This window comes from Hyalella azteca, unplaced genomic scaffold (assembly GCF_000764305.2).
Source record: "Hyalella azteca isolate HAZT.00-mixed unplaced genomic scaffold, Hazt_2.0.2 contig3121, whole genome shotgun sequence".
NCBI lineage: Eukaryota > Metazoa > Arthropoda > Malacostraca > Amphipoda > Hyalellidae > Hyalella > Hyalella azteca.
Genome location: NW_025933374.1, coordinates 1 through 55,095, shown reverse-complemented (window position 1 = coordinate 55,095; position 55,095 = coordinate 1). Strand labels below are relative to the sequence as shown.

The 55,095-nt window shown below is 37.3% G+C and overlaps 2 protein-coding genes across 2 annotated transcripts; one reads left to right on the top strand and one right to left on the bottom strand.

Moving 5' to 3' along the window:
- The first annotated feature begins 265 nt into the window (after window positions 1–265).
- LOC108678455 (neuronal acetylcholine receptor subunit alpha-10) lies at window positions 266–34,961 on the top strand. Its single transcript, XM_018166876.2, has 13 exons — window positions 266–470; window positions 7,411–7,556; window positions 19,090–19,134; window positions 20,648–20,757; window positions 21,287–21,470; window positions 23,787–23,961; window positions 24,903–25,082; window positions 25,511–25,860; window positions 26,287–26,381; window positions 27,845–27,898; window positions 28,438–28,792; window positions 29,315–29,415; window positions 29,988–34,961. The coding sequence occupies exons 1-13, from the start codon at window positions 266–268 to the stop codon at window positions 30,079–30,081; spliced, it is 2,094 nt and encodes a 697-aa protein (XP_018022365.1). The 3' UTR covers window positions 30,082–34,961.
- A 348-nt stretch (window positions 34,962–35,309) lies between these two features.
- On the bottom strand, window positions 35,310–43,627 carry LOC108678454. The gene is made up of 6 exons (XM_018166875.2): window positions 43,494–43,627; window positions 43,097–43,241; window positions 42,065–42,116; window positions 39,622–39,806; window positions 38,499–38,678; window positions 35,310–37,833 (listed from the first exon to the last, which is right to left on the bottom strand). The coding sequence occupies exons 1-6, from the start codon at window positions 43,625–43,627 to the stop codon at window positions 37,516–37,518; spliced, it is 1,014 nt and encodes a 337-aa protein (XP_018022364.1). The 3' UTR covers window positions 35,310–37,515.
- Window positions 43,628–55,095: the final 11,468 nt, after the last annotated feature.

Sequence of the window (55,095 nt, the reverse complement as noted above, 5' to 3'; positions counted from 1 at the left end):
AAGACGTACAGAAACACATGGTTCCACAAGAAGAATTTCAGTGAGCACGTTAACCAGAAACGCAGCTCGCTTGATCACCAGAATTTTACTATGGTAATCCGCACGTTCATTATCTATGTTCTAAGATCCAGTTAAGACGTACAGAAACGAGTACGCAGAAGGTTCACGAGAAGAACTTCAGTGGGCGCATTAACCAGCCACGCAGCTCGCTCGATCACGCGAATTGCGCTGCCTCCTTTCAGCTAACGTCGGCCTGCCTAGAAGTATGGCCGTTGCCGGCGTTCGCAGTTCACAATCAGGGGTGCGAATTAAGCCATACATCAGGCCTTCGAAAGCCTGCTTAAGATGCTCGCCTCAGCTTCTTTTGTATTCAGACGCGTACAAAACTGGCGCTCTGAATAACACCGCCACCGCCGTCATGCGTCCTGCAGCCTGCCTTCTCAGGCTGGTCGTCATCTTGACATTCGCTGGTGAGTTCAGTGGAAGTGTGTGGTGTAAGTGAAATGTATGGGGGAATTTTGCGTTTTTTTATAATTGAGTTGCACCACGTTATCATAGTTATTATGGGACTTGCTTCTCGTTATATTGCTCTCTTTGCGTTGAGATGAGGCATTTGCTTATGAATTGACTCACGCTGTTCGGGTGCGTTTGAAGTTTCTTTACCAGAAATGCATTATGACTTGCGTGACATTGTTCAGCGTGTCAATTCTTTATACTTACAATTACATGCACTTTTATACATTATTATTTATTGAGTTGCAAAAAAGTTTCTACCACTTCGTGAACGACTTAGTAGAAAATATAATTATTCTATTATTAAATTATTACGGTTTAAATATATGATGTAAATAAAATATAAAATATAAATAAAATAAGTAGCGAATTTGAAGTAATTTTTGCTTTAATTGCAATTTTTATCAATAGTTGCATTTCACACTTGTTGAGGTAACGAAAGGCAGATAACGAAGAAGACAGTGCCTCAATTTTTCTAAGGTATCAAAAAAGATGTTCTATTCAAAAATACTATTTTCTGTGCATTTTATCATCTTTCCCATACATTTATCATCTTTAGGCGATCTCTCCAGAATTCTTTTTTGAAGAAACAGCGTCTGCATTCATTTCACATTCATAAATATCGGATCGCACATTTTATAAGCTTGAATATTGGTGCCAGAAAATATTGAAGCGTTTGCTTACCTTGCACAATCGTCGATAAATATTGCGAAAAGCTTCGAGAATCTGCAATGCTCGAGCACGTTCCTCCTTGGGCGATTTGTTGCGACGCGAGCGCGGGACTTGGGCGAACATACCTTCTTGAATTTAAATGATAATCAGATTTACCTTTGTCGCACGAATGCTTGCAGAATGTTACGAGTTTTTAGGTAAGTTATTCTCTCTCGATTATATTGTATTGAAAGCGCGGATGGTTTTATTATTTAATTTTGTTCGTATTGGGTAGTTGCGATTAACTGGGGTCATGTAATTCGTTTTAAAAAACTGACTTGCATTAATTATTAATAATCTTCTTTGTGTGATCTTTTGCCCGATAGGCTGACCAAACTTTCATTTCTAATCTGTCTAGCTATGAAGAAAAACTTTTTCAGTGATAAATGCTTCTCCTCGGATTCACCAGGGATCTTCTCGCTTATAGCTTTTTAAAATTTATCTTATTTCCGTTATTCATTTTATTGCTTGTGCATACTAACTGCTCCTTATTGTTTGATTGAAATTCGTTTCTCCACCAGTTCCATGCTTTATTTTCCTCGCAGTTCAAATTTCGCTTGTGGGAAACTTGCATTCTGTCGTCTGTAGAGTTTTGTTATGGAAATCTTTGCGTTTGTTAGTCTCCAGCAGACGTCGCTTTACCAGTTGTTATTTGAATGAATTTGTTATGCTTTGCAGGTGCGCAGGCACGAAGTGCCAATGTTTGTGTTGCTATCCAAAACAAAGGACAGGAAAAACAAGCTTCCATTGTGCTTCAAAATCGCTTATGTTCAAAATTTCTGATATTAACAGTCAATTTATTGTGTTGGAACTTTAGTCATAGATGCCTTTATAGATATTTGAATTCTTTCATTTACTCATATTTCATAGCTTCGGCCCTGCGTCCGAAGCTATGTCAAGAGAATTAAAAGTCTTGTTCAATAGATACTTTCCAAGCGTTAAACTCCATATTGTTCTGGTTAACAGTTTCAAAATCGGTTCTTTCTTTAGATATAAAGATATGCTCCCTGTTCATATGCGATCGTCCCTGGTGTATCAATTTCGTTGTGCACAATGTTTTACTTGTAAATTTAGGTTCTAATTGTGTTCTGTGCTCTCAATTGTATTAACTTGTGACTTTCTATGTATGTTCTAGATTCTACGAACTGACGATGGAGCTGGACTCCGAAACGTTTTCTATATAGATCTGAATTTTTGTGGACTATTCTTTGCTTTTAAATTTTTAGTCAACTTGCGATTTAAGCAAATAAGTGACATTAATTCTTTCATTTATATAATGGTTTGAACTCTCACTTCATCTCGTTTTCTAGCAATTTAGCCCCATAATTAGCCCCCTCATAATGATGAAATATTTTATTTTGGTCAAAAACACAGTAAAAAAAACGTCAGTCACTGGCCTGGTATATTTACTATAAACAAAAAAGGACCCTATAACTAGAACTCGACATTTTTTTGTCAGAAGACACTGAGATTGCCAGACAATCATTTTCTGTTTTCGGTAATGGCTGGTCACAAATATCCTTTCTTGAGAAGAATGCAACGCTTTGGGGGACATTCATCTTCGAGGAGGTCAGTCCAGACCGGGCGTTCCTAGGTTAACAGATTCTCCCCTGCTACCCGAATGACAAACCCTTTATTTAGGGTCGCCTCCTTCTATTATTTTGTTGTGATTTATTGAGACATTATCCCTCACTATGGAATACTTTTGCCATAGTTTATGATCTATAATACTTGCGCTATATAATACCTTATAAAACTCTACTATAATTATACTATAATATATGCTATAGTACTAATAGTGCCAGAATAATACTATAGAACGCAAGTCGAGCATACATTCTATACGTTCATCCTACTACCATCTTGCGCGTTGATGTGATCTCTAAAGCTAATTTATATGACTGAGTTTATGCAGTGCAGCCTCAAGAACATTCATGTCACATTAAAAAGATCTTTATCTCTCTATTAAAAGGATCAAATATTCCTAATTGTCGTATTCTTTTCTATACAAGTTATATTGTACTTTTTTACAAAATATTCAATAGATTCAAAAGAAAATTTTATTATATTTTTTTTAAATAACCAAAAGCTATTTTTTATTTCATGGAACAGCTTTATTGTCCTTTCTTCATTCATCCATCATCGCGAGTACCTCTTTGGAGCGATCGTCCATCAAGGCTGCGGGTTCGGTATAAGCGCGTTAGTGACAACATTTCTGAGGATCTGTGCAGGATCTCTGGAGCGCAGGATCTCTGCAGAGCCGTCGCCTTTCTTGCCTGTGAGCTCGTCTCTGTCTCTGCAGCGCCCGCCTGTCTCGCAGACTCGCCGCTAATGATTCTCTTGATGAATGACATTGCCGAGACTCTAACTTAATGCCTCATTTGCTTAGAATAGTAGGTGTAACTTGCGTAACACAAGCCATGAGTTGTGAGTTACATACGTAATACTTACCTATGGAGTTGTGTGTTACATATTTAAAACTTGATAAGAATCGTTTGCGTAATACTTGCATAGAGTTATGAGTAACCTGTGCTACTATTGTGCTACTCTTGCTCCAAGTTGTAAGTGCTGCCACTGTTGCGTAATACTGCCACTGCTGCGTAATGCTGCCACTGCTGCGTAATGCTGCCACTGCTGCGTAATGCTGCCACTGCTTTTCTGCTTATAATTCCCCCACAAAAGCATCGTTGGCCCTCGGATGACGCAATTCAAGTCGCAGGGCTATAAAGGCAGCGTCAGGAACTATACAAGTCATTCGTTGCTCTGAATTTGAATATCCGCGAGAATGAAAATGACAGGAACAGTAACGTGAGCGTATAAAAGGACTGTCAACTGACAAATACACGACAGAAATGAGCGTAGTGCGTGACCGTCAACTGACAGTTACACGCAGGCAAGAAATTTAATTTTGACTGTATAGAACGAACATTGCGTTATTATATACTGATTTGAAATTTGTGTAACCTTTGCTGTAAGATGAGTTATTATGTCCTTTGTTTAGTGCTGCATATAAGGTTCTGGCTTGTGCAGCATGTTCCACTGTAGGGTTTGTCAGCAAATAAAGCGACCATAATACAAGGTACGAATAGAGCGTCGAAAGCTATAACCGAAAAACTCTTATGTAATGAATAAATTATTGTTAAAGTTATATTCAAATAGAATTCGGACGTCATGCGCGAATTACTTGCAAAGTAACTATATATGACAAAACAGTTTCCTTGAAAATTTCCCTTTTAACAAAATAGGGGAAAACCGACCAGCTTGAAATTTAAAAATAATGCTGGAATTGGAGAAAACTTTAAAGCAATCAATTGATTTAAAAATTAATCATTCCTGCATTCATGCATCACTGCATGAACCATGAATATGCAATTTTACAACGCCAGTATCCGTATAACCCTTTTGTCTTGGTGGTGAAGAAACCATCATCGAAAATCATATTTTAAATAATGGTGCGGTGTCAGATATATTTCGCTAATATTTTACGCAGGTCTAAAAGTATCTCTCGTCGTTATAAAAGATAGGTATAAATAAGACAACGAAAGATGTCACTCAATAACTCCGATATTTAAAAAAAACTCTAAAAAACACATAAATGCTATAATGTCTGCAAAGGACCGTCTCGAAACTGCCCAACAATTATGACACCATTGATTCAACTTCAGCCAAAAAGCGTTGGTATGTTTGCCAGCAAGGATTTCATAATCAAAGCGTCTCATAACAAAGAAAAAGCAAAAAATTATGTAGTTTTCAATTTGTTTTCTATAAAAATTTTTTGCACCTCACTTACCTGTCATCAGAATTTTAGTTTTTTGATTCCCACCTCATGTTAAATTCATTTCAACTTTCGTTCTGCCGGTTTCTAATATTCTAGTCTTTCACTAATGCTAATAGAAAGTATTAGAAACTTGCCTCTAGTGGAAAGTTGGGCAATTTCATCCGGTGTTTTGAGCGACTCATTCCGATCGACATCATAATCGAAATTTTGATGACTTTAAGAACCCATGAGAGGAAACTTGCGAGAGCTCGTCGGAATAATGCCAGCAAGAATTTAAATCAACACGTCCGTAGAATACATAAGCCTAAGCTCTATTATTGCTATTATTCTGCTCCTTTATGATGTTCATTATTAAAAAGTTATTGTTTCGCTTTTTTATCTTTTATGTAAATAAATAACGTGTGGTATTTCATATAGAAATAGATTCTCACAATGGGATATTTTTTTGTTTTTATTTGACTGAAATGAAATTGTGTGATGGTAGCCTTTTACTGTGTATATATTAGAAGCGAAAGCATCCTGCTTAGTGTGAATATTATTACCAAAAACATTGCCTATATATACACTGAAAAATCTCGCACTACCGAATATCCTTCAATATCAAATTTATCACAAGTTTTATCGAACCAAATCAGTTTTCAATTCTCAAAATTTTCGAGCTGGTTTTCTAGATATTTATTTCAACAATTGCTATACGTGTGTTTGACGCGATAAGTGCATACTGCACCGGCTCTATATGCCAATATGTATTCAATCATTCTATGAGGGCGCTGCTGAAATATCCATTAACAAGTCAAAATTTATTCAGCGCATTTTGTTGCGGCGTATGTAGCCTACCGATATCCTTTATGCGATTTGACGTCTGAGTTATACAATTTTTTGTGCACTTAACTTGCTCGCAGCGGATCATCAGTTCTTTTCTATTTCATCCTCTATAAATCGTGCTATCTTCAAATGTGTTATAGCGTTCACTTCTAACCCATTGGTCACTCTACTTTATGTTAATGCGAGCCGTAAATTCGGTCACGTTTTCGGCGGCAAATCAATAGACAATGGTTGGTCGCCCTTAGTACGCCCGTAATGCTTGCTTTCCATTGGTCAACGTCTTCTGGAAACGCTTGGCTTCTACAGTTTTTCGTCAATACAAAAGATCTTTTATTGCCTAACTTGAATTCTTTATAGCCCTTTCATCCACTTTGATGTCTTTATATGAATGCAATATTATCCTATAAATCCCGCTGTGTTAACGTAAAGATACCTAGATGTCATTTTATAATCCCGCATCCCAACGTTAATTTTGCGTTTCAAGTGAATATTTTCCGCTCCAACAAACACACTAAAACAACCATTGATGCTTGGGTTTCATGTTATTATTCTCACTATGCATGTCGCGCACTGCGTTCAGAAGACGGAGCGTTCACTATACATAGAATGTATACATTCTATACATAGAATGTAGCGCCTGCATATTCATGGCTCAATCTCGCTTCTGTTGAGGCGGAACGATAACCGCATTGTATGACGTGTTGACTGTGATGACTTTGATGAGGAATATGTGGGCATGATGGTCTGTTGTGTGGGCATGATGGTCTGTTGTGTGGGCATGATCGTCTGTTGTGTGGGCATGATGGTCTGTTGTGTGGGCATGATCGTCTGTTGTGTGGGGCTTTGATGTTCTCATTTTACTTCTGATGCTATAATATCGAGAATAAAGCTTTTTGAGTTGATAATCATCTTTCAATAAAAATTATTTCTCACATGCATACTTTAAATAGAAAAATAGATATTTAAAATGACCAAAATTATTCCAGTGATGAACGACCTAAAAGCAGCGAAGATGGAAGGAATGAGAACAAAGTAACAATAAAGCGAAGACAAGGGCAGATTTTGGAGGCTGTCGTGCAGGCAGTAGTTTACAACACAACTTTCTTAATATTGTCTTGAGCTAAGCTAAAGCTCGTCAAAAACAAGTGATAATTTGCAAACTTGTCTCGGCCGCCTAAGGAGCAGGGAGGGATCTGAGGTTCTGATCAAGCCTAGAGCTCTAGCTTAAAAATTTAATTTATAAATGGATCTCTATGACGAGTTGTCGTCGCTCAAAGAATTTTGTAAGAAATAAAATATCAGCGAATTTAAAACCAATACTTGAAACATTTTATCTACATAGATGTTATATTTTTAACAATCCTTTCTAGAATGACACCTGCACGATTTTTTGTTACCATGCTGATTATTACACTATTCTCGAACTCAACTGGAACGGCTGTGAACTTTTGAAATTTTTTCTTTGGGCCGGGCCTGCTATTTGTGGAACTTTTTCATGAAAATTTGTATCGATCTTTAGACATTGATTCTTATTATCCGTGCATAAATTGAAAAATGTATTCAATTTTCACGTTTTTCTACAGCTCGCGTATCTCTGGGAGATCACACTGAGTACAAACTCACTCAGTACCTCCTGGCGAACTATGACCCCGCCGTGCGACCCTCCGTCAACGCCTCCCTCGCACTCAACGTAACCTTCGGCCTCGCCCTCACACAGATCATCGACGTCGTAAGTAATGATGTGTCCATGACTTTATAATACTCGTCTTTTTAGCGCATTTTCTCACTCATGGAAAAAGGCGATATTGTGCTCGTCATGTCCGTCCGTCTGTCTGACCGTCTGTCCGTCCGTGACCACGTCCGTTGACCAGAAAATGCTCTCTCTGTCACTCACTGCAGTGAGTACTGAGTTACATTTTTTTGCTACTCTCCTTTCTCACGCAGATCATCGACGTTGTGAGTAATGATGTGTCGATGAATTTGTAATAATTGACTGTCTCTTTATTACCCTCCTTATTCACGCAGATATTCCTCTTGCTTTGTATTAATGAGTTTATTAACATTTACTACTCGTCCTCTCGTTCGTGACTTTACTTGCTCAGGTGGATCATGGATGTCGACTGTAACTATTTATCGATTTTTTTACAATGATCTTTTTTCGCCTTAAACTCGCACAGAGTATTTGTGTTCTGTAGAATGAATTTTTATACTAGATTTAATGATTTATTTGAAAGTTTAAAATGTTCAATCTTTAAAAAATTTAGCGTCTATAATGTTATTGCGGTCTCGTTACGTTTTTTACCTAAAATCTATCTATCTTCATAATATAAAAAAGCTCGATATAATTTTACGTAGTAATGGTTCTTGTGATGCTTTCGACATAAATTTATCCCTACTCTTTAAGGATGATTTTTTATCTGCTTGTAGCGCTTAATCCTCTTGCGCCGGGACTTCCTATTATTATTCTTTTTCCCTGTATTTCTATATTATTATAATCTAGACGTGAATTTCTTGAAAAATATCCAATGGCTTATAAATTAATGTATCGGAAGGAGACGTGATACCAAGAATGAAATTCATTAACTTCTTTGCACTTCTTTGGTGTTGCGTATTATATAATAATCATAATGGGCCGGTCTCTATGATTCTCTAACCGTGAAACACTGGCCACACATATTTACTCGTAGTTCAATACCCTTTCAAGTCTCAGCACAAGTCAAACTCCTAATCAAAAACCCGAGTTTGAAGCACCTCAACACCCGCTGTGTAATCTCCTTCAAAACTTCATCGTACTGAAGCCCTTTTCTAAATTTCAGCAGGCGCCTCAGTAGCTCATCACTTGTGGACATCACGACCACCTCTGTCCATTATTTAGGGGTTTTGCTAGCCTCCGGACCGAGAAATCTTCCACCTGAGTCGTCAGGAACAAACAATTTTCTTGCGCCGACGCCTGGTTTTGGTTTCTCCGTTTTTGAAGTCGTCAGCGGCCGATGAATTTATGGCTCCGGGTCGCTTTGAAACGTCGCTGTTCAATTCAGAGTATCCGGTTTTATCAGGGTTCAAGGGTGAGATTCTATGATGGATTGCTGCAACAAATCAACGTTCTGCGTAATACAGAGTTTGTGAGAGGAATTACAGAATATTGGTTTAGTTTCGCAGAAGTTGTTCTTTAATGTAAGTTCGATTGAAGATCGGAGAAAGCATTTCATCGAGAATTTTCTTCTTTTTTTTCAATGAGGATAGTGTGTTTTTGCGCTGATTTAGGTAGATCAAAAAGCAAGTTTCCTAAATATATTTAGGTATATCAATGACATTTTGAATACACATTATTCAATATTCATGTTCAAGTAAAATGAAAGGTTTTTAACACATAAGTTTGATATTTTGGAATGACAGAAGTTTAAACATTATGTATTATGGAACCAACTCGAATGCTCTGGTCTTGAATAAAGCTCGCATTAAATTAGAAAATACTACCCCTAAACATATGTTTGTTACAATTTACAACTTTGCTAAACGTGTATTCCAAGTTTAATATAACGTCGCGTATATCTCTGTATATAATACTTAATTATTTAGTATTTACAGTTGTTGCCCGTGTATTTCTTAGGGAAACGTATTTCCTCCTCGCTGCCGGGCGTGTTTATCTCTCCCGCAGCAAAGCCGTATTGAAATTTTTCACTGAACGTTCGTCTGTTTTATGAGGACAACTTGTAGCATCTATTGCTGAACTACCATTCCGCGACGGCTGAGCTGCATGGCTGCTGTATGAATGTGGGCTGTTTTGGAGACCCTCGATTCAATTTTGCCGACGGCTGTAGGCACGAGTTGATTTCACGATGAGCGTGCATGACAGTAATTGAACTATGCCTTTTCGTAAAAGTTACTCTCGAGATAACTGTTTTAGTGAGTTAAAATTGCGTTACTGTTCATCAATTTTGTCATGTATTTTTGTTGGTGGCTTCCGCCATTTTCTTATCTTGCGGACCATTTGTATGGAAATTGTCCGATGATCTTGCCAGGAAAGACTCGCTCCATTTTTCTATCGATTTAAACCAATGTATTGGAAAAAACATCTGGGTTTTTAGGATCACCGATCCACTGCGCAAAAGTTGGCGAGATAACAGCGTTATACCTCGACCTTCTCGTCCGGAATATTCTGCCACTTCTTTCAGTAGATGAGGGCCTTGTGCTAGTGATAACAGTTATTGGGTTTCATCCATGGAACCGGTAAGTTTCAGCCAAAACTTCTATAATTTATAATGACTATATTCATATAATGACTATATTAATATAATGACTATATTAATATAATGACTAAATTCATATAATGACTAAATTCAACATTACACTGAAAACATAGAATGAAAATTATTTGATTTAAAAAATCAAATTTTTCTCGCAATAAATATAGAGGACAACATGAAACCATTTGGGCATGAAACTCTCCTCGATATGAACAACAATGTACGCCTCTCGCACGGACCATAGTTATTATTTGCCATTGATTTAGGGAGGCTGGAGCCCTGCCGTGCCGCTCACGTATGTTTATTGACGCGACGTGAATTACCTCTGATGTCGACGATGGTCTCCCGGAAGAGAATGAACGTTTTAAATCTTTTGAAAAGATCGTACCTTGCCGCAACACGACCATTACTCGCGTCTTTTTCTTTGAAGTCAATGGCTATGGCAATTTGTCAAGAACGCCTTGACAATAGTGCTTAAGATTTACCGCCGCATATTGCGTTCAGTGCCGCGCCGTACGTCCACCTCCCGCTGCGATGCCCAAACTGGAAGGCTCCTTTGTTCATAAATTTCAACTATACCGAAATTGTACGAACTTTTTTCCTTCAGTTGCCCATCTTATTATTTTATAGGTCCTAAATTGTTGTTTTTTTTCCAATGCTACCAGACCCTATCGAACTCTAAGCTGAAGCAATCCTGTGATGATGTAGGTTGAATATTTCCAACTACTTTCATTCCGACCCACGAGATGAAGCTTTACCCGCTCTGACGTCAGGCAGTGTTGTCTAGGCGTCATGCCTTGGCTTGATCCTGACCGTTGCACTAGATATCAGATATAAGGCTTACAGTCCAATGTCAGGGCAAGTTGCGTAGTACGTTTGTGATAAGAGAGCATGCTGTGAATTACTGTTATAATGAAACAAGTATTTATTGGTTTTTCATTGTTAGGTACGGTATTTAATGGCGTTTTCGATTTTTTAGGGTCCAAAACGTGTCCACTCTTGTCTTTAGCTCTCACTCTCTCTTATTTCACTTGTTATTTGTCCCACTGCCATCTCATTATTCTATATGGAAAAATATCCGCGTTATCAATAAACTACATTTATTCGTTCGGAATCGTTTAATCTTCTGCTTTGCCCTACGTACTCCCTGCATAGACAATTGTGGTGCTAGTACTGTACTATGTATCCGGTCTTTTCGTAGGTGTGATGATCAGAGGACCAGTCCTATTTTGATGGCGATGCAACTAATCAATTTGATGTTGTAGTTTAGTTCATCACAAATCCTTATTTGTGGGCATTTCATCTCTCCTGTTGTCATGATACTCTTGCACAATTTTTTTAGCTTGTTGAAGTGTGCTTGTTTTTCCATTGTGCGAGAGTAGATGTATTTACGAGTAATATGGTTAGGTGAGTTGACCTATGTTTTAAATACGAAAGCTTAGATTCTGCTGTGTATTGCTGTTATTAATTATGTGAATTTCTTGTTCAATAATAATGTGAATTTTTCATGTATAGATGTCAACTCAGAACATACTTTGATATTTTGCAGGTTGGTTGTTTTAGAGTCAGACGGATATTATTCTTTGTTAATTACAAAATTTATTTCGGCCACTTTACTTATATTTCATCAGAGAATGAAGGCTTTTAAATTGAATCAATTTTAGATTATGTTTTTTCTCAAGACTTGAAAGGAGATTTTTCAGGATTACTCCTTAATGTTTACCGAAATCATGTGTGTCAAGAGTATTGCAAAATAAAAGTTTGTAGGATATTTTTCGCTTGTTTAGAAACACGCACAATTATTCTACCATTGTTTGGTCATTAATTGTTTGCGACCTTATGCAATCGCCTGTAATTATTCGCGTTTTTTCGAGGTTAGCATTTTTATTTACATGCTCAATTTAAGTGCTATTTTAAAAACCTGCAATATGGATTGTAGTTAATTGTTGGCTCGAACAATTTATTTGTAAATGTACATATAACTGCACCATTTAGTTGCACTGAGCTGAATATACGTTTAAAGTAAATATTCGTTTCATTTACTTCGATTTTTTTGCTGATTTACTCAGTGTCACGTAGTTGATTGGACCTGAGACGGCATTCTGTTTGAAGTCATTGCTTTCAATCATTCTGTTCAACGATATCCAAGCTTTGTAAACTTAGATTGTGTTTTATGTTGGTAGGGACTAATTACTGGGCGATCATTAGCTTTGTCTTCAGCATCGAAGTTCCTATTCCTTGATTCCATTGTCCATCTGACAAACCTGGTGCCATAGTTACAATTATATTGTTTCTGCACTTGAGCCGTTGCATCTTGATACGAAAAGCTATATTTACTGTAAGCCATCATTGTGATGTTCTTCTGTGAACAGGATGTAAGTTACACATCTGTACACCTTCTAGAGCAACGAAGGCGGATCATCCCCAACAATTAGGTGGATCATTCAGCTATAGATGCACTGTAGCTTTAAGTTTCTTCTTCACCGTATTGTGATTCTTCTTCACCGTACAGTTGTTCTTTTCTCCGTATGGTTGTTATTATTCTAGGTATAATGGTTCTTCTTGACCGTATATAGTTGTTTTTCTGCACCGTATAGTGGTTCTTCTTCACCGTATAGTGTTTTTACCGTATAGTTGTTATTCTTCTCGGTATAATGGTTCTTCGTGACCGTATAGTTGTTTTTCTTCTCCATATAGTTGTTCTTCACTGTAGAGTGGATCTTCTGCGCCGTATAGTGGTTCTTCTTCACCGTATAGTGTTGTTTTTCACCGTATAGTGTGGTTCTTCTTCACTGCATAGTATGGTTCTTCTTCACCTCCTAGTGGTTCTTTTTCACTTTACAGTGGTTCTTCTTCATCGTATAGTGCTTCGGTTTCTTCCTTTAATATCGTTGAGACAAGCTGCCTATGTAGCGCTACAGTTACTCAGTCTTGTGTAAGTATTGCCCTATAAGAACCCAATATATTTATCCCGCCAAGCGACCTTCGTTATTTCTGCCTGAACGTCGGAGAATTCTTACCCTGGAACAGGGCAAGAAATAATCACATGATTTGCAGGGGTCGTTTCTCCTTGCGTGGCCGGGCGCGAGATTTGCAGAGGCTCTGTGACCATGACTGACTTCGCGTGTGCCTTCAATTATTGATATACAGGTTTTTGTATTATTTCTTATTAATTGTATTTTATGGGCGTGCCTTACTCAGTTATTTGATACATTATTTTTGCACTCTGTAAATGAGCTAGAAAATTAAGCGAAGCTCCGATTTTCTTTTATAAATTAATCGATTGGATGATTTTTATCAAGATCTTGGAATAGAAAAAAATAGGCTTGGATTATAAAATATTATTTTTTGAACTGTATTTCTTTTCTGAGGTTTGCTTCCAGGCGTATCACGTCAAAGGTTTAAACTTTCGCAATTTTGTACAGGCTTTTAGCTATTTTTTTACCACGTTTTTCTTAGCTAGCTTTCGTGTCTGTCTGTCTGTCTGTCTGTCTGTCTGTCTGTCTGTCTGTCTGTCTGTTTGTGATGATCAAATCTTGCAATCGATATTTCACCAACTTTCCCGCTAGCTAGCGCTCTGAAACTTTTAGGGAAGCTCAGCTCCCGATGACAATACAATAATCAATAATTTGTTGCACGTTTCCAGGTGTATTTATCACTATTCTAAACAAATTAATTTTCGAAGTGGAAATTTGTTTTCCTTTAATCGATCGCAGCGCCATTCCCCCTAAAGCGGCGATTTTCAGAACTAACAAAAAAAAAAGGAAACTTTTACCGTGTTGTAAAATATTTTAACTGAAATACAAAAGACCAAGAGAATGAAAGCAAACAGAGATCAGTAGCTGCCGAAAAATTATTTTCTACTTTTTAGTCCACATGAAAAACGTGGTCTTTAAAATTTTTTTTATACATTTTATTAGAACGTGTATTTCATTTCGCAAGTTCAAGTTTCGCTCTTATTCAATCTATAAATAATGTGTCATTTATTAATAACTTTAGTCCACTTAATCAGTGGCACTTTTTATTTTATTTAATAGTGCTGGAGGACATATGTTTGAGCTCAACACAATAACTTTACTAATAGCAACGAGACATGAATAAGCCTTGTTCCACCTTGGTAATTCAAGTCGGACCTTACAGAAGCCGCCATTTTGTACTTTATGCCTTTATTTTTTTCAAATTGTGTTTTATATGCATGATGAGCAAAAATAATTGTAAAAATTGCCTCTGATTTTTTCAGCACTGCAGAGCAGGCAGCAGGGTGAGGTCAATAAGTCACGGTATTAGTAACGACTCGGATAGATAAGGCTCGATCCTAGCCTTGCTTAAATAACTGCCAGATTCTTGTTCCCTATTTTGGACTTGAAGTTAACCTGCCGTTTTTACGGACATAACGGATCGTTATGAATAAAAAATGCCACCAGAATTTTGTAGCGTGACTTCAGAGACTTTTTTTTTATTCATTCAACGTATGTGTTTGTTCTCCTTGTGTTAGTATTTAATTTTATTTGGTATACTAAGTTTATGCTGTCATTTTATTTTTCCTCTGTTTCAACTACCATTAATTAACAATCTTCTTAATTTTCAATTGTCTTTTCGATTGATAGACAATTGTCTGACAATCGTCTTTTCTATTTATTTTTTTCTTCACGACGGCGGGAGCATTTTTTAGAGGTCACCAAGTTTCCATTGGTGATGATTGTCGAGCACCGTGCCCCAGCCAGAGGGCTGCTATTTGTGATTGCTTATGATTTTTCATGCTTTTCTTGTGAATTCCACAGTTATTTTTATCGTATCTGAATGTTTCCCTGCTTTATAAATCATTATGAAGTGCTTTCCTGCTCTATAAATCATTGCCTATGTATTGGTTACGCATTCTTTAGTTATTAATATTTTAGCATGGATATGTTTAACTTAGTGAATAATAACTACCAATATTCGTTGTCCTGAATCAATTTGAATAAAAAGTTTCGACCATTGGCCTCCGGAAAATGCCTCATTTGACGCGGCTTTGACAGCCGTTTTATTTATACGCCATTGTAGAGGCTTTCTAACCTCATATCCGCAGCTCAGGATGACAAAGCTCTTCTTAGATTTAAAAGTTCCGGATTTCTGGTTTTCAACTAAAGCCATTGTAAGTTGGAGTGCCAGTCATTTGCTGGATTGCTCTTCAGACCTTGATGGATGAAGCCATCCACACGATACTCTCTGCAGGAAAAGACACTCTACCGATATCCGGTCGGTCTTTGACTCTGATTTTTCTCCATCACTGATCCTTCGAGTGCATCGAGTTGAACTTTGATTTGCTACGCGTGATGTGGTGGATTAAGCGATGCGCAAAAACAGTTCACATTCGGTCGATTCAACGATACCTGTTGAAAATTGTGTAATTCTCTTGGGGATTCAGCAAAATAATTACATAGCTGATCTACATATAGGTCCTAATCTCTGGCAGCAGGGTCGGTTGAGTCCTCGTCAATATGTCAATAATCCACTTTAAATTTTTTTTTGGGCGTCATGGATGAAACAGATTCGTCGACCGATAAATACCATCTAAAATCTACAACCTAGCAAGCCGTGACTAAATAAACTGTCGTTCATATAAGCTCCCACTTTGTTATCTTGTGTGGCTGGAGGCCAATTAACTCGCAAAGATCCTTTGGATCCTAGACGTCTACTGGCTGCCGGTGATCGCCGTGATCCCGGGATACTGCAAGTTGCCGCGCTAGGCTCTCTCTGTATTTCTTTTCTTGTCTCATAAAGTCAAGATGGTGACCTGAACTTAGCCAGTTCCACAGACACTCTTCATCATGAAGCTGAAGTGCATGAACACAGACACTCTTCATCATGAAGTGCATGAACTTTATCGCAACTTTACGTACTTTTGCCTCCTGCCTCTCAAATCCTTGATTGGATTTCTATGCTCGTGCGTGCTACGAAATGTGGTTTATCATCATTGCCTACATCATCTGATCAAGTTTTTCTACATCAAGTTTTTCTGATTCAAGTGAAACGTGCAGCCTTTGTGGCGATAAATATTTGTTTTTTTTTTCGAGCTCGTTTCATTATTTCAAAATGCATTTAAACTAACATGCTAAATCCCTCCTGCTTCTAGTGTATTGAATTATTATTCAAGATATTTCGTTTTCCTTGACATTCGCGGTCGACCCGTGATCGAATTCCTCTCGATCTATACTTTACTCTCTGTTCTATGGCCCAAGGTGGGAGGCGGTGCGACTTTTCATTGTGTTGAAGAAAAATAAGAATTTGATATTTTTTCTTCTCGTGTGCCGAATGAAGTTTTGATTTGCTTCGCCACTTTACAATACATGTTCATTCGCACAAATTTGATGAATAAATATTGGAAATCATACACTAACGGGTTAATTTGCTACCATTGTGCTTCCGCTGAAGCCATTGCACAGGTGATAGATATTTTATGGCAATAAATATTTTATCAATATTATTTAACTTTTAATGTCATAGAGTGGTCATATTTTTAAGTTTCAGCCTGATTTTTTTTCGAAAAAACTTTTTTATTTGAGTCCGTCATTAAATACGTGGGTGGAATTACGATTCATTATTTTCAATTCAATGTCTGACATGAAGTCGTTCCTAAATTTAGTCATAAACTGTACTGTAATATGATTTGGATCGCTTTAATACAGACTGTACTATTGTATAACATGTTGTAAGATTACGAAGCATACATTGTGTGACGTGATGTACTATTGGTGGCACTGCCGTGGCGCAGTGAATCTGAATCCCGGTCATGGCATGCGTGTCCAACAGAGTCCTATAGGACTTGCACTTCTTCGTAAAACAGCGCAGCGTAAAACTAAAGCTTCAATGTGATCTTCGCTTGCTTGCCGGGTGTACTGCTTTGGTCCTGGCATCACCATCATTCCTACGCCGCAGTGAAATCCCGACTTGATCTGTATGCTCTGTTCGACAGAACTGTGGGCTTTTGCTTGTTGAAAGTGCGACCCTGCCCGTAAACGGTAAAATTTTACTGATCAGTTGTACTTTTTGGCTTGACAGTCGCAAGATTTTGCTCAACTGCTAAATTCTTTTAATCAGTTTCAAGCTTTTTTTTTTGCATTGCTCTAATATCCCGCTGGTGCAAAAAATGTGAATCTTGATGTTCAAAATTGAGTGGTAGGGAGAGAGAGGTTAGAGTGGTATCAGGCAGCAGACGCCAAGTTCATTCGTTGCTGCGGAAACATCGGTTAAGTTGCCCGAAATGTTTCGTGCAGAAACGGCGGTGTTGCGGCGAGGGCGCTCTTCGAAGCCCGGCGCCATAAATTGTGCAGTTTTAATTGTTTGGGTCTCGCTGTGCCAGTTCCATCGTCTCGAGCGACCCTTGCCGAGTTTCCCTCAAATAAATGTTGGCCGACGCAAAAATACAGTGATATGGAGCGAGGCTGGCGGCAATTGCCGCTAAAATCTTCAGCGTACCAGCAAGGAAACTCTAAAGAAGACCTCTGTGCGGATGCGTCGTTTGAATCATGAAGTTATCCAAGTTACATTGAAAAAATCTTGAATGCTGAGATGAGCGACATCCTGACAGACAATTAACTGTTTTCCCGTGATATTATTTTTATTGAAATGATGAAAAATTAGAAAATATCAGAATGAATTCAATTGAATAAACTTTTAAAATCGTTTAATTAATACATTTGACGTCAACATCTCTAAAATCGACCATTTATGCTCGATATATATAATATTCAGGTTGGTGATTGTGGTGGCCAAACGAGATGCTCAGCTTCATTAGAATGTCCCTCGTGCCTTTTTTTTAACAATTCCAACGTATAGATCGGGGCTTTATCATCCTTAAAGATGGCGTTCCCTTTCCGCAAACAGCTAGTGCTTGAATCATTGAATGAACTCGGTCCTCCAAAATTCCTAAATAGTCATGGCTGTTGACTCTTCCATTAAGAGAAATCATTGGTCCGCCGGATTTCCAAGAAGTAGCACCCCAGAAGAAATAGCATCGCAGATCCCCCGCCATGTTTTACGGTTGGGAGGAGGCAGTCGTAATTACATTACTATTTTGGCTGTCTCCGAACGTAAACTCGGCCAGAAGATGGAAATAACGCAAACGATGATTCGTCAGTGAAAATCACAATTTTTCACTGCTCGAGCGACCCATTTTGGAGGTTTTTACACCACCCTAAAAGCTTTGAAGCATTTGTATATGGAACCAGATGTATTCTAATTGCAGCTCTTTCATAGAATCCAGATCTGTGCAGCTCCTGGCGGTCTGCTGCAACTGAGGTCTGCTGTAATTTTAACAACCGTGGTCCCTTGATTGTTCATCACAACTCGATTTAGGTACCGACGGTCTCTCTCAGACAACTTCGACTTTTGACCAGACCTGTGCTTTGCTGAGGACGTTTTTCCTTCTCTGAAAAGCTGTCATTAGTACCTCTAGAAACGTGAAGCATTCGGGAAGTTTCTGTCACACTAGCACCTGACATACGGGCACCAACAATTTGGCTTCTCTGAAAGTCATAGAGGATTGCCATTTATAGGCTATAGGTTAGGTTATAGACAAAAAAAAATTACAAAAAATATCTGTGCATGGATAAAATATCAGTTATCAGCACCAATTAACAATAACTCATTAAAATATGTCACGTTTTCATTGTTTATAACATTTTAAAAAATTACGATATCAAAAAGTCCGGGGTTTCCCTTATTTTGTCCAACCCCTGTCTGTATATAGTAAATTATTCAAATATGTTAGCTTCCAGTTTCATAATAGCTTAAATGATGATTTCTGAACTGGAATCCTACAAGTAATGTTTTATTTCCTATATTGCTGGTTTATCTTTATGAAAAATGCACATCAATAGTTACTCGAATCTTTGAACAGATACTTCAACTGGCTACGTTTGACAAAGCCAGTCGGACGAGGCCATCAACAGACAAGGTTTGAATATTATCGTCACAACTGATAATATTTTAACAGACCCGTTTTAATTAACAGGAAATGTTTTTTTCTTACAGGACGAGAGGAATCAGATCTTAACCACAAACTGTTGGCTTAACCAGGTAAAGAATTATATTTTTCATTCGGTAAGTGACTTATATCAATAACATTCAGACGGTAGTCGTTATTATTACGAGTTTGGCAGTCTTCGATTGTCATTTTGCCGCTGATTTATTATTTGTTATGTTTGTTATTTACGGCTACTTATATGACTCACAAACTTGGGATCTCCTAATTCTTATTAAGTATAAGGCACTTAATTGGCTGTTTATATCTCACGTAAATTAATCTTACATTCTCTTATGTCTGGATAGATGCATTAATTTACTTCATTATTGTGATATCATGACACTTATGGAAAACTGGTATCAATGAACGCCAAATTTCATATGTGTGCATTAAAACGTTTTGCCACCGCCGTAACTATTTTTTCGGTTCACTTCACTAGAAAAGAAATAGTTGTTTCATTCCCTCCACCTTGTCACTTGTCGTCTACTCTACTCAATGTTCATGGCTGATCAGAACGGAGTTTATCGTAATTTTCATTACGTTCTTCATGTCTTAGTTTTCACATGTATCAGAGTTTTTTTTTCTTTAGGAACACGAACTTGCACGACGTTTACTTTAAAACATTTTCTTTAGAATCGAAAATTTATTTGATTACCACCATCACTACATTCAAGTTTTTTAGCCATCATTACCATAGTCGCCACCATTACCATAGTCGCCACCATTACCATAGTTGCCACCATTACCATAGTCGCCACCATTACTATATTCTCCACCGCCATTTCTTCTCACGTCTCATCATTTTCACCATATTCGTCACCACCATCGCTCACTAAAATCTCGTCATCATCATCACCACCACCACCACCACCACCACCACCACAACATCTAAAGCTTCCAGTCCGGCGAACGCTATTGAATGTTCACCGAACCGATGCCAGTTGGCAATTTCGTCGCATTTATCGTCCGCGATTTCCTTTACGAGTTTGTGACGACTTCGAGCAGCTTGATTGGTTAATTGCATCCTACTTGTGTGATCACTTGGTCGTAACTCATACTGAACATTTTACGGAATGTGAGTTTAACGATATAGTCAACCGCGTGGAGTACGGAGCTATAATGATCACCGACTGACCGTATATTTATTTATGATAGTTATAACTTTGAGGGAAATAATGCATTAATTTACATCTATAAATATTTAGTCTTTTTGTTAACATCCACACATTGAGCATTGGTTCAGACAGGAGCTGATTCAAGGCCTCATTTCGATTTAGTATGGAATGTCACGCCACACTATTCAAGATAAATCACGAATCGGAGTTCTAAGCCTGAAAATAAATTCGAATTCAGATTAATTTAAAAACTTAAACCACGCCACTAATTTTGAAGTCAATATAAGAGTAAGGGATAGGAAAATTTTATTTGCATTATAGGATACTGGGTGGAATAGATTGGACCTTACATCGAGCATTTGGAAGTTTTTTTTTAATATATTCCCTGACTATTTCATGTTTTCTTCGCACTCTTGTATAAGTCATTGAATTGTCCCTTCTTAATGTACAGTTGTGGGTCGACAACAGCGTCACTTGGGACCCTAGCGAGTTCGGTAACATTAAAGTTATTAGACTGCCTGCTGCGCGGCTATGGCGACCTGACGTCATACTCTACAACAAGTTAGTATAGCTTCACAACATATAAAAGCAAAATATAGATTAGTTACGGTATTGTTCATTCTTATTGATATAATGTATTATACTATGTAGAAAATTTTTCACGGCAGAAATCAGGAATCATTGGTCCAAATTGATTGTTACTTAATTTATACGATTACAAATGTATAGAACTAACTGTAAGTTTATATGCTCTTTTTTTGACGAACCATAAGCTCGTTGGATAGTGATAAGACATGGATAATTTTTTAATTAGAATTTAAAAAATAATGCTTCGATTTCACTAAAAAACTCTGACATAAACCAAAATTACTGTAATTAAATTCGTCCTTCCGTAGAATCAAACTATTTTTAGCGCATTTTCTCATTTATGAAAAAATGCACTATTGTGCTCGCCATGTCCGTCTGTCCGTCCGTCCGTCCGTCCGTCCGTCCGTCTGTCCGTCCGTGACTTCACGATTTCGTCGACGAGAAAATGCGCTCTCTGTCACTCACTGCAGTGAGTACTGAGTTATATTTTTGTAATTGGCAGCGCTGACAGTCACTACAACACAGCTGTACTGAGCACCAACATCATCGTCTCCTACGACGGCAACGTGACATGGCTCTCGTCTGCAATCTTCAAGAGCTCTTGTGCCATCAACGTCGAGTTCTTTCCCTTCGACGAGCAGCGCTGCCACATGAAGTTCGCCTCGTGGACCTACGATGGCTTCCAGGTGATTTATTCCATTTTAAATTATGTCTTTGAAGTCCATTTAAAGGCTGGTAATTCGCGCGTCCGAAATACCTATCGCTTCGGGATACTGCCAATATCATCCGGACGTGACCGAGGTCTGAAAATTGATATCTGCATGGACTTATGTATACGAAAAAATGTTTTTATATATACCTTTAACACCGCGAAGTTATAATAAATAGAGGTGCTGACTTAACATAGTTTCAAGTACGCGCACTGGTTTTAAGCACAAAGGTTTGAGACGTTTCAGGCGAGCTATATGAAGTCATTTGCATTGGTGATGGATGAAAATATTCTGTAATGCGCAGGTTCAGGTAGATATTATAGGTTATATAGAGTCCACGGCAGTTGGCGCTCGTTCTACGGCGGCACGAGTTCTTCGTAATCAAAGCGCGTCTAAAATGTCGTGCTGGAAAAATCGTTAAGAATTGAATTTTTTAGTTGATTTTGTTATGCGTAAATGTAATCTAATTTCACGAATCATTATTTTTTATAATGGGGATGTTATTTTCTTCTGCCTGAGTGAAGTGGTTTTCTTATGAGAGCGACGAGGGATTTCAAGGCTTCATAATCATCATTATTAATATGCTTAACAATCATTAAAATTGTTTGTAGTGCTTGTTGCAAATATTCGTTCACATCAAAGTTGTTTAGCGAGTCATATTTTTTATTCTCATTTTGCATTTAAACATTTAAATCCGACGATATTATTCATGTTTTCACTTATTTATTGCCACTCACCTTCATTCTCATCACTTATACCTGCATTCCTACACCAGCCTGTTTCTCGGAGCATCTTCTTTGCATTTAGCGGACTTCATGAGAGTTTACTTGTTGCCCGCGTCTCGGGTTTTTCTGGTAATTTCTTTACCTTAACGACAGTGACTGTCAAAATCATGCAAATTCGCTCGTTTTACTAACCCGCCTGCTGCTGAGTGTCGTTTTTTCACTTCACCTTCCTATTTTACTAAATTTTTGCTCCTGACTGAATACGTTATGCTGTAAAAGTGTGTATGTACACGTAGATATTGGTAGAGTAACGTAGGAAGATTTTTTATCCAATTTAGCTTCTCTTGAACACAGCTCTCACAAAAAAGTCACGAAAACGTTTTGTTTTTCTTTACGTTAAGGGATATTCGTTTAGTTTTGTTTGAAAATTCTTCCTTAAGCTTTCCCTACATTTATTTTATTTGTACTGATCCGACATTCTGATGCACGCTGCACTTGAAGCATATATATTGTGAAAAGTATTGAAAATTCGATTCACAAGTTTATTATTTTCCAACATTCATGTGAATGTGCCCTGAACGGACGATGTTTGATGGTCATTCAAGTCAGTATGACTAGAGCTTTTCAATTGCATTTTGCAATGATTGTTTCGTTTCTTATAAATTATAAATATTGTTGCAATAGGCCTATTTCACTTACTTTGTCCTGGCGCACACGCTGCCGCAGTTTACACGTGGCAACCACTACACAAAAGCCGTTCGTGATCGTAAATTTTTGGGAGTACGCGTCTCATGGAGGATAAAAACATGACACTGGTGATTCGCGACCGTAAACCCAGATGCTTTTACACATAGGACAGTGTACACTAGACTTCCTTCTTCAGCTAACTGCTGTAGCTAATATGCCACCTAACGATACGTCCTTCTCGCCAGTACTATTGTTTTAGTTCATATGTATCACTATTAATTATGAGAAAAATGATTTTAATACAAATTAAAAAAATTAAAATGAGCTAAGGAAACTTCAGAGTAGTAAAGTTAAATACAGATTCGAATAAAAAGTAATAATTACATGGTATGGCCATCATCACAACTTTAAGTTGCGCTAGACTCATTATGCATTGCAAAACTTCAATAGATAACTTAAGAATGATTGTGTTTCTCACGTTCTTGTCTCCAGGAAAATCAAACCCACTTTGCAAGCATCTAAGCTTTCGATTGTCCTTAAATAATCTCATAACTTCTACCTCGTGCATCTCATTTTTACACCTATGAGAACCACTATAATTTCCTGCTGTACAATTAAAGCGTAATTATTAATTGGACCCGTTACGGTCAAATGTCTTTTATATTAAAATTATTATTTGGAGGCTTATCAAAATATTTTAAAGGCTATTGTTATTAATTTTCTTAGTTGCAAATGAAAATTTTAATTCTAAATACAATTGTTTTATTTTTAAGTGGAATTTAACATTTTATTCGCTGTCACCTGGTGCGATGTTATTTACGGGTTGTCTTCGCAATTTTATTCACTGTCCATGTATTTAGCGGTTCATATATGTATGCAGGTGAACCTAAGTGCTCACGCGTCAGAAGCTGACCTGACTAACTACGTTACAAACGGAGAGTGGGACCTGATAGAGCTGTCCATGGAGCGACATGTGGTCTACTACTCCTGTTGTGACGCTCCGTATCCTGACATCACCTACACTCTCGTGCTCAGGCGGAGGCCACTCTTTTACGGTATGAATTTGCTTAGTCGTGCTGTGTAACCATGATATATGAGATAAATATGGGTATTTTTAAACCGTTATTTACTTGTGCCTACGTTTTGATACCATTTTATATTTCTTTCCTATCGGGTTAAAGCAATTCTACGAGTGGGATCTATTATTCATAGTAATAAATTATTTCGGGTTGATCTGCAGTAAGAAAATAAATTTTAGCCGTTCAAACTAATTCTGAAACGACTAATCCCACATTACTGGAAAATTGCAACAGCTAGCCTCTATCTGCAGGTGTAAAATTACCAAATTGCTCGAGTTGGGTGGAGATAGAAGTTCATTTGCAGCAGTTAACGGTTATAGTTGAAGTATCGGTTATAGTTGAAGTTATAGTCCTATAAAATTAATTTTATAGGACTTCCCTCATACCTTTTTAAGTAATAAACATATCACTTCCGAATTTTCATCATAACGTGGATCTTTTAGTAGTATAAGAACAAATTTATAGGCTTGTATTGCTAGCTGTTTTAACCTGACAAGCAAAATAATGCGAAATAGCAAGATACACGATTTCGCAAAAACAACCCATAGGGTTGTTAAGAAAGCACTGAGAAAAATCTCTGGGTGTAATAAATGTTTGGCAATAATACTTACCTAGCGGGTTTCATTATCTTTTTAATAACCAGCGTTTATCAAACTAATGTTATATGTTAATATTAAAAATGTTAAATAAATATTAATTGAGTCTTTGTTTAGGATTAGGTATAAGTAAATTTTTGGATCCTAAATATCAACAGATTCCACGACAACATTCTATTGAAAATCATGGGTAACGCGAGTGTTTTCTCATTAGTAATACACATATTACCTCCATGAGTGCATTACACCTGAACCCCCAAATAACACTAATGCATCTGCATCTCTGAGCTAAATTCTCATCTCACCATTTATATCTTGCAGTGTTCAACTTGATCTTGCCGTGTGTACTCATCACGGGCATTGCGCTCCTAAGCTTCTACATGCCCAGCGACTCGGGCGAGAAAGTTACACTGGGCATCACCACCCTCCTCTCCATGACCGTGTTTCTTATGGTCATCGGGGAATCCATGCCCCCCACATCTGAAAAACTCCCGCTTATTGGTGAGCTTGGTGCTTGACTTAAAGCTTGTACTACGGGAGTGATTATAGCTCGTAGTGTTGTTTTATCTAATTGTTTTAATGCGAGCTATATTATCGGTTACTCTGCTTGCCAGACCTTTTTATATAATATTATTATATTTCAGTATTACACGACTTTTTAGGTTATAACCTCTCATTATTTATCGTCTGTAAGCGTAATTAACTAATTTGCACTAACACTTGTCACTATAATGGCCTGTAATCTAATGTCATCATAGTTGATAAAATTCGATTCACTACAACAGTTAATTTAATTTAGAGACTGGCTCAAACTTTGGCTAATATCCACGACTTTACTGTGAGGGCATTATTGTTGATAAATCGGATAGACTCTGACATGTCAATTTAATTCAGATACCGTACTTAATTTAATTGCCTCTATTATCCAGGCCTTTACTACGGTGTGACCATCTCCCTCGTGAGCTTCGCCACGGGGCTCTCAGTGGTGACGCTAAACATCCACCACCGCGGGATGCGCGGCCGCGCGGTGCCCAGACTCCTACGCAAGTTCGTGCTCGAAGGACTCGCAAAACTGCTCTTCATCAGACTAGATCTCCCAGATCCCCTGGGCAGGAACAGATCCCAGAGGCGCTCATCGTCCCCGACCCTCGGGGAAAGTCTGGGCTGCTCGGCGATGTGTTCGCAAGGGTCGTCCCCTTGTATGCCCACTCCCCCACCTCCGCTCCTGCACAACAGCACCTCCATCTCTACCGTCACTACGACGCTGCATCATCCTTGCGTTAGTGTCGTGTTTTGTCGTCATTTCACTTCTTGATATTAATATTAATGTATGAATTTTACTAATATATATAAATATATATATTAGTGAAGCCACTAATATAAATAATAATGAAGCCAATAATATTGTGATATCCGTATGGTCTTTTTCAAGATCACTTCTTACGGCGGTCTCGTCAATGGACCGCAAAGTATCCTCAGCTTGTTAATAACGATGCATGCTTCGTCTCAAATACATCACGATTGAGAACATTTTATAAATGCGGGGTAGAATATCGGGATTTTTTTCATTTATAAACTATCAACTCTGGTTCCTTAATTCTGATCTAAAATTTACGAATATAAGTGTTCAAAGACAACATTTAAATGTTGATTAATGATTACTGATTGATTAATTTGTCTGTTGATGGCTGGATGTGATGTTCAGTGCGTAGCAGCGAGACCGCCTGACGTCACGGACCGTCTGGGCGCCGCGGCGCTGCCGCTGCCGCTACGCTGCACCAACGGCGGCATCACGCACAGGTATGCGGCGCGCTTTTTATATGCACATTTATTGTGTTTGTATTAGATGACAGAATAAGCTTGTTTAAACACGGGTGGTTTATGGCTATGTAATCCATTATCCATTACATGGTAGACAGGTAGAATAAGTTTGTTTAAATACGGGTGCTTAATGGCTATGTAATCCATTATCCATTACATGGTAGACAGGTAGAATAAGCTTGTTTAAACACGGGTGCTTAATGGCTATGTAATCTATTATCCATTACATGGTAGACAGGTAGAATAAGTTTGTTTAAATACGGGTGGTTAATGGCTATGTAATCCATTACATGGTAGACAGGTAGAATAAGCTTGTTTAAACACGGGTGGTTTATGGCCACAGAATTTATCAATTTTTATTTTCAGGGTCGAATAATATTCTTCAGATTACGTTGGTTGATCAAAATAAATGCTTAAGAAAGTAATTTTAATTTATTAACGACGTTTCGAATGTAACAACATTAATTTTCATGTTATAGGAAGCATTGGAAACTGAAATTTTCGTGGAAATAAGTACATGAATCTTGTGTTATTTTTCGAATTTTGTCACATTCAAAACGTCGTTAATAAATTGAAATTACTTCCTTAAACCTGCATTTTTATCAACCAACGTCATCTGAAGAATATCGTTCGACCTTGAAAATTTAAACAAATGAATTCTCTGTCCATTAACCACCTGTATTTAAACACTTATGTTGCATACATTATAGTAGTATTATATCAATAGTGCGAGAATAGTTTAATCTATTGCATTTGAATTACGTACAGGAACATGTCAAGTTCGCAGGAATATATTTGAAAAAAGTGAGGTACTCAAGTACAACATTCACTTGCATATGGCTATTAAGATTATGGTTTATAGGAACTGGCACTTCATCTTCATTTATTCATGACATCTATGGAATAATTTTTATTTCGTATTCCTAGCAAAATCATAGGAAGTAGTAGCATTTTATCTCCATTTATAATGAGAGATTTTGAATAGTTCATTTTTCATCAAGTCACGATCATCGATGGCATCTCAACTTCTAAAGTAACGCGCGACATCTTGTCCTTTCCTCTCATTGCTTTGCCGCTTCAATATTTCAGTATATTTGGAATTATATCAAACCTATAAGCTAATCGGAACAAAATGTTTATAACATTGCCTAATATTCATTCGATTTTTAAGATCGGATAGACAAAATTAACGTTGTATTGGAGAATAATGCATATCTTTGTAACCTAAACCCCTTAATAGAGGTAAAATAAAATAACAATTATTAGAGGTAAAATTAGAGGTAAAATTAATAACGGACTATCTCAACTTCCGTCCAGATGCAAATCAATTTAATTAAATTAAAGTAAACTGATAATAATGAAGCCCATGTAGTCGGACTTCGTTTATCTGGCTTATAACTACTTAGTATGAATCACTCAATTAATTTGAATCGCTCCTTCAGGACACAGTCTCCTGCTATGGCCATCTCACCTTGTCCCGGCATCTGCATGCAGAGGTGAAAGTTATATTATTATTTTATATATTTTAATTTAAACAATCAACGAGTTTAACTACTGTGCACAATGCACAATTTCATTTTGAGCAATTAATCGGCTTAAAGCGCCAGAGTGCAAGGCACAATATTTCATTTCTGAATTCAACGGATTCAAGTTTTAACCTCAGTACACTATATAACATCTCTATCTAAGCAATTGATAAGTTTAGGCACAGTATACAATACAAAATTTCGAAGCGCTGCCACGCGAGGAAAAATGATTGTAGAGGCGAGGCGAGTTGATAAACATCAAGCCTCATGCAAACAAAAGTTGGTACGAGCTAATACGACAAAGGAAAATAAGAGTTTACGTGAAATTTATGTATGTAAGACATCATGTGCCAAGTAATTGAAATTAACATATCATATTTTTTGTTGTATTTTCGTCAAATATTGCAGTCAATAAATCATCTTAGAGTTTATTTTGTTATTCGTGTTATATTTTTTCTTCCTGTCCCTTGTAAATTATTTTTCACAAATTTGCTTATTTTTTCGCTCAGCTTGACGGGAATTTGCGAGACGCCTCTCAGCGAGACCTCACAAGAAATGAAAACGCTGCATCATTTACAGCAGCAACATCTGCAGCAACAGCATTTGCAACAGCAGCTGCAACACCAGTCACAAACGCTGTTGCAACAAGAGCACTGTTTGCAACCCGAACATTGCATGCAGCAAGAGCTCTGTATTCAACAGGACCACTGCATTGAACAGGAGCATCGCCTGCAACAAGAGCAGCAACAGTTGAAACAACAGGGAACTCTAAAGAAGAACGAAAACAGGAGGGAATCCAGGCTACCGTTGAAAACAATGGCGATTGATGAATTTGACCGACACTTTTCTCGCGTCTTACAAAAAGTTTGTGCAATTTTCTTGTTCTCATTATATTTTTTATGCAGGATTTAATCAAAATAATCAATCTGATTATCCATATAATGATGGCTGAGCGAACTTCTGTTTGCCAAAGATCTGTGATGAAAATCGTGAACCTCTGAATATGGCAGTAAATATCATGAAACAACGGTCAATGCCTAAATGACTGCAAGGAAAATATAACTCTTATTCAATTCTTACTGAAAGATTTCCTGATTCAATTGCTGAAATAAAACTCCCTTAATAAAAGTTTAGTGAGTTTTACTTTTATTCTCATGGAATGAAATGCCTGGAAATAACATATAAACTTTAATTATTAATCAGTAAATGTGTACGGTAAATCCATATTCATAAATTCATATTCCTTGATTATGAATTAATATTCACAGATCTTCTGGGTAGGTTCTCTGTGTCACATATTTTATAACAAATAAAATGCTTTGAGTTGTTTTATAATAATAATAATCGATTAAGGAATGGTTTGTACTAAAATATTCGTATTTTCAGGTGCAGGAAACCATCGATCGCAACGAACTGCGTTTAGCAGAACAGGACAGACGCGACACAATCAGACTTGAGTGGCAGCAAGTTGCGCTCATCATCGACAGGTGAGCAGCAAGTTGCGCTCATCATTGACAGGTGAGCAGCAAGTTGCGCTCATTATTGACAGGTGAGCAGCAGCAAGTTGCGCTCATCATCGACAGGTGAGCAGCAGCAAGTTGCGCTCACCATCGACAGGTGAGCAGCAGCAAGTTGCGCTCATCATCGACAGGTGACATACAACGTTGGTGAATTAAGGTTCAGTAACTACCACATTTTGTTAATATACTGAAAGCAAGTCACTCACTAGTTACAAAATAAAGTAACTTGACCTCTAGAATAAGTTGACGAGTTATTTGTTTGACACTAGGATTAATTGACTAATTGAATTGATTGTCAATAGAAAAATTGATTAATTTATTCATTGGCATTAGGATTAATTGACTTGTCAGTCCATCTTCGTGTTGGAGCTCGCAAGGATTTCTCGTCTCCCTTGGAATATTTAATTGTCTGAGATTCTGTTGTTTACTTCAGCAGTTATCAAGACATGTGAAGTGCTAAATTAATAATATATTTAATTTAATTTTACAAATTAGTTCTATATTTATAAATATTGTTTCTAAGTGATGTGTTCCGGCAGGCTGCTGCTGTGGGTGTTCCTGGTGGCGACCGTCAGTAGCACCTTCGGCATCATGTACATGTCGCCTCACACGCGCCTCTTCACGGCCTACTGAACGCCTCACAAACGCCTCTTCGCGGCCTACTGAACGCCTCACACGCGCCTCTTCACGGCCTACTGAACGCCTCACACGCGCCTCTTCACGGCCTACTGAACGCCTCACACGCGCCTCTTTACGGCCTACTGAACGCCTTACACGTCTCTTCACGGCCTACTGAACGCCTCACACGCGCCTCTTTACGGCCTACTGAACGCCTCTGCGCCAGGAATAAACGTCTGCACTGAACATCTTAACTCGAAACAACCGAAAATTTTTTTCGGATTGTGTCGAAGAAAATAAGAGGTTTAAAGTAAAAAATTCAGCAGGATTTACATACAAATCAGACGCCATTTACAACTTGCATTAAGCCCCTATAAAATGTAAGCTGTATTACTACGGGATCCCAACGGTTTATATTGCGGTGGCCGAACTTTAGCACTAGTAGTCTAGTTCTTATGTAGTCAACAATAAAAAATATAAACTATAGCAATGTTGTTCATTGATGCGAGTGAGGGTCGAGAGTTGGAAGCATTATTACAAAAATGCATTATATTCATCAACTTCACAATATCCAGGCTCCTCTGGATATTTTCATATTTTTTCATTCGGTTGAACATTGATTCAAGAAGGTCATGAGAAATGCTAAGAATTGTGAGAAAATTCTACGTTGGTTTGGTGACAATGACATGGAGCTCCTTCGTTACTAACTTTGGTATTAAGGAGGCAAGGTTCAGAGTAATGGCATACCCAGCGTCTCATTTGTGGGCAGTAACCACAACTTTTTCCTCCACTGACTCTTCTTCATTAATGACAGTAAAACTTATCAGGAGCTTGGAAATATTACTCGATAATCGCCACATCCTTTGCTCGCAGTCTTTGCGGGATCAAGATTTGGACAAGCAAACAGTGAGTGTTACAGAGCAAGGCTGTGGAACCCGTAAGTGACCTCAAAACAAATATATTTCTTTGGATGATGCCAAAGTTTATCATTGAAAGATGTAAAAAAGTCTTAGTGACCTCGCTATGACTCCGCATTGGTGATACCAGCATAAACGAATTTTTCTCCGTGTGAAGGAATTTCGAGTTTCAGAAAATTAGTCATACTTCCAATAATTTATGGTAGTCAATTCTCGCCTGATCTCCGTTTTTGAGCGATTGAAAAATCCATTATGTATTTTACAGCTGAATGATCACAGATTCTCATCATCCATTGCACTGAATGGTTACTCATCATTCATTGCGGTGGAGAATGAAGAATGATCAAGTCGAAGCCACACGCCCGGAAGTGGCTGAAAACTTGGAGGCCCGAAAACGCTGAAAAATGCAGCTCCGTCTTGAAGCATTGAGAGTAAATCCTTCGCTTTATCAAGTGTGGTTAATGCTCAAACAATTACAATATTAATGGAGCGTTATCGTTATTTAAAATGTCAGTATTACATCGAAACAATCAACCCAGCAATGTTATTATAGCAAGTCGTGCATCGCAAATTTTCAATTGTCTTAGACACGGCTAGAATCAACAAATATTTTCGATGAAATACTTCATGACGAGTGCAGATATACTGACATGAGACGTTTTTCCTTCCTCCCCAATCCCACAACACGTCGCAACGCCGTCTCAAACATCATCCGTGAACGTCTGTAATCAACACTCGTTGAACCTCATCGATGACTTCATCATTTCGACATGATCGCTGACATAATCGTAATCAAAAGCATTTAATTTTTCCCAAAAAAATTCATATTGAAAATGCGATTTTTCGTTGAAAAACGGCTTATCCACCGGTAACGAAAATTTTGTCTTACGGAAAAGTTTTTCGGTCAAGCGCGCTTTGCACTCAAAAGATCCTGGCGTCATATTTATGAAAGGAAAATCCTGGCTCCCATCTGTTTTATTCGCACGTGAAACGTAATGGCTTTCTGACATTCCATCAAAACCTCTTGAACAAAAGCCTTCAAGATCTAAAAGAAATTAAAGACCGATTGATATTTCAATACTGGAAGAATTAAAACAAATCATAATTATTATTATTAATTATTCGCTATTGCCAATTTTATTTTCCGGCAAAACGTTATTTATTCCTAAATGACTCGTCAAAATAATCTCTCGGCTCCGTATAGAGCAATGCAATTCGTTCATTTGATGCGCTGCAATTTGTTTAGCAGCCTCTGCATTTTGATTGCTTCGAACATGTAACTTCGTAAATAATTTGTGTTAACTATTGGAATTTTTCAATTGTTGAGAGTTAAAAACTTTCAAACACAGATTTAAATTTCAATGTGCAGCTTCGGATCATTTTTTCTTTAGTTGAAGTTAACGATGATTCTACGAATATGAGAATTTCTCTCCTAAACTCTGCATGATATGCCATTTGCATTTTGGAAATAATTTTACAGATTATTCCATTCACTAGTTGAAATTATCAGAAAAAGTGTCCGGTTATGTAAGTCCAGTAAGTTATTTTAAGATGAGTTATGACTAGGGTTTTTTGCTTGTTTGCACTAGTCTATAGGCACCGTAGAATGCTCTGTATATTTGTACTGACAAGGAAGAAGAAGAAATACCATTCAATGAATGTATTTCTTCAGTAACCAATGGCAGCTGACCGCGATTCCTCAGGATCATCGACGTTCGTGATGCGATGATGCCATCCATGTTGTGATAGATGTGCATGAAAAGTATTACTGAATTTACTGAAGCATTACTGAATACAGACATACTGAATTTCTCATGTCTTGCCGCTGATCAATTATGAATTACAGAGAAGGGTCAACATGGCAGAAATATCTACTAAATAAGTAATTCATTATTGACTTCACAGCATAATTAAAAGAAGCATACGAAGATCAGCAACAAGGATAGGTTTCTTGTAGTTGTGAAGATGCTTCATTAATTATAGAGACTTTCGTATGGCAAACATGTGAGCTTCACTGCTGAACTCTTGATGTTCATGAGAATGGAAAATTCCAGTAAGTTCAAGGTTGCTTAAGTAGTAAAATTACTGTAGTTTGCTTTTAGCCGTAATGCGATGCTGTTCTTTCGGAATTAGTTTGACCCATGCAATGCCTGCTGATGCATACTTTTTGTCGTTTTTCGATATGAAATTATCTTAATGATCATCGAAACGTTCTGATTTCTTCCCAAGTGATACAATATTTTATATAATACAAAAAATGTCCAGATAATTTGACTGTGTTATAATGTTTAGTCTAATCCCGATATTATTGGCCGTATAAGTTCAGTTGAAATGCTGTCAACTAAATTTGCGTAGTTTGTGCGATAAGTCATGTGATGAAATCCCCTTAAGGAGACGATAACAATAACGATAACTGATAACAAGACGCAATTGCTATTGCGGCCGTTTTAATTGATTTTGACGTTCGTAAATTGCTGTTAATTTTACCCTTGATAGGACTTTCTCTTCTGGTCTTCTAATGTTTAACGATATTTGTTTGCTGCTGAGTTTTTTTTCTAGTTTTCTTTCAATAATATAAGAAAATTTTTCTTTTCATACGAATTCTTCTACAATATAAACTTGCTGTTTCTTCGAATGTGCTCAATTTATTTAGCTCATATGAATTTTTTCGTTAGTCAGAGGATTGAGTCAGGAGTAAAAGGCTTAAATGCTTGCTTCTTAAAAAATGTAAATCATTCTGCCTACACGAATCAATTTCCATTAACGTAATTGAATTTTACTCAATTAAATGAAACTAGACAGAAACACCGGACGCGGTTTGTCCACAGTTCACGACTTGAATACTATGGCGTTATAGCTCTTTTAATTGGCGCGCAGACATGGCAATAAACAGAAAATTGAATATCTGACGCTGGTTTGAATTGGTCAAAGTATGTCCAATTCGAACATGTATTTACTTATAAGCATTTAAGAAATTTGTATTAACAGGTAAAAATCTCCGCTGATGAACTTGATCATGTATGGACAGCGGACACTATAAAGGCCAATGTAAACAATCTTACTCTATATTGTGTAAAATGATATCCGCAATGATGAAAAATTATCTAACTTCAGTATTATTCAATATCATCAAGTTACAGATTTTTATTAATAATATATTTCTTTTTCCGATCATAAATTAATGTGTCTGCGCTACACTTATTTTAAGTAACAATTAATGCTCAAATTTAGGGCGTTATAGCCGTGGTGACTTGGTAGACAGATGATTATTATCAGAAACATGATAGCGTTACCCCAAAAAGAAACAGGATTTGCAGGAGATATGTAATCCACTAGTTGGTTGAGCATGGATATGTCAAATAAACCATCCTCTATGTTTCTATGACACTGACCATCATTTTTTTCAAATTAATTTTCAATATCGCATCTTCAAGGATCGATCAAATCTATTCAACTCTGCCGATCTATCACAAGCGACATCGTGCAGTATCTTTCCTCCATTGGTTTTCCCTCTAGACTTACGTTTGTTTAATATATTATCGTTGCTATGCTTCTCTTGCCAGCTACTTCACTAGCAGGTATTTAGATAGCACGAATAATTGAAACTGTCCACTCTTACATAGATGAATCTTCTCTTCTATTAACCAAAATTATGTAACTACCGTAACTGGATTTAAGCCAATTTTTATTTTTGAATTGTGTATTATCATTTTGTTGAGTATTGAATTTTTCAGTGAATGTATTTAGGGTTTGAGTGAGAATTCTTGAAAGCTTTACTCCGCCGTTTATGCTTCCTCAGTTTCAACTGATCAATTATTAGCAATAATTACTTAGCAATAATTCGGAATAATGCTGTTCTATAATTATTAAGGCAAATACCGTGTCATTAAGAGTTAAATACAACTCTATTTTGCCACAGCTTTGAGACGTGATATCGTTATCGTGCAATAAACTCATACCGATCGAGTTGAGCAGTCTTCATTTCCCACATATAACTAATGAGCTAGGTACACGTAATCGTCCTGAGATTTTTAAGTTGTATTAATTAGAAGCTGAGTTGAACACAATTATAAGTAAATTTTCCCAAGTAAGAATTTTTAACGGGAGACATCAGTTTAAATACTGTATTTCTTCACGTAATAATGCTCCCTTAATTATTTTTCGTAGGATTAGCTAACATGTAAGCCATTTAAACACAAATTTCTTTTGTCAATAAATTACTATTTGTAAGACACTCAATCACTGGTAACAATGAAACGTAAAATGGAGACAGATTGTATTAGAAACACCGTAGAAAGTCGCAAATAATGGGAAGTTTAAGTGTAGTTATTGAAGATAAAATTTATTCAATAGTTTGCTTACATGTTTAATATTGAGACACAGAAAATTACAGTCGAAGGACATTTAATTGTGAAGTATATAAAATGAAATATTATTCGAGATGTTCTTTTGAAGGAAGACCTCAAGAATAACGGGAAATTTTTAAGTTTATTCTTCAGCTTCAATTTTTCCAGGTCACCAGACAGATGTTTGAAACAGCGACATTACAAACTAAGAGCACCAATCAATGGTTAAATTTTTCGTAATAGCGATCATTTTTCTCTAGCTGTTTTCCAACTAACAGGTTTCCAGCAACTTTGTCGTTAAAAACACGAGAATTGTGATCCTGTCAAAGGTAATCGAGAAAACTATTGAGTTTCCATTGTATAACTTAAGCCAATTTGGGTTATTCGTTTCTATACTTCTGTGAAATTTTTAGTGATACCTTCGCATTTAAATTATTAATTTATTAAAATTTAATCAATAACTGATGATAGCACCATAATCTTCAATGACATCATAACACAAAAATATTTATACTGGTTCAGCGCTCATTAATGGGAGTGACCGTATTAATTCAAACGACATAAGCATATCGAAGGTGGGTTACGGTTGAAAACCGTACTGCAGTGCCTGCATAACGAAATCTAATCCCATTTTGGTTAGAGCCAACATTTCATTGCTATCTTGTTATCTAAACTTACTGAGATAACTACACAAGTGCTATAGGATGATCAGAAATCCCATGTTTTACATAAAAACAACTTGTATGAATTTTCTGACTAACTCACTACAATGATTGTCCCTTGATATCAACGGAAGAGTTAATGGACGTTGCAGTCCATCAGCAAATTGATGTCTTACAGTCGTCAACTACATGTGTATAAAATATACATTAGACCTTTTTGAAAATGAGTTACAGTCTTACAGAGCAATATTGTTGTTAGTAAAAAGTAAAAATGACCTAATGCTTTCTCTATCACACAATTACGGTAAGAGTATTACGATACTGATATTCATTGTCAAGATATGAGTAATATTGATGACTACGGACAACAAACATTCAAGTGGCACTAAAGCCAGTTCCCTGTTCCATTCTGATCAACCGCAACTTGAAGTCATGCAAATTAGTCTAATTTTTTTTTCATTTCCAAAATCATGCTAAGAGCCTCGAAAAGTACAAGCCCAATTTTGATCTAGTAAATTTAAGAATAAATTCTCCTAATTTTATTGAATGCTAACGTAGACACCAAAGCTGTATGGAGCTGATGAAAACGTTTTAACTTGATGGAACGGACTTGGCTTTGTGAGAAATTCCCAGCTTCTAGAGCTGCTCACGAATGTCGCAGTTGAGCCTTCGACGAGGTGTAACATTCGAAATGATTCGGCGCACATCTCTACCGAATTTTTTCTAACTTAATTTATGATGTTTAATTTAAAGTGGTAAAATGAGCGACACCCCACAGATCATGAGTGATGCTACGTAATAGCTGTATTTATCAGTTTAAATTCAGTCATGATTTTGCCAATTGGACATCTAATAAGCTTTCTAGTAACACAGATATATCAAGAGAACTGCGAAGACATTCAGTTAGTTATAACAAACAATTGATAACATCCTAATAAACAGATATTCACGTACATCTATTGTTATGCATGGGACACCAATTAGGCTATGACTCCGTGTTTGATTATAGACATCAACTCATCAAGTGAACTCATTGTCACTTCGGGGTCAGCTTTCTTTACATCACACGTTTGAGAGCTTTAGTTAGTTTTCTCTCACTTGCCTTTGTACAGTTTTCCGACGTCAACAAACTGATATTTGGCATAATTACTAATCACACCTGAGTATGAAACTTCCTATTTTCATATGAAGGCAGGGGAAACTCTAAGTAAGGAAAACTACATTTAAAAAAATATCTCCTATTTGAAGCTAATACTGCTCACTCATCATACAATGCTTTACTTCCAACAAACTTGGTCTCTTGCTCATTCATCTGCTAAAACCGTTCGGTGCATTTTATCTAACAATGCTATTGATTATCTGGCATACAAGTTAAAACTTTGTCGGTGTAAAATTGTTGCTCAAGCTTAACTGATGTTCTTCCTGATCTGTGCCTGAAGCAACAATTTATTGATGGGCGTGTTCAGGCAGTTTTTGTTCATTATCCACCTCTTTTCATGCCTATGCAATCAAACTTTCTTGTTATTAATTTACAAACTTCGCTATTGATCCTCGTCTCATCAGTTTATCGCTCGTTCTTAGTATTTGCAACGACATGCCAACGTTGTAGTTGCTGAACTCTGTATTCAAGAGAGATCTTAGAGCGCCATCTATCTCGACCTCGAGTCTAGGCAGCTCTTCTCTCAGGAGATCACCCAAAACTTCGTTAAGGATCCGGGCCAGAATGCCGCTTGCTGGCAAGTTTGTCAGCTTGGTCTTGAGGCCAGAAATTTCCAAACTCGTCGACACATTACGCACCTCCAGCCGTCCTTTCACAACTCGCAGCCGAACTTTGATCCGCACCTGTAGAATAACTCTTTGGGTTACAATTTGTCCTTGGCCTCGTTTATCCATAGTTTAATTAATCTATAATCATTAGCTCCAGTAACTTCCATTGATCTCATTGCACACGACGAATTGCTATAAGAATTTTTCTGATGTAAGGTCTCGTTTGGTTCAGATTGAAGAACACCTGGACTAGACTGATGTATTTGGGAAACTAATTTACTAACAATTAACCTTGAAAACTTTCAATCTGTACGTATTCATTATTAGCTATCATCAGTAACTACTTTTGTTCTACTTTTGTGTAACATTAAGGTTTTCTTAGCAAGCATCATAAACTGGCGTTTAAATCGAACATAAAATTCACATTTTTATAACGAACATAATAAAACTTTTAATTTGAGTCACGACTGTTGACCATGGTTGAACTATATAAGATTGACCCACGAGAAGTTCCGTCTTTCAGTTCAGCTTTCTTGTTACGTCACTGAGATCGAGAAACGTAAACAATCCCGTCATTACCATGACAGATTGGTTGACTGGTTTGATCGCATTTCAGTGAATGGTTAACGCCCGTGACGTCACTGAGATCAGTGACGTCACATGCAAACAACAAGCTCCATCCGCATAAATGAGCTTCTCATGGGTCAACCTTATACTAGTTCAACCATGCTGTTGACAACCTGAGGATGCTCCGTGGTGACCGTGAAGCCGCCTCTTCTCGTGATGGGGATAACTCGCGCAATCCTGGCTTTGAGCGCATGTTGCCCGCCAAGCTTCAGCTCCTTGTAGCTCAGCTGCAAAAATGCTGTCAACTCCCCTACGTTCATCTTTACTTCATCAATCGTGTACTCAGAAAGTCCCTGAAAAATTAGACACTAATAATGGCCTTGCATTTCTATAAATGTCAAACCTTCATTGCAAAGTCAGTTTTGAAGAAATATACATACAAGGTATTTAGCTCATGTAAATCAGCTGCAAACATCCTGCTAGATCTTCTACGTGCATGTTAACTTCGACGATCGTGTTATAAAAAGTTCCTAAAAAAGTTTTAATGTTCTGGAAAAGATATAAGACTCTTTATAATTGAACCAGTATAATATCGAACCCCCGTGAAACCTGATTTTGTATTTACTGATCTTCAACTCTGAGCCTTGGTATTCTTGTTGGCTACTCAGCAAGTAACAGGGAATTAGGAGTCTAATAAAACATGTGGTAATTTTCCCAAAGCTGTGTAATTTTTCCACGGCTAGCTAAATTCAAATTTGCACTTGACATCCGAGTAAATTTCGAGCAATGTTTTTTTTTCTTGCTCACCTGTAATCTTATTCATACTTTCCTAAGTTTGTAACGAACCCTGGAAGTTTTGAACCAGATGTCACGGTAATCTTTTCGTAGAATAAATAAATAAATAAACCAATACATTTATTCCCAAACCTTGTTCAATTACATCCGCTTATATGGAGACTAACTTTTAAGCTCGCAGTGTGGCCACAATTTTCACTAATATAATTAGGGTTAGCAAGATCTTCACGTCACGTGTAAAGACAGTCTTATTTCTTCACTTGTAAAGTCAATCCTGGACGCAAAATTCAATTTTCTGTTGATTTACCTATCAAAATTATTCGATAATGTTAGCATATTAGTGGTAGTTATCGATAATTTGACTTCATTTAGAAGTAGTTCTCGAAAAAGAATCCTTATTTCTATTATTCCAATTACGTCTCGTCTATCAGAATGGTTAATTTGCAATACGTACAAATAGCGATCAACAGATATTTCGTTAAGTCACGTAGAGGCACTCACAGTTATGGTCATTGTATCCAGGTTGATGGTGGTAGTTAGCGCTGAATGGCTGTGCTGGATGACCTGGTCTTCCAGCACAAGTGGGTCGAGAGTGACACACCCTACGGGAGGTGTCCTCATGTTCACCCGCAGCGCCTCCAGCAGCGTTACCAGAGTTTCTTCTCCCACAGCACTCACCGCGCCTCCTGCAAGGTCATCAAAGAACTTTGCTTGATTCTCTCTGCTCTATTTATCTTTCAATAAAAACACTTTTATTAATTAGAGAGCGATTCCGCTCCCCAAGTTCTTCATACGCGTACTGAAATTGTGTTTCACGTGAATGGTGATATTGAGCGCCGGTTAGATGCCACGTAACATATTAATTTTATTCACTAAAACGGAATTCGCCGATTGAAATTCAGATCAATGAGCCAAACCCTTTGAATAGTTCATATTTAACAACGAGATTTTTACGTTTGCATGAAGCACTGTTTTAATTGCATTGTTTGTAACGAGAATCCTCAAGCACCAGCGCCCTATCGGTTTAATGTCAAACGACGCATGGCTTTGTTGTACTCTAACAAAGCTTTATGGGCAACTGCGGCTTGAGATTCAATGACAAATTGGACTAAAATTATCGAGCTGTAAAATTTCGGTACTAAACAATATTTATTTACTCACACAACATATCATTAATACATGACGCGACGTCCGCGCGCGTTGACTGCAGTAATTGCAAAAAAAATGGTACACACGATTTCTACCAGGTGGAACGAGAGAGAGATACTCCTTCACTATTTTACAGCAATAGCCCGTTTCATTATATGAAGCACCTTTATGTTGAGATGCGTCAGTAGGAAAGAAATTCTCACTAGCAATGCTTCTTGTTTCAGAGAACTTCCGTAAAAGTATTTCGGAATAGATTTTCAACCGAGAGCTTCTAAGAAGGGAATATACCAGAGTGACTTGAGATTTTAGAAGTACAGATTTGAATATTTGAAGATGTCATTGCTAACGGACAAAGTCCTGCGACATCAATGCTTTTGTGCAACGTCCATTAATGCCTTTGGTGTATCATGGCTTTATTCCATGCGTATAATGCGTAGCGTACAGAGATGCCTTTAGTATGTCGTAGCTTACAACAATGTTTCAAGAGCTGTGCAGCGTTCAGCAATGCTTGTATATAATGAGGCAGCTTTTAGTGGATGTCTCCAGTTTTGTGCATGATTCAGATTCACTTATTTTGCGTCACAATTGGGCTCCTCTCATTTCCAGTCGTTACCGAATAGAGGTTAATTTACAGTTCTTAAAATTTCCCGCTCCATTCAGACGGAAGGGATGCAAACAACTAAATTCACCGACGAAATAATAGTTAATTTGGCCACTGATAGTGAGCTTGAGATTGTAAAGTTTGTTGCGTGCGCGGCTTACTGTGATTTGATGGGTGCAAAGTATGAAGAATAATAGAATCGGCTGCTTTAAAAACACGGCTCAAATAAAACATCTTTAAACTATCAGTGCTATATAAAAATTCATCAAATTTCACCCGTTAACACTCCAATTATATTACAAAGTTAAAATTATTATTTAACTTGACGGGTGTTATTGAACCATCGTCTGAAAGCCCCTCTGATTATAACACTGTTCGGGAATACTACCAAAGTATACAAATCAGGAATTTTATTTTATATTGAAGACCAGAGCGTATTTCTTATTAATGATTTTCTTGTTAATTTTCTTGATGCTGCGAACTAGGCTGTTTGCGGGATTTGAAAGTTCGAATATAGGGTTTCCAAATAACATTTCATTTGACTTTACGACGTTTCGAATATTACATATTCATTATCAAGTAAATGAAGTGTTTTACAACGCTTGAAATTGAAATTTTGGAATGACTGGTCTCCCCGTGGACATCCCTCATGTGGTTCTTTGGGCCTCCGGTCTGGAGATGGCACGTGAGGCGGCGACTTAAGGTAGTTGTGGTCAAACCAATGTAGTTTACATTTTGGAGAAGTCTACAACCTTCTCTTTTGCAGGAAAATTTGTAAACAACATTGGTTTCTTGGAGAGGTCCTGATTTTTTACATGGATTTTTTTTTTCATAATGAGGTTCTTGATTTTCTGATTTTTATAGTAAATCAAGGGATTAATCCGGTCAGTCGGTGTTGTGCATCTGATGTTATTTTGCACGATTGCATTGAGGACTCGTTCATCTGTCTTATAACCGCAGTTCATCTGGTTCTGGTAGTGAATAGTCGTGATGTTTTCATTTACAACAGGTTCGTTGTCATTTCGGCTTTGGCGTGCTCGGCAATTTGAAATTTCAATGTCGACTGCTCTGTTTGATTAGCCATTGTTCACCAATATTTGCTTGCAGGTCCGAAGTTCTGCTTTCAAGTCACCAGCTGAAGCACAGGTTTTGAACGCTCTTTGTATGATGACGCGTATGGTGTTGGTTTTATACCTATGTGGGCATTCACTTTCTTCGATCGTGAAGCTTTCTTCTTTTCCGACGTCTGTGGGTTTCCGTTAAACTTAGTGAGATAAGAATTATTATCCTCGACTTGAACTAGTAAATCGAGTAAGGGCAACTTACGATTTTATCCAAATTAATATGTGAACGTTAAGACTGAATTGAGTTCTAAAGCCGCACGCAGTTCTGTCATGTGGTTTATATCCCGGACAACGACAAAGATATCGTCGACGTATCTACAGTAAAGCGCAGGCTTGATCTGATTATCCAATAACATTCGATTCTCAAGTTCACACATGTAGAATTCGGCGAAAGAAGGGCCTAAAGGACTGCCCATAGCTACACCGTTAATTTGTTGATCAATTTTGTTATCGGGTGTCCGAAAAGGAGATTCTGAAGTACAGAGTCGGAGGAGATCAAGTAAAATCTTTTTCGTGATTGATGGAGCCGGTATAATTTCATTGGAATAGACATGTTCAGCAATTATTTCCAGAGTTTCTTCAGTGGGGACGTTGGTGAACAGGCTTGTGACGTCAAGTGAAGCCAAATGACCGGAAGAGCGCTGATCACGAAGAATCTCCAGGAAGTCACCTCTAGATCTAAGTGAGAATTTCTTCGGAATGTAAGGTTTCATAAGAGCATCCAATTCCTGGGCTGTCCTATAGATTGGGGACGTAACTTGTGTGATGATAGGTCTGAGCGGGTTATTCTCTTTGTGATTTTTGACATTTCCATATAGCCGTAACCAGGAGAATAACTCCCAACGATTGGGGTAAGTTTTTTAGAGCCTGCAACTGAGTTGGCTGTATTGATTAATTTAATTGCTCTTCTCTGAAGTAGTTCCGTAGGATCTCGTAAGACACGCTGGAATTTTGACTCATCAATACAATTTGGCTTATTTTTGAAATATACTCAGTTTTATCCAAAATCACGAAAAATGTTGCTTCTATCGGCTTTTCTTATCACGATTTGTTAGTTATCTCTGAGTTGCTTTGCTGCCAGTCGTAGAGCTGGATTTAGTACTTTCGAGGTCGATGAGCCTCGCTGTTTGGTGGCTTCAGCTCGTAATTGATCTTTCAAGTTTGGGTTGACGTTTATTTTGCGGTCGTTCTTTAGTTTCAGCAATGAATCACACAACAGTTCGAGTTCAATTTGTTTCTTAGTACGGCTGAATTGGGACATTACATGGCAATTCAGTCCGAGATTTAGGAGCTCCTTTTGCTCCTTGGTCAAATTAAGTATGAGAGGAAAGGTTGATGTAGCCTTCAGTTTCTCAGTATGTAGTTGATGTAGCCATGGATTTTTTTTTCAGTATGAAAAATAATCCATGTAAAAAATCAGGACCTCTCCAAGAAACCAATGTTTTTACAAATTTTCCTGCAAAAGAGAAGGTTGTAGACTTCTCCAAAACGTAAACTACCTTGGTTTGACCACAACTACCTTAAGTCGCCGCCTCACGTGCCATCTCCAGACCGGAGGCCCAAAGAACCACATGAGGGATGTCCACGGGGAGACCATCCCCCGCGCGGCACTGGAAGCCGGCACGAGCATCATTATGCGGTGCCCCGACGCTGCAAGACTGGCGATAGCTGAGGCTCTCATCATCAGGGAAGAGTCCCCAGCTATCAATCTACAAACTACCGGATTCGTCAGGACATTGAAGTTGTTTTCGGAGTCATTTTAAGTTTAAATATTGTATTGTATCCACTATACCCTTCGTACGTACTATTGTCATTCCAAAATTTCAATTTCAAGCGTTGTAAAACACTTCATTTACTTGATAATGAATATGTAATATTCGAAACGTCGTAAAGTCAAATGAAATTTTATTTGGAAACCCTATATTCGATTTTTCAAATACCGCAAACAGCCTAGTTCGCAGCATCAAGAAAATTAACAAGAAAATCATTAATAAGAAATACGCTCTGGTCTTCAATTGCATGAAAGAAAAATCAGGAATTATCATTTATAGTTACGATAATTGTTCAATTTGCGTTTCGAATTTTCCGTTTTCGTTCAGACTTTACCGGACTTAAGGTTTCCATCATTTCAATCTTTTGTTCATTCATGTTTTAGCTACGCGCTGGTAAGGACTATATAGTGCACATTCTTCAAATACATGTGTGAAAACCAAGTGCTTTATAATTTATACGAACTGAACCTGTATGACAGAACATTTCACGAGTGACCGAAGTAGTCCCACGGCAACACAACGCTTACGAAATTAAAATAAGTGTGAAATATGTATTTAAGGTATAATACTCATTTAAACTCTGTGTCCAATACGAAACACACTCATCACAATGCTATAATCGATGGTTAGCTTACGAGCGTGCGTGATAGACATAGTCATTTATTCACGTTAAGAAGGTAACTGAAAAAATTTCCCGACTTTTCTGTCTCTTAACAAATACCACAGAACAGAAATCTAAATCTGGAGTGAATGAAACATCGAGTAAATGTATCATCGTCATAACTATTTTCTCGTAACGAATTGCTACATGTTTTCCTAAAAAACTTCAGTACGTATAGAAACCAAATCGTTTGAACATCTGAGACAAACCAACAAACAAACGTACATTATTTTACGCCAGTATCAGCTTTGCAAGAGTACATTTTCTGACACTTGGTTGCGCTTGCCGGGTGTGTCTGGAGAGATCGATCTGCTTTATGTTTATAAATAGACTAGGTGAAGCTTACGCTGACTGCGCTCAGCTCGCAGCACGCAGGCAAATACGTGAGACAAATACGCAACACGCAGTCGAGTACGTGAGACAAATACGCAACACGCAGTCGAGTACGTGAGACAAATACGCAACACGCAGTCGAGTACGTGAGACAAATACGCAACACGCAGTCAAATACGTGAGACAATTACGCAACACGCAGTCGAGTACTTGAGACTTGGTCCATGTAGCGATACACTTTTTCCCATACTGTGGGTTATCCTGAAACAGTTTGGTGGTACGACCAGAGGGCCTATCTGTGCTACATCCGTTCTCTGCTCTTGTTGCCGGTAAGAAAATGGGTCACTATTAAGACCAATTAATTTGAAATGGGTCACTATTAGGACCAATTAATTTAAAATGGTCACTATTAGGACCAATTAATTTAAAATGGGTCACTATTAGGACCAATTAATTTAAAATGGGTCACTATTAGGACCAATTAATTTGAAATGGGTCACTATTAGGACCAATTAATTTAAAATGGGTCACTATTAGGACCAATTAATTTGAAATGGGTCACTATTAGGACCAATTAATTTAAAATGGGTCACTATTAGGACCAATTAATTTGAAATGGGTCACTATTAGGACCAATTAATTTAAAATGGGTCACTATTAGGACCAATTAATTTGAAATGGGTCACTATTAGGACCAATTAATTTAAAATGGGTCACTATTAGGACCAATTAATTTGAAATGGGTCACTATTAGGACCAATTAGCTTTTCTGAGTGCGCTTTTGCCACAGTCAAACTCTGCATGCTGCTTTTTTTATGTCCTCTGATTGTGGTTGAAATTACTGAAGAATGATGAATGAAGAATAGGAATTGTGGCAACTTTATATGAGAATTAGGGAACAAAATGTTGAAGACTGTTTTCTTGTTCTGATATAAACCAGACAAGCTCATGATAATTATTTTCAATAATGATAAAAACAAAGAAAATTTAATCCTCCATTAATTGAGACGACTTCAGTACTAAACGAAGACTTAAATCATCACAACATTAATTGACTTCATCAGAGGTTTAACGGGTCAAATGGCTCATAATAATGCATCAGTAAAATTAGCAGGGAGACTGAGATGGTAACGTTAATGAGTAATAACGTTAAGTGGGTGACGGTGCGGCATGGACGCTAAGACGCCTAATGAGGCGAAATATCGTCGCCTAATGAGGCGCAGTATCGTCGCCTAATGAGGCGCAGTATCGTCGCCTAATGAGGCGTTGCAGTAAGCAGCCAGTTCCATGAATGGATGATAATTGTCAAGATCAGTGAAATATTGAATGGCACCCCAGAATTCAAGTGGCACTCTAGAATTCAAAACCACCAAACAAAAATGGTGGAGCTTGCGTCGCAGAGATCGGTTCGAGTTCGACAACCCCACTCGTCCTAGGCCATATCATCAGTTCATCACTGATCAGTAATCAATCGATTATCATCACTCTCATGCTCATATTGCACTAAGCACTTTTGTTAATTGTTAAAAATTAAATTGGGGTTATTTTATCAAGCGGTAAACTTGCGGTTCCAAAAATGGCGGGAAACCTCAAGTCGCGCCGCTCTGATGGTAATCTATATAATCCACGCGTACGCTGGAGGAAATTCAAACTTCAGAGGTGGAACTTGATGCAGTAAATTTGCAGTAAGTCAGAAAATACCAGAAAAACACCAGATTTAGGCAAATATACCAGATCTAAAATGTTCATACCAGACACCTCTGAAAATACCAGATTTGTGAAATCTGGTATAGAAATATACCATCTGGCAACGCTGCTAAAAAAGAATTGGACATCATTCCACTAAACTCCTTGTTTATTCCGTTAGAAATGAAATTTAATGAAAGTTTCCATAGCATTTCCTTTGGCTGAAACGTAAATTGGATTGAAAACGTAATGAATTTAAATGAAATTGAAAACGTAATAAATAATTAGAGAGATTTAATCAAAAAGTGCACAAGCTTTAATATAATCAAGTAACAGATGATAACCTGTAGTTAGTGTTCACACTGACTCGTTATAGGGGACTAAATTTCCCACTCGGTCAAACATTTTTTTAGTCCTCATTGCTGAAAATGTTACGTAAAATTAAATGAAATGTAAAAAAGAAATTTATGTAGCAAGATAAATTTTGATGATTTTAACTCCACGGAATTTCAAACAACAATTTCAGCTCGTAGAACTAAAGCAAAATCGCAAATTTCTTCTCTGTGTCTTCAATTGTGCACACAGTAAATTCAATCTGAATGTCAATTGGAATCAATCATCAACTAAATTTATATTGCAAATAAATCGATTTTACATGAATTGTAAAATATTCTACATGATTCATTATCAAAAAATTTCTTGCAACAATAGCACTAAATAAGATAGTTTATAATTCAATATTCAATAACAATATATGACCGTATGAAACGTTTGATTTTATCCGATGAACTTGTTCTCTATTTCTGCTACCCGTCACCGAAAATGATTTCGTATGGGGGACTTGAGAATTTCTTCCATCGCTTGCATCAGCTTAGAATGTTTCCTTCTGCATGATCTATCCGAAGCAATAAACGTCATTTAAATTAACATATATTTGTTTTGAGAATTAACAGGTTCAGATATCATTGCTGATCAATTTCAGAAGAATTTTATTATTAAACTAAACGGCCGTACAGGTTATTTTTGTGCGCCAGACACGTATATAACATTTAATATCTAGTTTATCTTTAGGTTAATCTGATCGTTGGGGATTGATTAATGTCTCTCATTCAATATAAAGATGATCTAAGAAATTTTAAGAAAGAGCCAAATAGTATCAATAATTTTCGCAATTATTCAGAATTAACTCTGAAACCTTAAGTAGTGTGAAACATCTTGCCGTTAAAACGCAAATTATTAATTAGGATGTAACACAATCGTTCATCGAATTAAATCGTTGTATCAATAATTATCGTTAATAAAATGCAATTCTTCGGTCCTTCTGTCCGCAATAATTAATAATACACAGGAATTTTGCACCAAGTGAAATTACACGACAGAATCGACACTTCGGTAGTGACAGTTTTTAAGAAGACTTCGAACTTCTACTTTCATTAAAACTGTTACGACTTACGAGTCTCTGTACTTTGGCTGACGGAGCGCTCGAAATCGCCGTTTTTTTGGGGTTAACTCAACTATTCAAATTTTTGTAAAAAAACACCAACAAATAGAACGAAAAATCGTTAGCCATGGCACTTTAATAAGCGCGAAGGAAAACATGGTAGTACAATCATTGTTGAAAACTACGTTCCATGCAAAAAATTGGCTGCATACAAAATCAGTATTCGATGTAATAAATTCCAACGTACGTAGATGCACAGCGTGCACAACAGAACTCATAGACCAGGTTTGATCGCATCCGAGCAGGAATAACGTCCTTATACCTGAAGAAAGAACCAATTTTGAAATTATTTACCAGTAAAACATGCAAATTTATATATGGGAAATATTTCAAACACAGCATTTTTAATTCTTTGGACATAGTTTCAGACGCACTACCAAAATAGGGCAAAATTCCTTGTGAACTTGCGATATAAGCAGACTAATGATATAAGTACTTAAACTGAATTTGATAGTAGTTAGATATAGATTCGTCGTCAACAGATGCATTATTAAGCCAGAATAAAACATTTGGTTTTAAGTGTATTCTGCACGATAAATGTATTCTGAAAGTTCAAAAAATGTTCCGTTTGTATAAAATTCAAGTCTAACTTATAGTGGCTGCCTAAATTTTATAATGAACACAATGCTTGATTGTTCCTGACTTCCGTAATTAAAAATGTGAAAAGATGTTATCCAGTTTGAGCAATTTCACATTGCTGTGAAAAAATGTAATTAGTTTTATTGTTCACGAGTACATAAATATGCCACGTTGAGATGTAAGAAAACCGCCAATAACATAACTGTAGCGTGTCCTACACTGCTTTCCTATTCAACAGATATGTATGACTTTAATTGATCGAATTTCTCTACTAACGAACGATTCATTTGCCACACATGCCATAAGGTAAATAAGAAACAAGTTATAAAATGACCGACCGTGCAATCTTCCCATCATATATACTCACATCAGTTGTAAGTGACATAAACACTCCCCCCACTCGCATCACTCTCTCGGTATAAATCTTTTGTTAGATGTTCAGGCTGATGAAAATAGTGCTGACATAACTTCCTTCATTTTCATGCAGTCTATTGATGTGGTTTATTAGTATAGTTAAAGTGGCTCTGGATTTAACAAGAAATTATGAAGGAGATACAATTTTTTTATCGGAATGTGGGAGTAATATAGCTAGTCCCGCCCGCGGTCACTGTTCAGTTAACTAAATAACACTTGACTAACTAAATATGCATGGCACAAACCGAAGGACGCATAGAGGTTATTCATGTCCATGTTCCCAACCATCCCCCCCACACTAGAATCAGACCTATAGGTTTACCGGAGGATTATTCGATCGTGCGTGCATCTGTGGGTAGCTGTAGGTTATATTTTGAGCACTGTTATCTTAATCTTATTTTGCGCAGGCATTTCATCTCTATCTTGTTCAACGCTTATGAATGAATATTTTGTTTCGAATGGAGATAATATTCAACTGGGACAATAAATTCTAAACAGGCTTGTTTATAGCTGATATATGTGAATAGTTTGCACAATTTCAGCGTTTGTGCATCGCGGCATCAGTCAACTTTGGCTCCTGTTAATTACAAGCTTATATGCAAAAATGAAAATAATGTATATGAGATAAATGATATTCGATTTGAGGTCAGTTCCGTTGCGTACATTTTTTGCGTCTTCAAGGTTGGCGTCGTTGGTTTACCTGTTCTGATAATTTCACCTATTATCGTTTGAAGTTTTCAGGTCCGTGATTCGAGTCAAAATCTTTATATGTTAGCTTTATCAGGAATGTATGGAAAGTTTGAAAGGTTTCTCTGTTCTAAAATAGCGATTGATTTAATAATTTTCTTCTCTAGAAATTTCAACGCATGAAGTTGAGGTTTTCCATTTTTTATTTTTAGTATTTTTTTCGCTCTTGATTGTGATCTGTTTATTGTAGAAACTATTCCTGCATCTAAGTTTAAACATCGAGTGCATGAAGAGAAGTGATCTTCGGGAGAGTGAGAGATGTGATCTTCGGGAGAGTGAGAGGGGTGATCTTCGGTAGAGTGAGAGGTTATCTTCGGGAGAGTGAGAGGGGTGATCTTCGGGAGAGTGAGAGATGTGATCTTCGGGAGAGTGAGAGAGGTGATCTTCGGGAGAGTGAGAGGGGTGATCTTCGGGAGAGTGAGAGATGTTATCTTCGGGAGAGTGAGAGGGGTGATCTTCGGGAGAGTGAGAGATGTGATCTTCGGGAGAATGAGAGATGTGATCTTCGGGAGAGTGAGAGATGTTATCTTCGGGAGAGTGAGAGGGGTGATCTTCGGGAGAGTGAGAGGGGCGATCTTCGGGAGAATGAGAGATGTTATCTTCGGGGGAGTGAGAGGGGTGATCTTCTGGAGAGTGAGAGATGTTATCTTCGGGAGAGTGAGAGATGTGATCTTCGGGTTTGTGTCGTTTAACACATAATAGGATGATAATACTTTTTTCCACATGTATAATCTTGGTTTTCAATGTTGAAAAGCTGTCGTCAAGTATCCGTTGTGAAATATTGAGTCATTAATGTTCGCCTTCATACCAAAGAGCAGTCATTGACTCCGACGTTAGTTCTGTGTTTCCTAGACTTAATTCGCGTTGAATTTCCGCTTCAGTTCTGGTGTCCATGCATAGCCATAGCGTTATCTAAATGTCGTAAGAACATAATGCATTTTGGTCTTAAGTCAGGATGGATGCTGGTTCATAGAATGCTCTTGCTCAATAATTCTTTAGCTTTCTAAAAGTCAGTTTGGGTTCGCAGCAGAAGCGTCGTCAGAAAACTTCACAGAAGCCTGAAGGCGCTTAAGCTGTGTCTGTGAGTCTGATGAGCGGGACATGAATTTGGTTCCTGAATATCATTCAGAACTCATAAGGTCTGTCAATTGTTAAGCTTCTAATTCTTGGTTTCCTTTCCCGCATACCAGCATGCTGATTCGGGCAGTATTTGCACAAGGGCTGGAATTAACTCGTCATGTAATACCTGCGAGGCCTTCGATCGCTGCTCCCCTGCTGGGCTGTACGTCGTTTGTTGGGGGCCTTCGATGTTGAGCTTGGACAAATGAATGAATTCGTTGCACTTATACATCTCCACAACAACCTTTTTCGCTTGATTTCATGTCACTGCCTAACTCTTTATTTTTGAATCGGGGACGGATTAATCGTCACCTTTAAATAAATGTTCTTAATTTCTTTTGCTTTATTAATGATTCGATAATAATACAAATTTAAGCATACAGGAATAAGAACAGGACTGCGCAAAATATAAAATTACACTATTTCGGATTTCCACCCCTCAAAAATTGTGGGCCTTCGGGTCCAAGGCGAGCTGCATGGTGATTTGCTATAGCGCGCAGTGATGGCGGCACAGAGATGCGAGAAGCTAGGCGGGGGTTTGAGCCTCGGGAAGCTCGATTGATTTCTCGGTGTCACTTGTGGACGGCGCTCGGTCGAGTTATACACACGAGAAATATACACAAATATACATTTACACAAATTTTACATATTACACAAAATAAATATGTCCCAGGAGATGTGTAGTAATACAGGAGATTTCTCGGTGTCACTTGTGGACGGCGCTTGGTCATCGTCAAAAAGGTGGGGCTTCTAGCACGGCCTTGGGCGCGTGTCTCTAGACGAACTCTGAGTATGTGTTACAATTATCCTAAAAGATATACTAACTGTACAAACATTTCTGGGCGGAACTTGGCCTTATCTTTCTTCAGTAATTGTCATGCACACTTTGGACCATATATGTACAGTATATATTTCCATGTTACAGTTTTTCCAGAAACCCTCCTTCCTAAGACATGTTGTCTCTCAAATTCGTGTCCACATTTTTTACATGTACTCAATTTCTCCCAACCACCATCAACTTCTAACTTTGCACAAATCTATTGCAAGCTTTACATGTATAAAATAAAGTCAAATAACAAGCCGAATCTCCATTTAATCTATAACGCTACCAATAGCCAAATAAGCAGGAATGCGTGCATAAATAGTCACTGGAAAAGTTTCACAGAAGAGGGAAGCAATACACTTAGTATCCTTTGGATATGTCATAGCATATAGTCTTAGTATATGACAGTCAGTTATAGGCCCACAACATTCATTACTCATTTAAAACTTAAAAGCCAATCTGATATTGATATATTCTTTAGATGTTGTTCTTCTAATTATTACCATTAATGCTATCGAAAGGATTTATAGAATCAGAGCAATGAAGTGCGAAAACTGAAAATACGACCGTCAATGCCGATTGCGCTGCCACAACATTGAAATTGCCTGCCTTCAACGATCTAATTTATTAACAAAACTAAACCGCCTCTCTCTAGCGCAATCAAGAAGGCATTAAAGTCATTATGAGGTTATCAAATCCTACAAATCTTAATTCTGACAACTATTGTACGTTTTTTATTAACGAGTGGCGAGGTAAGGGCAATATCTGCTGAATGGCAATTTATGTGTCATTGACGGTTGAGCAAAAAAAAAAAAAATTGGATCTCAGTTCAGGAGATTCAGGAGAGTAAAAAGTGAATGAAAACTTAATACAAAATAATGATTTTTGCAGATGAATGAGAAAAATAATATACGTTTAAAAATTACTTTATAAAGACAACACTTCCAAAGAATCCAGTATCTCCAATCTTACAGATGTACAATAAATTTTTCATCTAATTTTCAAGAATTAAAAAAATTTATTTTTCAATTTTTCTAATATATATAAATTTTTTTAATATATAAATTTTTTTCAAAATTATTTATTCTGTTTATTGATTCGTGCATTGCCTCTGATTTCACACAAGTGTGCAAAATTTCAGATCAAATAGACAGTTAAAAGTGTGTCAAATATCAGTTATAAGATTTGTAGCTGACAAAATATTTTTTCAAATTTTTTAATATTGAAAAAAAAATTTTTAAATCATTTATTTTGACATTTGATCCATGCATTGTCTCCAACTTTACACAAGTTGGCAAAATTTCAGATCGATAGGATAAGTATAAATGTATTAAATTCCGATTACAAGATTTGTAGCAGACAGACAGGCAGACAAACAGACAAGAAGTGAAGGTAAAGAGAAGTGTTGTAATAATAATAAAAGTATTCATATTATTTGAAAATTTTGGTGAAACCTTAAAGATAGATTACAAAATAATCAGGTGAAACTATACACGTAGATACCGTATAAATGATAACCATTACCATTGACCGTTTATCCGAGTGGCCAACGAGATAGTGGCGGCCAACTGCATGGCTGAACTGGCAACACTGGGCATGTCCTTCTCATGATACCGGCTTCGGGAGAGAAAGTTCACTTCAATGACAAATCTTTCGTCTGATGTCGTAAACAATCTAAATTCTAACGATCCTAACACATAGCTACCTCATTTTCCTCTGACGTTTTCTTTCTCTTTGGTTATTCAATGAATCACCATATTTTTCCGATTATGCGAACGGCACGTTGTTTCCTCAAAAACATAGATTCGGCTTAAAGATACTGATGCATGGGTGCGCAACCAACCACTTGTGTTGTAATTAAAGTTAGCGACAGGACTCTACGCGAGGAGGGCATGTAACGGCTTGTGATGTAACATGTTATACATGTATCAATGCGAAAAATGATTAGGCTTTATTTCTTTGCCGAAATTTTTTTTCACTGAGTTCTTAATTATCAAAATTTACTTTATTAGAAAATGTATCAAAAGAAATAAAATTGTTAAATAATTTACATGGAAATTATGCATTAATAATACGAGCATATCACTCGATGCACTAGAATACTCGCCGACTGCATTGCTGCATGTTCTTTGACACTGAATTAAGTGCTCGAATTGCATAAACACTTCCTCCCTACCATATGACAATAATATTCAAGTAATTTCAAGCTGTAGCATCGAGTCTTCCTACGAAATATCTCCGTGTCAAGAAACACAATAGCAAAGAATATATAATGAGATGAATGCTCGAGGCCGGTGCGTGAGGTCAAGCCCCCCTCAAATCAATACATTTTATATTTATTTCCGTAGATAAGTACGCTAGAGAGCATATGTACAATCCTTTGAAATTAAGGGGTTAAGAGGTTCATTTACAAATCTTTCATTGCAGATCTTCGCTTGGTAGGCTGAAGTGCGTGTAAAATTTAAATGGCAGCGTCTAGCCGTCTGGCGGTTTAATTACTATCGTTAAGGAGGCCAAGGGAAGTGGAAGATAAGTGGTGAATAAAAGGATTGCACAAGATCGAATCGTGCATTTACGGCCTAAATGTTAGTCATTTACATTTTTATAATTCTCAGCGTAGCGGAGTTTTGTAGAAAATCTTTGGCGCACATGGATGTAGCTTATAGCTTCTCATTATTCGCTATACTTATACTACAGCGCAGTGCCGACTTTAAAAAATACTGAGATCCTGCTTAAGCATAACTGCTTTCGAGTAGAAAGCTCTGCATCAGGCGTCACCTAAGGTTGCCCAGACTCACCCATAGCAAGCTAATACGCAGTACATAATTGGATCTAAGCATTGCGGAACTGATGCTATGCTTTGGCTATGACTGGGCGTTGGATGAAGGGCTAATTTAAGAGATGAATTTGTGACCCGGCCACGGTTGCGCCTTCGATTTAGGTGTCTTGTCGACTTTGAAATATTTCGAAATTTAATTGTAAACAAATAGGCTGTACCAGAAACTCAGTAAGCAACTCAAATAATTTTTTAAAATTTTATATATATATATCATGTCCATTGATGACTACTTGAATCAGAACTTATTTGAAATATTTTCTCTGCGAGCAATATCAAAATTACTCAGCATTTTATACTTCATAAACAATATATTCAATTTACTTGGCGCATTCAATAGTGCATACATGCACGCAAAATTCCAATTCGTCTGCGATCAAACGGTTAAAATTCATCCTTAATGGGCAACCACACTAAATAAAATAGTAACATGATATATTGACATGCTATTGATGTTCATGAGGCAATTCGCAGTCAGGGTACTGAGGATATCCATTAATGTATACATCGTTCCCTTGACCTACCCTACTGCTATGGAGATATCCCTTGACCTACCCTACTACAGGGAGATATCCCTTGACCTACCCTACTACAGGGAGATATCCCTTGACCTACCCTACTACAGGGAGA

Excerpts from the sequence above, each read along its gene's own strand:
- LOC108678455 (XM_018166876.2), top strand. The coding sequence starts at position 266 with ATGGCCGTTGCCGGCGTTCGCAGTTCACAATCAGGGGTGCGAATTAAG. Across the intron at positions 20,758-21,286 it reads GACGTCATACTCTACAACAA|CGCTGACAGTCACTACAACA; the intron begins GTTAGTATAGCT and ends TGTAATTGGCAG. Across the intron at positions 25,861-26,286 it reads CGACGCTGCATCATCCTTGC|TGCGTAGCAGCGAGACCGCC; the intron begins GTTAGTGTCGTG and ends TGTGATGTTCAG.
- LOC108678454 (XM_018166875.2), bottom strand. The coding sequence starts at position 43,627 with ATGATGCTCGTGCCGGCTTCCAGTGCCGCGCGGGGGATGGTCTCCCCG. Across the intron at positions 42,117-43,096 it reads GAGGCTCATCGACCTCGAAA|ACGTCGGAAAAGAAGAAAGC; the intron begins GTACTAAATCCA and ends GGAAACCCACAG. Across the intron at positions 37,834-38,498 it reads TCACCACGGAGCATCCTCAG|GTGCGGATCAAAGTTCGGCT; the intron begins GTTGTCAACAGC and ends GTTATTCTACAG.